General features: G+C 39.3%; 1 protein-coding gene across 3 annotated transcripts; it reads right to left on the minus strand.

Annotated features, from left to right (window-relative positions):
• Positions 1-5,967: 5,967 nt before the first annotated feature.
• Positions 5,968-42,015, minus strand: CFAP97 (cilia and flagella associated protein 97). Of its 3 annotated transcripts, none has more exons than XM_077762245.1 (5): positions 41,993-42,015; positions 32,620-33,659; positions 17,555-17,823; positions 8,855-9,005; positions 5,968-7,513 (listed from the first exon to the last, which is right to left on the minus strand). In XM_077762245.1, exons 2-5 carry the CDS (start codon positions 33,641-33,643, stop codon positions 7,386-7,388), a joined length of 1,572 nt encoding a protein of 523 aa, XP_077618371.1. In that variant the 5' UTR covers positions 33,644-33,659; positions 41,993-42,015; the 3' UTR covers positions 5,968-7,385. The 3 variants fall into 3 exon arrangements, with proteins under 3 accessions (XP_077618371.1, XP_077618380.1, XP_077618388.1); XM_077762254.1 differs by having other exon boundaries at positions 41,879-42,015; XM_077762262.1 differs by lacking the exons at positions 5,968-7,513; positions 8,855-9,005 and adding an exon at positions 9,502-9,565.
• Positions 42,016-72,089: the final 30,074 nt, after the last annotated feature.

Below are 72,089 nucleotides of genomic sequence, written 5' to 3' on the forward strand. Positions count from 1 at the left end.
TGTTTCAGATTCTGTGTCTCCCTCTCTCTCTCAGAAATAAATAAAACATTTAAAAAGAAAAGAAAGAGACCTTTATATTTTTGTGTTTTGTTGATAATTTCACTGTTTAAAATGCCCCCCCAGCATAGTGCTAAAGTGATGTCTTGGGTCCTAAGTACGAGAAGGCAGTGATGTTCCTTCTGGAGAAAATATGTGTGTGAGATAAGCTTCCTTCAAGCATGAGATGTATACAACAAACTATAAAGAGCCACTGAAGGGGGGGGGGGGCACCTGGGTGGCTCAGGTGGTAAGCACGTGACACAATCTCAGGGTCTCGAGTTGAAGCCCCATGTGGGACATGGAGCCTACTTAAAAAAAAAAAAAAAAAAAAGAGCTGCTGAACTTTTTAGGCAGGGAAGCGGCATGATCAAATTCCCATCTCAGCGCTTTGGCAGCAGGGTGGAGAATGACTGGAGGCAAGGAGATAGCAGTGGAGACAGAGCAGTAGCCGCGGGACTGAAGGACCTGGAGTACCAGATGAGCGGGATAGGGCAGGAGTGAGAGGGAAGAGGCTGGGCTTACCCTCAGGCTCTGTCACAGGTGCGAGAAAAGACAAGCAAAGACAAGCGGATCATGTTAAATCACCCCCCCCCCCCCCCGGAAAGGACAAGGTGGGGGGAAGGAAAATTGGGCTGCTTCATTTGACAGTTGCCCAAACACCTTCAGGTTCCAACTGGCATAACTCATTTGGCAATTTCACTGTAAGATCTAAGAATTCTCTTCAAAAACAAAGTGTATTTGTGGCTTATTAAAGATGCCCATATTGGCAGACTAGGTAAATGCAAACCAGTGCTCCCTCTGAAAACTACTAGAAAAGGGATTCAAACTAATATTTGTAATAAAAATCTGCTTGAAGGCCCTGGAGAACTAATAAGGCATGTGACACTATGGGGCCAAGGCCACGATCTGAACCCACAGAAGCGAGCCTAGTATTTGGGGGTCAGTTTTCCCCATGGAGTATCTTCAAATTGTGGAAAACACAGCTGCAGGGCTAAGGAACCAGAAACAGTTTGAACGACCTCTTGGGGCAAAAGGGACAAAAAGCAGAATCCAGGTCCTCCCACGAAAGGGGAGCCCTGGTAAACACCCATTTGAACTGGACTCCAAAAGGTGACACTGTGACAATAAGAGAATGGAAATAGAGCCCCTACAGAGACTGACGACCGTTCAATCTGTTTTAATGTGATCCAAGGCTTCGCGCACCCCTGCTGCCTGCCAGAAGCAAAAGTAAATCCTGTCTGCAAGAAAACACCATCCAGAGCAGTATCAACAAACTCTTTCTCTGAAAGACAAGGCAGTAAATATTTTAGGCTTTGTTGGCCAGATGGTCTTTGACACATTGGCTTTGCCATATTGCAAAAGTGGTTTGGACTAGGAAAACGAGTAAGCATGGCTGTGTTCCATAAACCTTATGTACACACTGAAATGTGAACTGAACATTCACATTACAAATATTCTTCTGACTTAAAGAAAAAACACTGAAGAAGGCAAAACCCACAAAACCAAATACTAGGCTGCTTGAGGGCTCATGGGCTTTAAACTTGCAGACCCATGATCTAGAGTTTCCAAGATTTTTCTATTTTTCATATGAACCAAAAACACAAACCTAACTTTAAACCATCCTATTAGAGGGGTGCCTGGGTGGCTCAGTTGGTTAAGCGTCCGACTTCAGCTCAGGTCATGATCTCACAGTTCATGGGTTCGAGCCCTGCATCGGGCTCTGTGCTGACAGCTAGCTCAGAGCCTGGAGGCTGTTTCAGATTCTGTGTCTCCCTCTCTCTCTGACCCTCCCCTGCTCACGCTGTCTCTCTCTCTCTAAAATAAATTTAAAAAACATTAAAAAAATTAAAAATAACATAAAACATCCTATTAAAAATATATTCTAGGGTGCCTGGGTGGCTCAGTCAGTTAGGCAATTGACTCTTGATTTTGGCTCAGGTCATGATCTCATGGTTCGTGAGATGGAGCCCCGTCATATGTCCGTCTCTGGGCTGGGCATGGAGCCTTCTAAAGATTCTCAATCTCTCTCTCTCTCTCTCTCTCCCCCACCTCCGTCCCTCCTCCACTTGTTTACCTATGCACTAACATAAAATAAATAAAATAAAATAAATAACATTTTAAAAGAGCACCAACTACAAAAGACTGATAAAGTGGACTGAAGTAAAATTAAGCATTTCTGTTCACAGACATCATTTATAGTGAAAAAGCAAGCCAGACTGGGAGAAAATATTTGTAGCATAACTCACACTGGGACTGTATTTTGTTCAGAAGACATAACTCCTGCAAACCAACAAGAAAATGACATCCAACCAACAGGAAAATAGGCGAAAAACTATGAAAAGGGACTTCACAAAACATATAGGTATCAAAGGAGTGCGAGTAGGTCACAGGCTAACACTACATACCCACCTAACTGGTTATATTGGTGAGGCTGTGGAACAACAGCAATTAATATACTTCTGCTGGAAAGTAAACTGGTTCACTCACTCTCGAAAACTCTACATCTGTAAACTCTATCACCCAGCAACTCTGCTCCGAAGTATATGCCAAACAAATGCATGCACATGTAATCAAGGTATGTCTACAAAAAAATCTTCATATTAGCATGATTTGTAATAGCCAAAAACCTGGAAACTACCTCAAGTGTCCATCAACCACCTTACAGTCATATGCTGGAATATTATACGGAAATGAGAACAAATGAATTATAGCTACATGAAACAATATGAAAGAATGTCAGAAACATAAATACATTCAGCAAAAGCAGGCAGACACAAAAGAATCTAATTCCATTCATAGGACATTCAAAAACAGGCAAAACTACACAATAGTCTTAAAAGGTAACATAGTAGTTCCTTTTTGGCAGGCAAAGAGTGTCATGACAGGTAGGGAGCCCCAAGGGAACTCCCAAGTTCCGGCAATATTCCAAGTCTGGATCTGGTTATGGGTGACACAGGTGTTTGCGATCTAACAATATATGAGGTGCACATTTATGTTTTGTGCCCCTTTCTGTATTTCTGTAGTATTTACATAAATGGTTAACAACAAAAATCTTTATATCCCTCTCACATTCCCCAAAATATTATTAAAAATTAAATCTTCCTAAATTAATGGTAAAATTTGGTTTTTCTAGTTGGTATACATAACTACATGCGAAGATGATATATTTACCTAATACTAGATATTTTCTTCATGAAATAAAAAATTCTCAGAGTGAAATAAAACAAAGCTTACTTCAAGCTTGGAGATCAGCTATAATTACCAAACACATGAAATAAATGTGTGATTTTTGGTGAAGACTATCATTATAATATAAATACTCTAAGAATTCAGAACCATAGTTTTTAATAGTTTTTTTGGTGGCTATCTAAATTCTTTTACCATAGTGGATGTGAAATTAGGTTCATAGCAAAAAAAAAAACACAAAAAAACCAAAAAAAACCCCTGTGTCTCATTATAGTAAATTAATGACAGGTTACCTGGTGAGTTTACTTTGTAAAACAATAAAACCTTAAGAACATCATCTAGAACAAAGCATGCAGCTTACCTGAACTTAGAGAGGCACAGAACATTAAGACTGTTATCATGGAGGCTCCAGAAATCTCTCTCAGTGGCTTAAAAAACCATCACCAGAATTTTTAAATCAAATAAAACTTTCTATTACGATGTAATCTTATTTGCTGTAAGCATCCTTGAACTTTGTAGTTGTGAGCTCACATTTACTATTGCGAGAACTACTCAGTGATTTATTCCAATGGCATCATTATTATTAACCCCTCTTCAAAAAAAATCCTAAATTGAAGTTTTAGCAGCAAGTTTTAAAAAGGGAATTTCTTATCATTCATAATGCACGTGAAATGTTGCTGTGGACACTTTAAAAAAAAATTCTATGAGGCTATAAGGGTGTCTGTTGCAGCATCTTAACAATTTTACAGAACAAATTAGATGATGTGGTTTAAAGAGATGGTGACCAGCAAGATAATTTTAAGCAAACCCTTTCCCACATGTCATGTTATCAAATATATAAATAACTAATACCCTCCTTCCAACCTCATTCTAATTCTTAGACTTGTAAGGTGCATCAAAGTTATTATTCTAATTTTTAAAATGGGAACGAGAAAATGCATTTGCCACCTATGAACTTATGGAGGGGAAAAGAAAATATATTTGAGAGATGGGTACAGGATCAAAACTCAGTTATCTTTTGTTCTTTTATTTCTTTCTTCACTATGTTAAATTCTTCAGGCCTAAAACCCATAACAGATTGGGAAATTTAAAAAAGATGTTGATTTTTTTAAGTCTATTATTAATCTTTATTCATGGAAATAAAGTAGCCATTAGCATTAAGTACATTTCCTAGGATGGTATACAATCATTTATAGGTTAAGATTTTGGCATTTAAGATATTAAACATTTTATAAATTTAATTATTAAAATATAATAATTCCAACTTGTGTCTTCAACTTTATATCAGCCATAATACTCTGCACAGCATGCAGTACCTGAATCCAAAGCAGGGAAGTGCATAAGCATCACGATAGCTTCTTTCTAAAGTTGCTCTCATACCCATTTTTGGACACTGAGTTAATGGTTTGAGAACTGCATTACACTGCATTTATAAGCAAACCAGAAGACTTTTATTTGGAGTAGTAGCTATGAATGCAGCTTTTTGATGGAGACTGAACAAAGTAGGGAAAGTTTAAGATAAAACAGTTATCTCTTAGGAAACAATTTTAATAGTTCAAAATCTCTCATAAAATCTTATTAAAATGGAGGCAACATTAGTTGAACATTTGACTGGTATGAAAATAACTCTCAGTAAGAATCTTGCCTAATAATTTGAGGTCCTGGATTATAATTTCTAGTTGCAGATGTAAATTTTCAAAGTATATGTATTAGGTCCAAGTGAACCAAATATGTAGTAGTTAGTGAGCGCTAGGTGATGCTTCACCTTTAAGTTCTTGAAAATGGAAATAGTATACTTATGATTCCTTCATAAAAGTGTCCCTTAACCCTTCAAAGTAGCTTGGCTTATATCAGAAAGTTGCATATTCTTCAGCTCCTATCCTTGTATTTTTACTTATCGTATCTAAGTAATCATGATGACAGTACTGTCAATTCTGCTTTGAAAAGATGAATATTGCTGCTCTTCGCAACTTTTACCTCAAGTTGAATCCCAGCTATCAGCAATACTTAAATGAACCCCCTCCCCGTCAAAGCAGTAAAAACTGAAGGCATTAAATTAGTATCTAAAATCAAAGTATAGCTTGATCTATAAAAATGATGTGTTGTAATCCTGACCTATGACAGCAAAGGTCATATAAAACATATTCAGAGACTAATGTTATTATGAACATAAAAGGTTTAAAAGTTTCATATATATATATTTTTCCCTAATAACTTAAAAATCAATTTCTAAAAACTGGCTTACAATATCAGGCAGGTATCCAAATGCTGAGTTTTAAATTCAGCATTACCTTATCTCTTTTAAAGATAAGTTGTTATATAAACATTAAAAGTGCAATAAGCTAACCACAAAAGAAAACAAAACACCCTTGGTTTAGTATAACTAAAGTTAATAAATAAAGCAGAGCACTAAATGATGTAAAAACAGTCACCAGAATAGAGCTTCAAATAACAATGAATGAAGATTATACTGTAGCCCAAAGAAAGCAGCAGAAAAATCTCAGTAGGTTGTGTTCAGAGAATTTTTTTTTAACACCACTGTTCCACACTTCACAGGCCCTATCGTTTGACGAAAATCTATCAATACTAACTTAAGACCAAGAAACTCTGAATAGGAATTTAGCAAATGCTGTTTGGCTTAAGCCCAAGGTGATTAGGAAAGAAAATTCAGCCCACATGCTACAAAGCTTGAGTTAACTTGGAAAAATAAACACAATTATTATTGTGGCTACAGATCAAGAATTCACATTAAAAAAAGAAAGATTTGGCATTTAATATGGAAAGTTCCCAGTACATTCTAAAGGTATACTGAAAAGGCCAGTAAAGACAAAGTGATAATGACACAGTGATGGCTACAACAGCAGAAGCGGCGGTGACCAAGATGTACTCAGCTGTATGACATGACAGTCCACAGATCGACAGAGAAACATTCTGATTTCAAGAGTCAACTATATGACACCCTATTTGCCATCAGTCATTCAATTAAGATCACCAGGAAGTGCAAAGTGGGGCTGGCAAAAACAGTTCTGCCAGGATTCAACTCAAAAGTCTCGACCAAACAAGAAAATTAGCTGACATTTTAAGTAGCCTCAACAAAGTGAAATGTAGGGTATTTCTCCTCTACCATTCATATTTTAACTTGCTTTCTCAGTCCTTAAATATAGTAGCTGGAATTTCTAAAGCTTCAAGACCATGCATTTCTTATTTACCTCCTCTCTGAATACAGTAAATACTAAACGTAACACAACTTATAACAGTATCCCTTAAAACACTGTTCTGACACAACTCAGGATCTGCTTCTTGGCTTTTCAAACTGGTGGTGCTTCCGTGCTCGACACATACCTGCTTTTGCTTGTGGTGATCTGGTCCTTGGACAACCTATTCACAATGTAGTGGACTGTAGCTCTAAAGTCTACCTCATTTCTTAGCATCATTAGTGGTACTTTACCTGAATGTGGAAGAGGAGCTTCCAAGATGAACTTCCTAATAATACTCACAGTTGGAAATGGTTTGGAATGGTTGCTCACATTTTTAAGATCTAACTCAGCATACTTACTTACACAGGGGTAGTAGATGCCTTTGGTGAATCACAAAGACCACCCTAGTACAAGCTTCTCACAATGTGCTCACCAAATCTGAATCCGCTCCACCAATGAAAACAAATTTCAAGTTTTGTTTCATAATAAATATACGATCAAATCTTACAATCAAATTATGAGTTATACCACCGAAATTCTGGAACAAAGATTTTGAAAACAAAGTTATATTTAGGAGCTATGTTCATGGTTTAAAAGTCATAAAAAATTTTAAAAACACATGAAAGAACAACAATGTAGTTAACATCTTGGTCCAACATACAGTGATATTATCACAACTCTTTTGTCACTGTAAGATCTGAATCAATTTCTATGTTGAGAAAACATGCATGCATCTACCATTTCTCTATCAAATACATACACACCTCATAGAAATACATCCTCATAGGAAACACTGATTTTACATTAAACTGTCTTTTTGAAGAAATTTTGCACTGAATTACAATAAAATTGGAACTCACTGTTAAAAACCTTAAATTACAGATGTTTATACAGAGAATTATAGTAATATACAAGAGCACTTCAATAAGACCTGGATGAACAATGTTTGAAGTAAAAGAGTTTTTATAACCAAGCTGTACGAACATTAGGGGGTTTAGGTCTTAGTAGCAGGCCACTGGATGTGTCAAAAACTGGTCGCTCGCTCTTACAACTGAGACCACTGGTGGCACTGGATGTTCTAGAAGCTCCTCCTGAAATATATGAAGGATAAGAAATAATTTTATTTAAACTAAATACATCCATCATCACCTGATAAACTTCCTCTCCTAATTTAAAGTCCAGAATAAATTTTTCTTCCCTATCTCATATGAATTCTTAATAGTTCAGTATGATTCTCAACCAGGAATGCATGTCAGAATTCCCTGTGGAAATTAAAAATATAATAATAAACATGCCCGGACTCTACACTAGACGGTTTGGTTTAGATCTGGGATGGACACGTGTTTTAAAAAGCTGCTCAAGGGGCACCTGGGTGGCTCAGTCGGTTAAGCATCCGACTTCGGCTCAGGTCATGATCTCATGGTTCGAGGGTTCAAGCCCTGTGTCGGGCTCTGTGCTGACGCCTAGCTCAGAGCCTGGAGCCTGTTTCCGGTTCTGTGTCTCCCTCTCTCTCTGACCCTCCCCTGTTCATGCTGTCTCTCTCTCTCTCTCTCTCAGAAATAAATAAAACATAAAAAAAAAAAAAAGCTGCTAAAATGATTCAAGCAAAAAACCAAAACACTTTATATAACGATTTATACGTTTATGTAGGAAATAATTTACCACATTCAAGGCATAATACCAAGTATGAATTATTGGATTAAGACCCTATCTTAGTCACTGACTATACCATGGAAGTGATGCTTGAAGAATGAAATGAATGAATGAATGAACTCACTAGTCATTTGAGTGTTTAAGACTCACAAGAGCACTGGAAGTTGGGACATCATAGGTGGTTCCAGTTTTCTTCTAATATTGGCTTCTGTTTTTTATAGTTTAGAACGTACACATGGAACATCAGCACAGACTTGCTGTGTCACACACCTTAGCACTAAATGGCCGTTCCATGCTACATTCTGTGGGACACACCACCAGCTGGATGTGTGTTGACCACAGATCAAGCATTAGGAGGGCCTGTGTCTGATGGCTCTACAGACTGCTGATTCATTGGTTTTAACCAGTGAGGAAGACAAAGCACATATAGGGTCTAGAAGATATTACCAATAATTAGCTCATTAGGGGGAATGTTCTGGCAACTATTAAACAGCATTATCTATTCATTCTTCCTTTTAATAAATGTAATAAAATGCCTATTACCGAAGACAGTACTGATATTTTCCATTATTCTATCTTCTTGTTTTTTTTCCTATGCTACCATTACATGCTGTGAGTGAAACCTGAAGTTGAGTGAACACGAGACAAAGCGCACTGGTGAAAAATAAAAGAATGCATTCCAGAAGTCAGCTATTTTAAACTCTATCCAAGTACCTAAGTTATTTATTTTTTAAAAAGGATGAAATACACAAGTACAAATAAATTCTGAATATGCTTACTTAGTGGGGTATACTGGCCAAGAGTTGATCTCACTCGTCTGGAGGATGGAGATGAGCTGAGATAACCCATATTGCGATGGTAGTCCATCAGTTGTTCAGAGCGTTTCATACCAACTGTTGGTTTCACAGATTCAAGCCTTTTCAATAAAGCCTTCATTTAAAGACAATCAATTTGAAAGTCAATGTTAGATAAGAATAAGTTCTAGCAAGAACTCAGCAAAACCGCAGCAGTTAAGTTTTTAACAAGACAAATACTTAAAATTTTTCATTCCAGTACACTTAACCATAAAGTGTTCTATTAGTTTCAGGTGTACAATATAGTGATTCACCAATTCTACATGTTATTTAGTGTTCATCATGATAAACGTACTATTAATCCCCTTCACCTATTTCACCCGTCCCCCAACCTCCCCTCAGGCAACCATCAATTTGTTCTCTATAGTTAAGAGTCTGTTTTTTGCTTGTCTCTTTTTTCCCTTTGTTTGTTTGGTTTCTTAAATTCCACGCAGGAATGAAATCATATGGTATTTGTCTTTATGTGACAGACTTAGCATAATACTCCCTAGCTCTATCCACGTTGCAAATGGCAAGATTTCATTATTTTTAATGGCTAAGTAATATTCCATTGTACATATAACACACCTTTCTTATCCATTCATCTATTTGATGGGCCCTTGAGCTGCTTCCATAGTTTGGCTATTGTAAATAATGCTGCAATAAACACAGGGGTACAGATATCTCTTCAAATTAGTGTTAAATCAGTAAATATTTGAAATTTAGGAAATAAAGATTTTTAAAACACTTTTGAAATACTGTATGAAAAATATTTCAAATAATATACTTTCAGAAAAATCCAAGGGTTTGGGGCACCTGGGTGGTTCAGTCGGTTTAGTCTCTCTGACTCCAGCTCAGGTCATGATCTCATAGTTTGTGAGTTTGAGTGCTGCATCAGGCTGTGTAATGAAAGCTCAGAGCCTGGAGCCTGCTTTGGATTCTGTGTCTCCCTCTCTCTCTTCAAAATAAATAAACATCAAAAAAATTTTTTTAAGAAAAATCTAAGGATTTCACCTATCCGATAAAAACAGTATGGTTTTAACGACTGACCACAGGCACATCTCTCTTTTACGTCAGGTTACAATCTTCAGAAAGGTACTATAAATGAAAATACATTCAACCTGATTTTCTCAGAGAACGGACCTATATTTACTAATATAATGCTAAAAGCCCAGTGTGTTCAACCGTGGGTTCAAGCACAAACCTATCCAAGCTACTATAAGCTCTATATATGAATACAGAGCACTGGCTTTCAAGCTGTTTACTTTCCAGTTGTGCCCCAGCTGGACACTGAGAGAGGTCAAGTGGGCAGGCCTCTCAGGTCCCTGCTCCCAGTTTCTACCAGTCCATCTATGCTTTCCATGTTGCCTGTTTCATATACTAAAGATTCTTCATAAAATCTAGTTTGGGGAAAAAAAAAAGTTTTTACTCTTAAGAAGTCTGAAAATCACCTATTGTAACTTTTATTTTATTAAAAAAATTTTTTTTAAATTTATTTATTTTGAGAGACAGAGAGAAGTGAGGAGGAGAAATCCCAGGCAGGTTCCATGCTGACAGCACCGAGCCTGATGTGGGGCTTGAACTCATGAACTGCGAGACCATGACCTGAGCTGAAACCAAGAGTCGGGCACTTAACCAAGTGAGCCACCCAGGCGCCCCTACTATAACTTTTAAATGGATATATAAACCAACTAGCCAAGACAACATAATACCCAATAAAAAAGAAAACATGGTGTTTTCTTTAATATGATTCCCTAACAGAATCTAACGTGTAACATTCCTAATATTATTTTCTTTCCTCATATATTAGAAGATAGGAAGTTTCTTGTTTCATTTTCACAGGCATTGTTGAGAAGGGAATATTTAAGCAGACCAAATGGATCAAGGAATTGATCCATGGATGTTTTATTATCTCCTTATTAACTACCTCTGTAGCAAGTCGATCTTCATTTGAAAAGAGAATGCTTGTTCAGCACTCAGATTCCCATTAAAAAATCAGCCTCCTGAATTCAGTCACAAGACAAATTTTTTCTGCACAATCTTTTTTTTCCTTCTGCCTCAACTTAGTTTTCTTTTTATTATGGCAAAGTATCCATAAAATTCACCATTTTAGGCATACAATTCAGTGGCGTTTAGTATATTCACATCACTGTGAACCATCACCACCAACCAAATCCAGAACTTATTTTCAACTTTGTGTTTGCTCTAATCAGTTTCACCCGCACCCTTCTATTCTGACTGGTGTCCCGAGTAATTCCAGAGAAGTGATAGATGGTAGAAGAACAAGTCAAAATACTGCAGAGAGCTGTTTAGAAAAGGGAGAAGGAAGGTGTCACAGAAATAAAGGGAGCCTGGAGACAAATGGCAGTAGTCTAGAGCACATGAAGCAGGACACTGACCGAGATCTCAGCCTGCCAGCTCTTTTCTGCATGAAATGACCTTTCTCAGTTTTTACCTTCCAAGGCCACAGCAGACCTAATTCCCTCAGAAAGCCAGACTCAACTAGAGTTAATGCAAATTTTCTTTGCTAAGCTGACACTTATGATTTAAACATAGTTCCATCTGTAAAGTCTATGGTCTTGCCATCAGAGCATGTGGTCTTTCTCTCACTGTACATAGAGAAGCTGTGTAATTTAGGGGCAATCCCCCCCTAAGATTTTATCTTTTCTACCTACAGTTTGTAACTGCTCTGAGCTAATGTAAAACACTGGAAGGATAGAAGAAAACATAAAATACTGCCCTGTAATTTATAGTTTGGATAAGAAGATAATACTACTGCATGCCTGAGTGAGAGATTTATAACTGAGTAAGAAATTTCCTATGCATCACACTGTGTATTTTGCTAGGAGGGTATCATTTGCTGTCATCTGATTATCCTATTAACTACCCTCTGAGCTATGGAGGGGGAGGGGGAAGTAGACAGGACAGAAAATTTGATATTTTCAGTTAACTACTAATTCTGTTTTTTGTGAGTAGAAGCCTCACTATCTTTTAGATAAATTAATTTCCTAAATTTATTCTCTTTTTAAAATTTTAATAAAATTGCAATGCTTATCCATCAGATGTAAAACATAAAGTAATATGATCACAATCAATTTTGAATTTGACAATAAGGCAAAGAATAAACCCATTCTGTTGTCCTGATATGTCACTTATCAAGTTTACATGCAGAAATTTTGGTTCTTCGAGAGAGAAAGAGAGAGAGAGGGAGGGAGGGAGGGAGGGGAGTGGGTCAGCTTTCCAATCACATGGAGCCATACCACTGGTGTGTCATGAATATAACAAGCTAAGCAGAAGCTACAGGGATGATTTTAAATAGAAATAGCTCTTGCTTTTAGAAACTATGAAAATATGAAGTACTGATAACTGTAAACTGTAAAATCAAAAGTAGATTCATTTTAATCTAGTAAACAATTGAGAACTTCTGGGTAAAACTTAAAAATGACAATTCAAAATATTCTGATATTCGTATCAGAATGAACAAATATGTAAGCTATCTAATCAGAAAAACCTGGATTTAAATCCTGGCTCTGCCCCCGATTATATGACCATATGACTTGATGTGGGTATTAACAATGAAATAATCTCTAAGAGTCAGTTTTAAGCAGTAAATGAGATAATGCGTATAGAATGCTCACAGCAGTACCTGGCATTTGGTACAGATATATTAAACATTAATGCTATCATTGACATTGCTTTGTACTATTTTCTAGTTTTCTAACATGCAATAGTATTATCTTCCTAAATTATAAAGTATATGACATGGCAGTATTTTTAGATATTTTTATATTCCTTCCAGTGTCTTATAGATCATAGCAGACATTAAACATCTGTTTCACGAATTGAGAAATGGTAAGAATGGCTACTTATATTCCAATTTGTGTTTACAAAACCTTAGAACTTTCAATCTTAGAATCTACTACTCAAATCAGATTCTTTTTTTTTCTTTTGTAATTTATTGTCAAGTTGGTTTCCATATAACACCCAGTGCTCATCCCAAGAAGTGCCCTCCTTCATACCCATCACTCGCTTTCCCCTCTCCCCCACCCCCATCAACTCTCAGTTTGTTCTTAGTATTTAAGAGTCTCTTAATGTTTGCCTCCCTCCCTCTCCTTAACTATTTTTCTCCCTCCCCTCCCCCATGGTCGTCTGTTAAGTTTCTCCTATTACACATATGAGTGACAACATAGTATCTGTCCTTCTCTGCCTTATTTCACTTAGCATAACACACTCGAGTTCCATTCACGTTGCTACAAATGGGCAGATTTCATTCTTTCTCATTGCCATGTAGTATTCCATTATATAGATAAACCACATCTTCTTGATCCATTCATCAGTGGATGGACATATAGGCTCTTTCCATGATTCAGATATTGTTGAAGTTGCCACTATGAACACTGGGGTGCATGTGCTCCTATGCATCAGCACTCCTGTATCCCTTGGATAAATTCCTAGCAGTGCTACTGCTGGGTCATAGGGGAGTTCTATTGTTAATTTGAGGAACCTCCACACTGTTTTCCAGAGGGGCTGCACCCGTTTACATTCCCACCAACAGTGTAGGAGGGTGCCCATTTCTCCACATCCTCGCCAACATCTAGAATCTCCTGATTTGTTCATTTTAGCCACTCTGACTGGTGTGGTTATCTCAGTGTGGTTTTGATTTGTATTTCCCTGATAATGAGGGATGCTGAGCATCGTTTCATGGGTCTGTTGGCCATCTGGATGTCCTCTTTGGAGAAGTGTCTGTTCATGTCTTCTGCCCATTTCTTCACTGGATTATTTGTTTTTTGGGTGTGGAGTTTGGTGAGTTCCTTATAGATTTTGGATACTGGCCCTTTATCTGATATGTCATTTGCAACTATCTTTTCCCATTCTGTTAGTTGCCTAATAGTTTTATGGATTGTTTCCTTTGCCGTGCAAAAGCTGTTTATCTTGATGAGGTCCCAATAGTTCATTTTTGCTCTTGATTCCCTTGCCTTTGGGGATGTGTACAGTAAGAAACTGCTGTGGTTGAGGTCAAGGAGGTTGTTTCCTGCTTTCTCCTCTAGGGTTTTGATGGTTTCCTGTCTCACTTTCAGGTCCTTCATCCATTTTGAGTTTATTTTTGTGTACGGTGTGAGAAAGTGGCCTAGTTTCATTCTTTTGCATGTTGCTGTCCAGTTCTCCCAGCACCATATGTTAAAGAGGCTGTCTTTTTTCCACTGAATACTCTTTCCTGCTTTGTCAAAGATTAATTGGCCATACATTTGTGGGTCCAATTCTGAGTTCTCTATTCTATTCCATTGGTCTATGTGTCTGCTTCTGTGCCCATACCATACTGTCTTGATAATTACAGCTTTGTAGCAGAGGCGAAAGTCTGGGATTGTGATACCTCCCAGTTTGGTTTTTTTCTTCAATATTACTTTGACTATCCGGAGTCTTTTGTGGTTCCACACAAATTTAGGACTGTTTGTTCTAGCTTACTCAAATCAGATTCTAATAATGAATCCCAAAATAGTTTGTCCAAATATTTTTTTCTATTTCGGAAGTATCATTCTTTTTGGAAAGAAAACTAACCCAGCCTGAATCCTGTCCATCTCTGGAAATAGAAAAGTTAAAACAAATGAATGAATAATGTGTTAATGATTTCTGCAGTTGTCAGCAGACTGGAAGTGCTTCATTATTTCTAAAGTGATAAAGCAAAGACCTTGAAGGACATTAAAGAGTAACAAACATCCTATAGTCTCTTTTGCCACTTGTGCATGAATTAGTTTTTGATTTAGAGCTGAAATGTCCAAGGCTACTATCCACTGAGGCTACACAGCATTTGAAATATAGCCAGTCCAGACCGTGATAAGCTCTAAATGGAAAATGTACAACAGATTTCAAAGACTTAGTACCCCTCCAAAATAATTTCATCATTAATTTTTTTATATTGGTTACACTTTAAAATGTAGTATTTTGAATTTATTCAGTAAATAAAATAGTTTATCGGAATTTCATTAAAAAAATTTTTTTAATGTTTATTTCTGAGAGACAGAGCACAAGCAGGGGAGAGGCAGAGAGAGAGGGGGACACAGAATCCAAAGCAGGCTTTAGGCCCTAAGCTGTCAGCACAGAGCCCAATGCAGCGCTCGAACTCATGAACTGTGAGACCATGACTTGAGCCAAAGTCATGGTCCTAACTGAGTGAGCCACCCAGGTGCCCCAAAATCTCATCTTTCCTTTTGACCTCTATTACTAGAAAATTTTTAATTATACATGTGACTCACATTATATTTCTACTGTTCTCAAGTATACTAAGTAAGATCTTCCTATGAAATGGGACAAAAATACTGCTCACATATACAAACTACTATGTATACAAAGTAAAAACAGTAAAACAATGGTAATTTTCCATTGTTTATTAAAATAGCTAAAATGTACAACTGATTTCAGGGATGACAGAAGCTGTAAAAAGAGGCTGCTAATAGTTTTCATCCTAATCATATACAGAATAGTCACTATACACTAATGGTTTCAACTGTTCAAAAGTAAACCCAGGTTCTGCAAAAAGATATACATAGAATTGCCTTATGATCCAGCAATTCCACTCTTAGGTATATGCTCAAAGGAACTGAAAGCTGACACTTGAAAAGATATTTACAATATCAGTATTCATTACAAAATTACTCACAAACAGCCAAAAGGTGGAACTAACCTAAGTTCCCATCAACAGATGAATGGATATTCAAAAGGTGATGCATACATATAAGGGAATATTATTCAGCCAGAAAAAGGAATGAAGCTCTGGTACATGCTACACATGAATGACCCTTAAAAACATTATTCGGAGTGAAATAAGCCAGACATAAAACCACAAATATTGTCTTATTCCAATTATATGAAGCCTAAATTAGGCAAATTCAGAGAGATAGAAGGTAGATTAGAGGTTTCTTGAAGGGAAGGGGGGAAAAGAAGGTTATTAATAGGTACAGGGTTTCTGCATGGGTGACGATAAAAGTTTTGGAAATAGTGCCACTGAAGTGACCACTTAAATCAGGTAAAATGGCAAATTTTACATTATATCTGTTTTACTGTAACTTAAAAAAATTAACAAGACACCAGAACCCTAAATGATTATGGTATGTGCACTGTATCTCGAAAAGCTGTTAAAAAAAAGGTAACCCCAAAGCTAGGTAACTTGCATATGACTCTGCTACCTGCTAGCTGTCTGACCTTGAGCACTCCCTGTGTCCCACTGTCTCATTTGTTCCTCCATGACAACAGCAATTACGTCATTAGGTTGCTATGAGGATTAAATGACCTGAACTTTGTAAAATAGTATGTACTATGAACTACTGTTAAATAAAATGGGCTCCAGAGTCATGTGGGAGAGTAAAAATAAACAAAAAAGGTAAACCCAAATGTTCATGACATAATTTCAAAATTTCCTAAGTCATGAATGAATCTTAAACAATTGCCACAGTCCTGTGCGGAAAGCTACCATGTAGCTCACTGCCCACAGCCTCATTTCAGCTTGCTCTGTTGCTACCTACTCGCTGCCACACGCAGGGTAACCCTCCCCAAGGGTTTAAGACTTTACCGGTCCTTGTAAATACACCATCCCAGCTCCCCAGCTCTTGGGATTAGTGATGGAAGTAAAAATTTTTACAAGGGTTGGTACAAGTTCAAGTAAGCACATGGTCAAATAGGACTGTATGGGTGACAAAATATAATGAGGCTGAATTCTGCAAACCGTTTTAGTAATTTTAATAATAGCTTTATTAATTATTTTAGCTCTGAATTTATGACACCATTACGGTCTAATTTTGGTTTAGGACACCACCTGTATTTAAAGTCTTTAAAGTCTTGGCTCAGCCATTTACTCAGTAGCTCTGTGTCCCTGGGCTAGTTATTTAATCCCTTTAGGTCTCAGTTATGTCATCAGTAAAATGTGGATAAAAACAGTACCTACCTGAAAGAATTATTGTCAGAATTCAATACGCTAATATTTGGAGACACTTAGAACAATGCCTGGCATTTAGTTAAATGCCCAGTAAACACCTGCAATTGTTATGAATGGAGTTTTATGAAGAAAATGGTATGTTATGAATAATAGTTTTAGTATGAAGATTTTCAACAGTCCATATACTCCTCACAAAATCACAGTTTAGTTATGATTTTTAATAATCAATGTCTTTCATACATTCAAGTAGCAGATCACCAAAATTTGACCTCTTTGAGATGTATTTATCCTTTAAAATAAATAATATGTAAATTATTTTGACTTCCAAGGCTACAATAAAGTGAAATAGATTTAGATTGTGACTTAATACTTCACAAAAGATACATGTATCTGACCACTGAAATACCATTTCCTATGCTACTGCAGAGATTTAACACACCTAGCCAAATATATATAAATACAGCTTTTCAATAATTTCATCTAACATTCCCTCAAAATCTAGCTTGATGACCAAAAGAAACCCACAGAAAAACCAAAAACCCAACCACCTACTGTATCTTCCAACTCGTGGCTCATTATGTATTTCACTCCATATATATCCATGCTTACTTTTATATAATTAAGTATGAAAATGTGGCTGTATCTGGTTTCCTGTAAGTTGGTCTTATAAATCATTACCATTTATTTTCTTTGATGACTAAAAAATTTTAGTTACTTACCAAATTTTCTCTTTCAATCCTTTGCTGTTCCCTCTGCCTGTTGAGGGCACTGTGATATAACTTAGGGGGATGAACAATCGATCTTCTAGGTATCGTACTTCTGCTTCCTGACTTTTCAGCCTGTCTTGAGAGTTCTTTCAAAAGCCTCTGATTTTCCCTATCAATTTGTCTCACCTCCTCTCTTGTGAAAGAGTAGTTTTTCCTTGGTGCTACTGAAGGCTGATCAAAGTGGTGTCTCTGTGGTCCTTTTTTATCTAATTGCAGAAAAGCTAAAGTGAACAAGGAAAGAGAACTGAACAAGGCACACGGCAACATGATGGCACATACTATACACTAAAGCTGTAACTCTCAGAAATGGAAACTATGTTAAGTCATGAAAAGGTATGTATGAAATAGTGTTAATGATATCCACACTACAATTATGTAGAAAAAAAAATCAGAGGCAGTCTAGAGTTTCACATTCTGATGGTTCTTTGGAAATAAAACCTATACATTCAACTGTGAAAATATTTTAATAAGAACTGTAGATGGCATGAGTTTTAAGGAAGGTGTAATTTATGGACAATGCCCTTGTCATGTCCATTTTATGTTTCCCTAAAGCAGCTTAGTAGTTGGGGAGGTCAGAAACCTCTGGTTGAGTGCACCAAATACACTGTAATACAGTACTTCAATTGAGGCAGTTTGTGGATTACAGGGCACACTTAGAAAATAAAATGTCCTCAGGGTGCCTGGCTGGCTCAATAGGTAGAGGGGATTATGACTCTTGGTCTTGGGATCAAGCCCCACACTGGGTGCAGAGATTATTTAAATAAATAAATAATCTTAAAAGTAAATAAATAAATAATAGAGAAGATAGGTAGACTGTGTCCTCAGCAATGACTGACGGGAAACAATGGTTAAAAATTGGGGAAAAACAAACCCAGAATATTCTGAAACTTTCAACTTAATGTGAAAATACTTTATGATCTTGATATTAAGACAAATACAGTAAGTCAAGTATTTCATTCATAATTAAACACATGCCAAAATAAACACATTATATAAAAGGAGTTTTAAACCAATAAAAATATTTTGCACAGTACTGTTACCAAGTGAAATTTTATCAACATGTTAAATTTCCATATTTTAACAATTTTCTGTAAGTGACAATTGTTACTAAACATTTGTTAAAAGTTTCTAAAAATATTAAGCTTGCTAAATGTTTCGGCTTAACTCTGTACTAGCCATGAGTAAATTATATCAGATTAACTGACTGGAACCTTTGATTTTTTTTTTTTTTACAGTATTTTTTTAAAGTAGCTGTTATTTATTTTTACTTGAGTACCTTTAATTCTTTAACTTCCTCAGCATTTTACACTGTTAAATGCACACTGCTATAAGAGGAAAAGATATTTTTTTAACACATTTTAAAATGTATCTGGTGCAGAAAAGTCAAATTATTTGAACATGGTCAAAAGAACTAGAAGTCTACTTCCTACATTTTAACTAAAGACTATCAAAGATTACAGAAACTTTAAAAAAAAGATTAACAGTGGCTTTCTGATAGGAAAAAATTGTTGAAAATCAATCATACCAAGTTAATGGCAAAACTTGAACATATTTAGAAAGATACAGGTACACTGTACATATTATCTTGCTTCCAAGAAATGTACATTTTGTAGAATTGAATAAGGTTTCTAGATTAAATATGCCACACATGAAAGCTTTTAAAATTAAATGTGAAAGGGAATTAAAAGCTATTGTCTGAATGGCATTTAAGAAAGTTGTTAGGGGGCACCTGGGTGGCTCAATCCGTTAGACCTCCGACTTCTTGATTTTGGCTCAGGTCACAATCTCGCAATTTCATGAGTTCGAGCCCTGCCATGAGCTCTGTGCAGGCAGCGTGGAGCCTGACTGGTATTCTCTTTCACTTGCTCTCTGCCCCTTCCCCACTTGTACTGTCTCTGTCTCTCTCAAAATAAGTAAAACTTTAAAAAAAAAAAAAACTCTTAAAAGTTTTTTAGAAGTAAAATAAGGTAATAGCAAAACAATAAGTAGAAGAAAGGAAGTTCAATCTAATGCATTAAAAACAATTGTGCTGTAATGCTCCATGATGGGAAAAGTATATATGGAGTGCTCATAGCTCATATACTCATACTAGTTATCACTAGTACATTTTTTTAAAGTGGCTATATATGCTTTACTATGAGACAAACTCAAATACTTGATCCTTTTTCTTTTTTTTAAATTTGTTTAATGTTTTATTTATTTCTGAGAGAGAGAGACACTGTGAGCAGGGGAGGGTCAGAGAGAGGGAGATACAGAATCTGAAGCAGGCTCCAGGCTCTGAGCTGTCAGCACAGAGCCTGATGCGGGGCTCGAACCCCCAAATTGTGAGATCATGACCTGAGCCGAAGTCAGATGCTTAACCGATGAGCCACCCAGGTGCCCTGATCCTTTGTTTTTCAAATAAGATCTAAAAATATTTAACTTGGATAAACTTTCAGGAATACAAACATTTATATACATATGTACACATATATATATTTAAACTCACATATTTAAGAAACATTGCTTTTCCCTAATTTTCTTTAATGAAACACTTTTGTTCCAACTCTTTATAGTAATTCAATATCATGACCATCATCACTAGAGCCAGTTACCAAGTCATCTAACACAAATTACTAGACATACCAATCCTCTTTGCTTTCACCTAGGCTGAGATACAGACAGCATTTTTTTCTTTTTAAATTTTTTTTTTAATGTTTTTATTTATTTCCGAGAGAGAGAGTCAGCGTGAGCAGGGGAGTGTCGGAGAGAGAGGGAGATACAGAATCTGAAGGAGGCTCCAGGCTCTGAGCTAGATGTCAGCACAGAGCCCGACATACGGCTCAAACCCACGAACCGTGAGATCATGACCTGAGCTGAAGTGGGATGCTTAACTGACTGAGCCAGGTGCCCCCAAACAGCATTTTTTAAAATTTTACATGTGATGCTATCACTGGAAATTTTATTCCAACCATATTAAGTCTTTACTCATATACTATTAGTTCTTTAAAAAAAAAATCCTGTGGGCATATTCATGACCCCTATTAAAAAAAAATGGTATTTTCTTTTTAAAGTTATTTTTTAGGAGCGCCTGGGTGGCTCAGTCTGTTAAGCATCCAACTTTGGCTCAGGTCATGTTCTCAACAGTTCGTGAGTTCAAGCCCCACATCAGGTTCCACACTGATAGTGTGGAGGCGGCTTTATATTCTCTCTCTCTCTCTCTCTCTCTCTCTCTCTCTCCCCCACCACACGCATGCAATCTTTCTCTCAAAATAAATAAACTTAAAAAGATAAAAGTTATTTTTTAAAGGTTTAAAGAAAAATCCAACACTTGTAGCTGAGAGGTCACAATTCAAAGAATAAAAACTGAATTTACTAAATTTCTTTGTCTTCTTCATGAACTTGTCAGATGAGAAATTCTGTGACATTCTTCCAGTCCCCTTCTTTTGAATCTAGGCAGGCTTGTGACTGTGTGGACCAGAACAATACAGCCAAAAGTGTGGCTTCCAAGGCTAGGCAAAGGAAGAGATGTACCCCCATCAAACCCCCAACCATGTTTGCTGGGACACTTTTACTTGGGGCCCTGAACCACCCTCTGTGTCTAACTAGCCTGAAGCTGCCATGTTGTGAGGAAGTCAAACTACATAAAGGGGCCACATAAATGTGTAGGCATTATGATCCTAGTCTTTTAAGTCATCCTAGGTTACTGCTTTTACACATCTAAGTTTTGTGTTTCATTAGCAGAGCAATAGTAACTAATACAACATTTAGTACCAGGAATGGGAGTACTACTACAACAAAAACCTAAAATACTAGCTTTGAGACCAGCTGGCAGTAGAGCTGGAAGAGTCTGGAGATTGTTTTAGCAGTACTGTTGCCTGTGATGACAAGGAAAATGGAAAAAATACCTGCCACTGGTGGATTTGGCTAAGTAGATCCCCACACAGGATGCTGAAAGTTATCAATGGCTTATCTTATCCATAATAATGAAAAAGGAGAGAGATGAGCTAAAAACAAGGAACCGATCAGTTTGGAGTTAAAACATACAATATAGGGGCGCCTGGGTGGCTTAGTCAGTTGAGCGTCCGACTTTGGCTCAGGTCATGATCTCATGGTTCGTGGGTTCGAGCCCTGCGTCGGGCTCTGTGCTAACAGCTAGATCAGACCTGGAGCCTGCTTCTGATTCTGGGTCTCCCTCTCTCTCTCTGACCCTCCCCTGCTCTCGTTGTCTCTCTCTGACTCTCAAAACAAACAAACATACAATATAGAAGAACCAGGCCTTATGGGATTCAAAAATACAACTACCACTCCTTCCTAATCTCTCCTGGCAGAATACCATCCCAGTACTCAAAGAGCTATGACTAAGGAACCACGAGTGAGGTTCAGCTGCACCTAGACCTGATTTAGACCCTCGAAGTCAAGGTTGGGCATGGAGGATCTTTGAAAAGGGGGAATGTATTTTTTTATGTTTAAAGTAATGTAAATCAACGTGTTGGATTGATGAGGTTTTCAAACATGTCCATAGGCTACCTGACAGTCCTCCCATTAGGAAAGAGGGTATATGTCCCTCCCTCTTAAATCTGGGAAGGTTTATAACCATTTAAACTAATGGAATATGGAAGAAATGATGCTGTATAAATAGTATGATCACATTCTGAGGCTAGGTCATAAAACGTGATGAGGTTTCTGCTTTGTTTCTTTCAACACCATACTTGGAGCCTTGAGTCACTGTGTTAAGAAGAAGAAATCTAGCTACACTGAGGCTGTCATATGTGAAGAAGCCAGGACATTTGCAAAAGCTACACGGGGGCCTGGTCTTTAAGTCACTGCCTAGCACTCAGCTGATTCTGGTCCCCAGCACTGCCTTTGAGTCTCTCCACACCCCAAGTGCTGGGGTAATTTGTTATGTAGCAACAGTACCTGGTATTTCATCACTTTAAATATTGTGTAACAGGCAAGATACATGTGGACCATGTTTAGCCCATAAGCAGGCAGTTATGTTTTTTGTGTGCAGGATGTAATTAATCGATCAGTCTTTCACAGCGATTACGGCTCTGTCCATTTCATGATTCAGTTCTGTTTTGCTTTTTTATCAATCTTTTTGGTATATTTGATCAGTTTATTAATGTAAAACACTTTTCTGTCCCTGTAATGCTTTTCATGTCTTGAGTTCTATTTTGTATACTGTTAGGATTGATACTTCTTTCATTCTCCTTGTCAATACTGCCTTGACTTTCATTCTTCCTAATATTTAAACTGTCTTTTTACGTTGTATTTGATTTAAATTCTTAAAGATGTTCTGAAAATATCTTCTGGTAAGTTAAAGCCATCTACTTATACTGTTTGATCTCTTCGTACAATCTTTCTTTTTTGTTTTTTTAAAGTTTATTTATTTTGAGAGAGTGTGCAACTGAGCAAGGGCAGGGCAGAGAGAGGGAGAGAGAACCCGAAGCGGCTCCACGCTGTCAGCACAGAGCTCAACGCGGGACCTGATGTCATAAACCACAAGATCATGACCTGAGACAAAATCAAGAGTCCAATGCTTAAGTGACCAAGCCACACAGGTACCCCATCTTCCTTTTTTAAAATGCTTTGTTATTTTTTCCCATTGTTTCCCCTTTAGAAACATTGACTATGTTAGGTTTTTTTTCCTCTAATGTACCACAAACCATATATTCTAATTACATCCTTTTAGAATAAAAGTTATGTTTTTTGGTTTCAGGACCCCTTTACACACCTAAAGATTATTGAGGACCCCAAAGAACGTTTATGTGAGCTACATCTATCAATATTTACTATGTTAGAAATTAAAAGTAGGGGGCACCTGGGTGGCTAAGTCGGTTAAGTGACGCTTGATTTCAGCTCAGGTCATGATCCCAGGGTCGTGGATCAAGCACTGCATCGGGCTTGGCACTGACAGGGTAGAGCCTGCTTGGCATTCGTTCCCTCTCTCTCTCTGCCCCTTCCTGACTCACAGCTGCTCTCTCAATAAATAAATAAACAAACAAACATTTAAAAATATTAAAAGCAGGGATGCCTGGGTGGCTCATTCGGTCGAGGGCCCCAACTCTTGATTTTGGCTCAGGTCATGACATAACAGGCTGAGACAGAACCCTGCATGGGGCTCCGCACGTAGTGTCCAGCCTGCTTGAGAGTCTCTCTGCTCCCTCCCCTTCAGTCTCTCTCTCTCAAAATACACTTAAAAAGAAGAAATTAAAAATAAAAAATGTAAAGATATTAATTTATCTGAAAATAATAAATCAGCGATAGGTTAATACCTAGTCTTTTATTTTAAAAAAATGAAAAAACATCAGCAAGGAGAGTGGAAGATTTAGTTCTCCTGACTATTTTAACGCCTGCCTTAATGGGAAACCACTGGATCCACACATCTGCTTCTGCACTCACTGCAGGGCGCGGTCACTGTAGTGCAGCCCCTGCAACAGCCATAGTGCACACGAGACGGAAGAGCAGGTATAAAAGGCAAATCATGCCTTCGTTTTATTAGAGGAAATAGTGTTGTCCTTGCAGCTCCTCTCTAAAAAATCACTGAGCTCTGTTTCAAGTATTATGCCCTTCATCTAGGAGTCTGGTGCCTCTCGCTGATTTTAGCTTTTCTCCAAAGTTCAGTAATGGTAGTGATCCGAGGATGTCTGAGATTTCCTGCTCACCTATCTGAACCCTGCTTGCTGCAGCCGGCCAGTAAAGGGATGAGTGGTGCTGCCAGGGAGGATGGGCAGCCAGGAGCTAATCTCAGGAAGGGCAGCCCCTTCCTCAGGGAGTGTACCAGGGCCACGCCCTCCCCTGCAGTTAAGGCACTTCTTCATTCCCACCTGTGGTGCTATCAGCTGACCAGTAAGTGTCACCACTTTCTGTACTCATCAGTGCCACCTTAATCTCATTTCTTTCTCTTTCATTAGTTTTTCCTCTCAGGGTACATCCTCTAATGATGTATCTAATTATTTCACATAGAATATAGGCAGTAAAATTTGAGGTGGTGCATTTCTAAAATGTGTCTATTCTGCCCGCCAGATTCTTCTTAAACTGACCTAATTTCACCTGTACAAAGTATGAAAAATACCTTCAAGTGTGGTCATATCAACTTATTCACTGTTCTCCAAACATGAGAGATTCATGCCAAAACTCAACGCATAAACTTTTGTTTACTCCACTTTAAAAATGTTCTGCCTGCCTATTCAGTGCTTTACAGCCCAATGTCAAAGAACTAATTCCAACCATATCTTTTCAACATTTAAATAGCCAAGGCAGGCTTGGGGTGGGGTGGGAAGTCCCCGCCAAATCAGACACGTAACAGAGCTAAAAGAGGCTGGAATATTTAGAAATCCTACTAAACTTTCCAGGTCTACCATAAAGATATATAAAATAAACAAATAAGAAAATAGAGTCAGACATCTAATAATGCGAGTCCACACTAATCTTCCCTTCTCATAGTTCTCAAAGAATCCAAGAACTCTGAACTTAGAATACACCTTAGCAACCTATGTCAATGACCTCATCCTATAAATGAAGAAACTGGGGCACAGAATAGTTAACTTTTTATCTATTGTCATGTGGATAAAACCCAGAAGCTAAAAATCTTCTGATTCCACTTCTAGAATTTTCTTCACCTCACTTTGTAAGTTCAATATTTTATCACTGTTCTCTGGCCTATAACTGGGATATTTGATTTTACATTCTTCAATTAAGCTTTGTTTCACAGGCTTAATATTTTATAGTTCAAATTTACAAACTTGTTAACAAGTTTATTTTAAACCAATAAATAACATTAACACTGTTAGCTCTGCAGGCATCCCTCACTATCTGAACTCTGGCCCAAGAGTTGTTCTAATAGCTCACTAACTTTTTTACTGAAAACAATAAACTATTTGAGTGTAATGTTTACACCGAAGGGGTGTAGAGTATGCTGTGTTCCCACCTCAGCTGTTCTCTGATAGCATCACATCTCTTGCTCACAATTTCTAAGATGTGGTATGCACGACCACTATTGTCTTCTTCACTTGAAGTGGAAAAAGTTAAGAAGAAATTAGCTGAGCCAAAGAGACCTAGAAGAACCCATACAGTGTAAATTGAAAGTGATAAAGTGTATTGAGAAATGAGTGCAGAAAAGGCATAAGCTGGCCATGCACACATCTCTATCCTACCAGTTCCAATGTTTTAGTTTTATGGGGAAAAATCAAGAAATCTTATGAAAATATTCTTGGATCTGAAAAACAGTGGATCAATGGAGCATGAACAATAATTTTAAAAGACAAAATTATGCAATAGGCTGTTAGCCATAATTAGTGTTTAAAATCTTTTTCTGTTAAAGGGGTGCTTGGGTGGCTCAGTCATTTAAGTTCCAACTCTTGATTTAAGCGCAGGTCATGATCTCACAACGTGAGATCAAGGCTGGCATCAGACTCTGTACTGACAGCTGAGATCCTGGAGCCTGCTTGGGATTCTGTGTCTCCCTCTCTCTCTGCCCCTTCCCTGCTCACATGCTCGCTCTCAAAATAAGTTAATAAATGTCAAAGAAAATTTAAAAGAAATAAATAAAATCTTTTACTGTTATAAAGGAACCCTTGTGTATTAAGGGCTCCAGTAACAGATGTACCAAGTGGCAAAATGCCACCTTTGTTCCTGTACCTCTAAAAGCTCTGAGCACTACTATAATCAGGTTACTCAGATCAGGATTCCCTACTGTGCAGCAGTATGAATAAATTTTCCTTCTACATTTAGCTCAGTTTCTGTGTTTAAACAGTATTTCAATGCTTCAATTCTATTTAGAGGAACTGTTTAGGGATTTGTGGTGGGAAAAATGTTTAGGCTTTCCATATCCAACTAAGTTTAAAAAATGAATTAGAAAGGAATAATGATAGATACCTGTATTGTTTTTCAATGAAACCAAATAGTTTTTTTGTGTCTTGAATCTCAACACTATGGTCCTTGGATCAGCACTAGTATCACCACCAAGCTGACGAGAAAGTTTCTACTCCAGGGGTGCCTGGTGGCTCAGTTGGTTAAGCGTCTGACTTCAGCTCAGGTCATGATCTCTGGTTCATGGGTTCGAGCCCCGCATGCAGCTCTGTGCTGACAGCTCTGAGCCTGGAACTTGTTTCAGATTCTGTGTCTCCTTCTGTCTCTGACCCTCCCCAACTCGTGCTGTCTCTCTGTCTCAAAAAGTAAAATATTAAAAAAAAAAAAAAGGTTCTACTCTAGATTTAATGAACCAGAATCTGCATTTTAAGAGGTTCCCAAGGACTTGTATGCATAGTGAAGTTTGAGAAACCTTGGCCTAGCAGATAAAGTTGGATGCCCAATTAGCATACATTTCTACTTTCCTACTTTAAAAAAAAAAAGTATTTATTTTGAGATAGAGGGAGCAGGTGTGCGCGAGCATGAGTGAGTAGGGGAGAGGGGAAGAGAGAATCCCAAGCCAGCTCTGTGCTGTCAGTGCAGGGCCCGACACAGGGCTATATCTCAAGAACTCAACCATGAGATCCTGACCTGAGTGGAAATCAAGAGTCGGCTGGACACTTAATCACCCAAGTATCCCTCCTTCTTTTTACTTCTTAACAAGTCTTCTCACCCCCACTTCCCTTTGAAAGACACCTACCTATCCCTTTCCCAGGAAGCCATGTCCTTAAGGGGAAGCTGACTTTCCTTCTGACTCCTACCCCTAACTCCAGGGTGAGTGACTGGCCCACAATAATCCCATTCCTCTTGCCAATGAATGTTTTAGGAATAGGAGTGTTACCCAATTCTGGGCAATAAGACATAAGTGAGTCAGCTGAGAGTGCTTCTTTAAAGTTTCCCCCATCCTGAGAAAGCCAAAGGAAGAAACCGTTTCCCTTTCTCTAGCATCATCATGTCTGGGTATGAATACTAAAAACTGTTGCAGACATCTCCTACTAGCCTTAGAATGAAACCAACACCACACAGCTGGTTAAACACAGTGGTAGAACTTGGGTCTCTGAGGACATTTTTGAGCCAATGAATTGGTCAACTCTCAAGCGTGATTTATTTCTAGAATTCTTGTTAGGTGAGAAATATTGTTTCCAAATTCAACCTAATATAAACAGATAATTAACAGTCGTGAACAAAAAAGCTCAGTCATCACAAACTATTTTCCATTAGATGGGTTTTTAAAATCTGGCAATTCTTAAGAGTCATGGGCCTTCTTCCTAAAAGAAACTTTTTTATTGGATGTGTCCCCCACCCCACCAATTCCTAGGATAGAGTAGTGCTGATAATTTGTGGAATCAAAAAGTACTTATAAAAATAAAAAATGCAACAATGGGTCCTTAAAATGCAAATTATAACTTAAGCAAACAGTATTTAAAAAACACTATAAAACCTACAAGTTATATTATACATTTTCATTAATCTTCTGTAACATTTCTTTCTAATATACATTCACACTTTTTTTATACCTAACTTTTAAGAAAATTTTATGAGATATTTTATGTGCCAAATGTTAGTTTGATACATATAAAAATTTTTTTCTTTAAAAACTTTTAAATGTTTTTTATTTTCGACAGAAACAGACACATGTATGAGTCGGGAAGGGGCAGAGAGAGAGGGAGACACAGAAACCGAAGCAGGCTCTGAGACTACACAGAGCCCAAAGCAGGGCTCAAACTCATGGACCGCAGATCATGACCTGAAGCCAAAGTTGGAAGCTTAACCAACTGAGTTACCCGGGCGCCCCTAGTCTGCTACTTTTAAACACACAAATCACATTAGAAATTAAGAATAATGCAGCATTAGGAATAAGACAGAAAAAAAAAGCAAATATACTAAGATGCATGTTATTAATACAAAGCATTAGTGAGCAGTCTGCATTATCTCATCATAGAAATTTTAATGATTTAATTTTAACTACCTTCCAATTTTTGCATTACAAATGTTACTTTTAACTTTTTAAAAATTATTTATCTTTGAGAGAGAGAGACAAGAGCACGAGCAGGGGAGGGGCAGAGAAAGAGGGAGACACAGAATCCAAAGCAGGCTTCAGGCTCTGAGCTGTCAGCACAGAGCCTGATGTGGGGCTTGAACCCACGAACCGTGAGATCATGACCTGAGCCAAAGTCATATGTTTAAGCTTAACCGACTGAGCTACCCAAGTGCCCTTGCATTACAAATGTTAACTTTTAAAAACAATTCTGTGGGGATGCCTGGCTGGCTGAGTAGTCAGTAGAGCATGTAACTCTTGATCTCAGGGTTGTGAGTCTGAGTCCCATCTTGGGTGTAGAGATTACTTAAAAAATAAAATCTTATAGGGGCGCCTGGGTGGCTTAGTCGGTTAAGCGTCCGACTTTCGCTTGGGTCATNTTAAATAAAATAAAATCTTATAAATAAATAAATAACATTCTGTCAACTTCAGGGAAAACAATTCAGAGTATTTTTTTTGGTGATAATAAAATCTGAATGTTTTAGTAAAAATTATACTTTTGGTAAATGAGTTTGAAAGTTCTCAAAAGCTTTCTGATTGATGGGGATATTAACAACTATAATTTCTATACAACATATTCTGAAATATGTCATTTGTAAGATCAGTGAGTGAATATTTTCAAATAATCTATACATCCTGTTAAAACCATACAAGGTTAAAAGACACATTCAAGATGTACTATCGATAAATAAATTATAATGTAAAGACTGAATTAGTCTCAAATTTCACACTGCAACTCACACTTAAGAAACTAATACCTGTGGAATTTTAGTATGGTATCAAAGAATATCTAAAATTAATTGAAAAGGCTACTAAAATACTCCTCCATTTTCCAAATAGATCTGTGTGAGACCAGATTTTCTTCACATACTTCAGCCAAAACAACATATCAAAACAGTTGTATGCAGAAACCAATAGGAGAATCCAGGTATCTTCAATAGTCAATCTATGACAAAGATGGCAAGATTACAGAGTGGGGAAAAGACAGACTCTTCAATAAATGGTGTTAGAAAAACTGGACAGCTATACGCAAAAGAATGAAATTGGACTATCTTACACCATATACAAAAAAAAACTCAAAATGGATTAAAGATTTGAATTTAAGACCTGTAGAATGTAATTCCTAGAAGAAAACACAAGCAGTAAGCTCTGTGACATCAGTCTTTGCAGTATTTTTTTGGATCAGTCTCCTAAGGCAAGAATAATAAAAGCTAAAATAAACAAACAGGATTACATCAAACTAAGAAGCTTTTACACAGTGAAGAAAACCATCAACATAATGAAAAAGCAGCTTACTGAATGGAAGAAGATATTTGAATCACACATCTGATAAGAAGTTAACTTCCATAACACATGAGAACTTATACTCTCAAAAAACATAAAAAAATAGCTTGATTAAAAAATGGGTAGGGGAGGGGCGCCTGGGTGGCTCAGTCAGTTAGGCATCCAACTTCAGCTCAGGTCATGATCTCACGGTTCATGAATTCGAGCCCCGTGTCGGGCTCTGTGCTGACAGCTAGCTCAGAGCCTGGAGCCTGTTTCGGATTCTGTGTCTCCCTCTCTCTCTGACTCTCCCCTGTTCACGCTGTCTCTCTTTCTCAGAAATAAATAAAACGTAAAAAAAAAAAAAGAGTTAAAAAAATGGGTAGAGGAACTGAATAGACCCCCAATGAAATATTACTTCATACTTGTCAGAATGGGTAAAATAAAAAAGATAAGCACTATTGGTGGGGATGCAAACTGGTGCAGCCACTGTGGAAAACAGTATGACAGGCTCCTCAAAAAATTAAAAATAGAAATACCATGTAATCCAGTGATTCCAATATTGGATATTTATCCAAAAGAGAATAGAAATCATTAATTTGAAAAGATATATCCACCCCATGTTTACTGAAATATTACTTACAATAGCCAAGATATGGAAACATCCATAGATAAAGAAAACGTGGTAAGTGTATGAATGTGTCTATATACATATATATACAATGGAATACTACTTATCCATAAAAAAGAATGAAATTTTGCCATTTACAACAACATGGATGGACCTAGGGGATATAATACTAAATAAGTCAAGAGAAAAACAAATACTATATGATTTCATTCATACGTGCAATTTTAGAAACAAAACAAAGGAAAAAGAGACAAAAAGACTCTTAAATACAAAAGGAACAGTGGTTGCCAGAGGGGAAGCAGGTGGGGGGATGGGTGAAATAAAGGGGATTATGAGTACTTATCATGATGAGCACTGAGTAGTGTACAGACTTACTGAATCATTGCACTGTACACCGGAAACTAATAACCCTGAATATTATACTTTAATTAAAAACTAAAAAAAAAGTACACAAGACCTGTATAGCTTTCCAAAGATGACATATAGATGGCCAACAGATACATAAAAAGATTCTCAAGATAACTAACATTAGGGAGATGCAAATCAAAACCACAATGAGATATCACCTTTCAGAATGGCTAAAATCAACAATACAAGAAACAACAAGTGTTGGTGAGAATGTAGAGAAAAGGGAACTGTCTTATACTGTTGGAAACATAAACTGGGTGCAGCCAATACAGGAAACAGGACAGAGGTTCCTCAAAAAACTAAAAACAGAAATGCCCTATGAGCCAGCAATCTACTTTTGGGTATTTATCCAAAGAAAATGAAAACAATTTGAAGAGATAATATACACCCTTATGCTCAATGCAGCATTGTTTGCCACAGCCAAGATATGGAAGCAACCTCAGTGTCCACCAACAGATAAATGGATCAAAAAGATGTGGTATATGTATACAATGGAATATAAAGAGAGAGAAATCTTGCCATTTGTGGCAACATGGACCTAGAGGGCATGACGCCAAGTGAAATAAGTCATACAAATACCATATTTGTTTTTCACTTGTATGTGGAATCTAAAAAAACAAATGAACAAACAAAATGAAACAAGACTCTTAGACACAGGAAATAAGTTGTTGCTAGACTTATCATGGGGATCATTTCATAATGTATAAAAGCATCGAATCATCAGGATATACACCTAAAACTAATAGAATATTCTATGTCAATTACACTTCAAAAATTTTTCAATCTTCAAGGAAATGAAACTTGAAGTATGCTGTTTTGTCAACTTGGTAATTATTTTCAAATAATGCTCTTTAACATTTAACTTAAAATCTGAATAGTTCCCTACAGCTTATTCTGAGTTCTTTCTTTTTTTTTTTTTAATTTTTATTTATTTCTAGGAGAGACCGCGCGAGCAGGGGAGGATCAGAGAGAGAGGGAGTCACAGACTCTGAAACAGGCTCCAGGCTCTGAGCTGGCAGTCAGCACAGAGCCCGACGCGGGGCTCAAACCCATGAACCACGAGATCATGACCTAAGCGAAAGTCGGACGCTTAACCGACTAAGCCACCCAGGTGCCCCCTGAGTTCTTTCATTTACCAGCATTCTCACCACTTTCTCTGAGGTGAAGACAACAGGTTAGGTTATTTAAACTTTAGTGCTGTTGCCTTTCTAAAAGAAGAAAGTGCACTGTATCTTTTTTTTTTTAATGTTTATTTTTGAGAGACAGAGACAGAGCATGGACAGGGAAGGGGCAGAGAAAGAGAGAGACACAGAATCTGAAGCAGGCTCCAGGCTCTGGGCTGGAACCCATGAACCGTGAGATCATGACCTGAGCCGAAGTCAGACGCTCAACTGACTGAGCCACCCAGACGCCCCAAAAGCGCATGGTATCTTATGCCTACATCCCTCTCAAATGTGAAAACATCTGGGTCCACCTCTCCCATTTATCTTATCTAGCTGTTCCCTCTAGGTTTTATGACTTTGTAAGACACTAAAACAAAATTTAGGGTGGAGTAGTTTCTAGAGTGAGTTAATTTAGCTTCTCAGTAGTATAAATGATGTTTGAGATATTTTTATGGTAAAACAAGATAATTCGTAAAGTTACTATACTATCAATTATCCAACTATAAAATATATCTAGAAAAATCTATGCAAATTAATAGTGTTTGATATTTAAGCTCAATATACCATGAAGTTTAATAACTAAGTTCAATACATTCAGCTTTTAAAAAGAAAAGAAACTTACCTTTCAAAAGATGATTAAGGTCCATTGTGTCATGTACGACTTTTTGTTTATATCTGTGGTCTAAACTGGAATCTAACACTGAAGATTTTGGAGTGAGATCAGGCCCAGTTTTTTCTTTTCCCTTTTTGGTGGATTTCAAACATTTTGAATTATTTTTTAAATCCTCAACATTTCCATATACTTCTTGACTCACGTTTTCTTGCCTTTTAACTTTTACTTTTTGATCATTTGATGCTCCCAGTTCAAAAGACTGAATAGGGCTGATGTCTGGAGTTGAGAGAGGAGTGACATCTGTCACAGTATCTTCAGATTCCTCAGTGCAGTCACTGACTTTTAGTTTAGTACTTGAAGGCCGTGTTCTTGCTGATTTTATTCCTGATTTATATTTCTGTTTTGGTGACAAGTGGGTTACACCAGACAGTCGTTTCTTTAATGATGGAGATGAATCAGAAATACATTTATCAGACCCTGTATCTGAACAATCTGTACCTGAACTTGAAGATGAGGAGGACAATGAGGAAGAAGAGGAAGAGGAATTACTTTTGGAATACTTTTTACTTATGTTTTTTTTAAGGTTATTAGGTGGTTTAGCTGTCTTGGACCTGACATGCTGCGTTTTCCCATCATCACTGCTTTCCTCTCCATCTGTATAATAATCATCTTCACCTTCTTTTACAATTTTGGGAATTCTACTTGGCATGGGCAAGTGCATTTTATGCCCTGTTGTAGCATCCCACAATTTTTTCGACCTTGAAGTGGTCAATGATAAAGAACTTCTGGTTCGCGTATTATCATTTTCTACGGGGTGTTCTTCTGGAGGAATTTTCTTTTTTATTTCGTTTTCTTTTCTTTGTATTCCAAATTTCAAGTTTACATTTTCTGTATCTTTATCTATTCTCTTTTTAGGGTCATCATTTTGCATGTCAAAAACTGAGTTACTTTCACATTTCTTTGCTTCTTCAAAATCACTGTCAAAGAAAGAATGGTCCACTTCACCTTCTGATATATCTCCAAACCGATCCATGATGGTAAAAATATATCTGGAAAAAGAGGCCAGTGTTACCATCAGACTAAAGAATAATTACTAATGCTTTTCTTATTTTTTTTTTTTTACAGTAATTGCATATGTGAAACTGAGAAGTTTGGTTATAGACAAACATGACACAAAACGCCCAAAAAATAGTAACTCAGTGAAATGATAATGGGGCTATAGTAGTAATAACAAATTGTACCAGTGATTTGAAAAATAAGTCAGTCTAATAGTTCAGTTCACAAGTTATCAAGGCAAGCATATCACAAACATATACCTAGGTGAACCCTAAGGAAAATCTGCCTTCTAGAAGTACAATTAGTTTAGACTAAGAAAGGATGGTATTAAAACCTCCTAAAATCAGCTAAGCCAGCTTGAATTCAGAATTTGACTTTTAATGCTATTCTAAAAAAACAAACAAACAAAAAAAAACAAACCCAACAACAATCAAAAAACCATAATGACTTGGAAGGTAACTGAGGTAAAGAATTCTGGAGGTAAAGAAAAAATAAGGGCCTAGAGTATCTTACTGTTCTCAGAAGGCACAATATTCAAATATGCCTGATATAATGGTAATATAACAAAGTTTCCAGTTTAAAAGGGCCTCCTCTGTCCAGGTTGGACAATTTAACACTGAAAACCAAAGCACACAAAACTTAAAAATGAAAAAGTTCTTCTGTGGAAAACTATTAGTCCATAATGACATTCAAAAGAGCAAATAATATGAGCTACATTAAAGGAACGGCACATATAAATTTCTAATAATATACAGCCAACAATCCAATTTTGTGCTGAGTATCAAATTATGATTAATTCTGTTATGTCAAATCAAACAATAAAAGATTATGTAATCTATATTCTAAAGTAATCACAATACTCTGGAGTCTTTAATTGTTGAAGTGATACTGCAAACTATAAAAATAAGTACAAATATGATTTAAAAGTCAACCAAACTTAAGCTATTAATACTAATGCTATAGGTTAATATGATCGATTAGAGGTATATGTGGGAATACATTTTATCATCATGGGTAATTTTCTTTTGCCTTTAAGGTTTTCAAGAATTTAAGAGTCTGACATATTAAAGTTATAAAAATTTATTCACAATCAACTTTTACACACTTAAGGGAATCTGATTAAATTAATAAGGTTAGACTTATTAGGTTTATTAAAAATGTCTAAGTGCTTACTAAGACATCCTTTATTAGTCAATATCCCTGGTCAAGAGGTCAAGGTACATAAGAAAATCAAATACACTAAAATTGAATTGTGCTATTAAGCAAGTTTGCAAATGGTATACAATGTTCAGAGAAATTTAAGCTAAGTCCAGATTAATAAAAGTACAAATAAGTTCCAACTTCGGCTCAGGTCATGATCTTGCAGTTGGTGGGTTCAAGCCTGGCATCGGGCTCTGTGCTGACAGCTCGGAGCCTGGGGCCCTCTCAGGATTCTGTATCTCTCTCTCTGTCTGCCCCTCCCCTGCTTGTGCTGTCTCTCAAAAAAAAAAAAAAAAAAATGAATGTGAAAAAAATTTGTTCTGGGGCGCCTGGGTGGCTTAGTTGGTTAAGCGTCCAACTTTCGCTTAGGTCATGATCTTGCGGTTTGTGGGTTTGAGCCCTGTGTCGGGCTGTCTGCTGACTGCCAGCTCGGAGCCTGGAGCCTGTTTCTGAGTCTGTGACTCCCTCTCTCTCTGACCCTCCCCTGCTCACGCTGTCTCTCTCTCTCTCCTAGAAAGAAAAAACATTAAAAAAATTAAAAAAAAAATTTTTTGTTCAAAAAAAAAATTTCTAACATACTGGGGCACCTGGGTGGCTCAGTCAGTTGACCGTTCAACTTCAGCTCAGGTCACAATCTCACAATTCATGGGTTCAAGCCTTGGGTTGGGCTCTGTGCTGGCAGCTAGCTCAGAGTCTGGAGCCTGTCTTCCGATTCTGTATCTCCCTCACTCTCTGACCCTCCCCTGCTCACGCTGTCTCTCAAAAATAAATAAAACGTTAAAATAAATAAACAAATAAAATACAATTCTTAACATATTATTAGAATTAAATTGATTTAAACTGAGATAAGATGTCTAAGATCTTATAAACTTAAAAAAATTAGATAACTTATACCTAAATCTTAAATATAAGAAAGATTATTTCCTAAAAAAAGATATCATTTCTCATAGCATAGATCAATGCCCTCTTAAGTTTTAAAACTCAAATCAATAGCCTCCTCCACAAGTCCTCGAATAATATTTAATAAGGTATTAGATGTCATATTTATCCATTGTGAAATAAAGTCTATTCTCTTTTTTTTTTACTCTCTCTTAATTTATAAAAATTGAAACATGTCCTTTAAAGGAATTTGGCAATTAATTTTCAGAGTTGTAAGAAAGCCTTAAGCCTTCTGAATCAGTACCTTCATTTCGGAAATTTATTCTAAGAATATAATACTAAAAATGAGGAATGGAATTCATCATATTATTTCAGTAATACTGAAAAAACTTCAAAAGAGGAATATTATAATTCCATTAAAATAACTATTAAATCAGGAGTCAGCTAGCTACTGTGCATGAGCCAAATCTAACCTGCCTTTTGTTTCTGTAAATAAAGTTTTACACACGACAGCTGCAAAGTTGAGTAGCTGTGATAGAGACCATATAGCCCACAAAGCCTAAAATATTTACCAACTGATCCTTTACTGAAAAAGTTGTGGATCTCTGATTCAGGTGATATATCAGCACGAAAAATGCACAATACAAAACTATTAGCCATATTGGGTTAATAATACAATTTACACACTTAAAAACTGGGGCAGGGGGGAGGGCAAAATTAAGTTTATCCGTTAGAAGAAAAACCAACAACTCCACTGCATTTTTTTTATTTCCATTACTATTATAATGTCCTTGCAATAAACTAAGCAAGTAAGTGATAACTGGGAGTCTGCACAATGAAAAAGAATGACTTGAGTCAGACACACTCCCACTCAAACTTGGTTCTGTGACAACTGTGTATCTGGGTACATGTACAAAGATGTTCATGACAGCTCTATTGCTTGTAATAGCAACAAGTTAGGGAAAAACTCAATGTCTAATAAGAGGAAAATGGATAAATGAAATGTTGTATGTGATATACTATATGTCAGTCAAAAAGGGTGAGCTGAAAGCTACAAAAATAAAGTTTACTAGAAGAGCAGAATTAAGTGAACAATACAATTATTTAAAACTTAAAACATACACAATACTAAATTCCTCATGGGCACAAAGTTACATAGCATGGACTGGAAGACCATACATTAAACAACTATGACGCTGTGAAGAGAGGCGAGGAATAATGATGAGGAAGCAGACGGTTGTGGGGTGGGGGTGAGGATAAAGAACTTGGCAGAAGCCAGTGATCATGGATTATCACATAACTAAGGAGTATGATTGAGGGGTGCCTGGCTTGGCTCAGCTGGTAGAACATGTGAGTCTTAATTTAAGAGTTGTGAGTTTGAGCCCCACAATTGGGCTAGAGCCTACTTTTTTTTAGTGTTTGTTTGTTTGTTTGTTTATTTTGAGAGAGTGCAAGCAGGGGAGGGACAGACAGAGAGGGAGACAGAAAATCTGAAGCAGGCTCTGCACTGTCAACACAGAGCCTGAGGCAGGGCTCAAACTCAAGAATCGTGAAATCATGCCCTGAGCTGAAATCAAGAGTCAGACACTTAACTGAACCACCAAGGCGCCCCAGGGCCTACTTAATTAGGAAAAAATTAAGGAAGTAGTATGATTGATCATTATCAATCCAATTCTGCCCACCTGAGTTCAGAAAGAAAAACAACTTAAAACAGCCACTGAATGGTGAGAAGCTCTTAAAAACATTGTCATTAAATTCCCCCCAAAGTTACCCTCTTTTGTAATGTAATTAACACTTTAACCCAAAATGTCAAAACATGGACTAAAAGGGAGTTATTGTTACTGTTTTTTTTCTTTCTCACTTTGTTACATGGCTAAGAATACTTTTGTGATTGGGACTCCTGGGTGGCTCAGTTGGTTGGGCGTTTGACTTCAGCTCAGGTCATGATCTCACAGTTCCTGGGTTCAGGCCCCGTGCTGGGCTCTGTGCTGACAGCTAGCTCAGAGTCTGGAGCCTGTTTAGGTTTCTGTGTCTCCCTCTCTCTCTGCCCCTCCCCTGCTCGTGCTGTCTCTCTCTCTCTCTCAGAAATAAATAGAACATTAAAATAATTTTTTAAAATACCTTGTGATTAAAACCAAAAATATTTTTTAAGTTTCTTCAAATTTTCAAAACAAATGGTTTCATGGCATAGCCCAAAGCAAAAATTTTCCAGGTCAGTTTAAAAAATAAATATTTCAGGGGCTTCTGACTCTTGATTTTGGCTCAGGTCATCATTTCACAGTTCTTGAGTCTGAGCCAGGCATGGGGCTCCACACTGACAGTGCAGAGTCCGCTTGGGATCTCTCTCTCTCTCTCTCTCTGTCCCTTCCCCTCCCTCTCTCAAAATAAATAAACATTTTTAAAAAGTCTTTCAAAAACAAATCATCCAAATGATTGTCTTCCATCCCTCAGAAAACTTTATTTACATTTTTCAGGAAATAGACAAAATGAACATAATAACTAAGTTCCATTTTATATTAGTGCTATTATTCTAGTATCTAACAGCTAAAATGTATCTAAGCTTAAGAAGTTTTATTATTATTATTTACCAATGAGAAAAATGAAGCAGAGCAAGAACTTGCCCAGAGTCACACAATTAGTAAGTGGCACAGCCAGGATTCTAAAGCAGGCTTAGTTTAAGGATCATGTTATTAATCACTGTTCTATTCTGCTTCAAAGTATAGTCTTTCCAAAGGAACTAAGATCTGTTTGTTTGTTTTTTTAACCTTTAAGATACATTGCTGTGATTATCTATGATTTATATGATGGTAAACTGTGGGCAAGATAACAAGATTTTCTTCTCATCATTGGGATTTTTATTTTTTAAGCATTTAAAAAAATTTTTTTAAATTTATATTTGAGAGAGACAGAGTGTGAGTTGGGGAGAGAAAGAGAGACACAGAATGCGAAGCAGGCTCCAGGCTCCTAGTCATCAGCACAGGCCCTGAAGTGGGGGCTCAAACTCAGGATCCATTAGATTATCTGAGCCAAAGTCAGAAGCTTAACCGACTGAGCCACCCAGGCGGCCCTGTGATTTTTAAAGCAAAATGGAACCTGTTTAGCAATATGGTTTTAGGAGCAGTTCTCTGCAGGAGAGGGTGGTCTGTACAGTTAAAATTAGATACATATGCCAGTGATTGCCATGCATTTTGCTGGATTTATCTGCCATGTAGCAGTTTTCCTCTAACAAAGTATATTGGAACAAATCTCACTGGCATCACATTTTAAATAAACTAGTAGCCTTAGGTAAATTAAAAAATGTTAATCTAAGTAACAAGAATCCAGAACTTTGTATTAACTTGTGACTCCCCAGAATCCAATATGAGCTTGTGACCAAACCAAACCCCCTTTCCAAAGCGAATAGTGAATGGAATTTCTGGCAAGGAGAGTAACAATTCTGGAAGACACTAAACTTGAAATGTTTCCAGCAAGCCTCCTCTTTGTGTATTTGGCATTTCAAATCATATCTTGTGATTCTTGATAACCTTGAGGGAGACTTACGTAAAGTTCCTCAAGATGGTACATGGCAAAATAATGCAAATTAGAGCTAATACCCTTCCTGTACCCTCAGAGTTCCCCACAGTCTTGAAAAAGATTTTACGCCTACATTAGAACTAAGGCCTAGCAAATTTAAACGGCTTGACCAATTTAAAGCTATTAGTTTGTTTCAAGTACGCTTCTTGTGATTTCAAGCTTTATCAAATTTGTGAATAAAAAAACCTGAGATGGACATTTGAAAATAAGGATTCAGAAGCTTCTAGGTAAATGGAAAAGAAGCCAACATTCATATAGATTATATACTAAACACTTTCTAAGCACTTTTTCATTAATCAATTCATTTAATGCTGGTAACTACTTTGACGTTAGAGATGAAGAAACTGAAGCACAGAGAGGTTAACTGACATTTTCAACACCACAGGGCTAGAAAGCTTTAGAAAGAGTCAGGATTTGGATCCAGGTGGTCTGGCCAGACAGCAGCCTGACTGATTATGCTGTACTGAAACAACCAGAGGAAGAGTAATAAGCTAAAAATCCAATGGGGAGGTACGCTCTGAAACAGCCAAATAATAACACAATTAATAGCACGGGCATAGAATGAGGGAAGGTGCACAGAGGACCCCCACTTAAAAGGTTCTTTGAAAAAAAGACATGGAGCTTACCAAGTGGCAAAAGCATGACTCAGAAACCAAAAGACTAAAATGCTCTTAAATCATACGGGGATAGCAATATACAGTCTAAGACAACATGCATTATATGCTGCTTATTAAACTACTTCTTGAATGAAGCATTCAGTTTTGGGTGCTATGGGGAAGAGTCTAGAATCTAAGTCATGATCAATGGTTTACAGAACAAGACATTCACAAGCTAGTAAAAAAATGGCTAAGAGAAAGGGGGGATTCAAATCCTCAAAAGACTGTGATATGAAAAAAAAAATTTAGAAATGTTTTCGGTAGTTCTGGAGATAGGACTTGCATCAACAGATGTATAATGTATAAGGAAGCTGTTCTGAAATGAACATAAGAACTGCCCAAATGGAATGGGCTACTTTCTAAGATTATGAGCCACAAGTCACTAGATAATGTTGGAGTAAAAACTGCATGTCCAATTGCTGGGATGCTACAAAAGGAATTCATGCATTAGGAGGATAGGATTTTCCCAACTTTAACATTTTATGAACTAGGTCTAAATTCCAACATCAGTCTGTAAGCCAAATGACTGGAACTTCTCTGAAATCCCTATTTTTCATAGCTAACAGTTTCCTGCCTTATCTCCTTACCAAATGGGGAATTCTTCGCATCTTGCTCATCTTTATACCCCAGTGCCCCAAGTAGGATCTGACAAACATTAGACATTCCAAGAGTGTTTATCCGATGAGGGAGTCTGGAGTTCGGAGACTTAAGACTGAACTGAGTTCTGCTCTTTGCTCGCTAGCTATGTGAGCTGAAAAATCAATGCTTTTCCAGACAGCTTCCCACAATCGTCCCCCACGAACCACCACTCCACTCCCCTACAAACCAGAATTAACTATCCCCTTATCTGTATTTACGTGGTTCATGGAGTCCTCAACAGTTTTAAGGACTCACCTTCCTAGGTGGTCACAGTTCGCGAGAGGTGGCAGTGCATAAACCATGTGAGATTTTTCAGGCATAATATCCGACAGACAGGGTTATTGTAAGGATTTAAATACTCCAGTGATTTAAACTTAATTTGCAGAAAAATTACCCAGTGATCCCATCCATCAAGCAACTTTTCTGATAAACATTTATGTCCAAGTTAATGAGATTCAATTTACATTGGGAAATAAAAATATACATTTAATAACGCGGCAAAGATTCTCTTCACCACATACTGGGAAAGGGTAAAAATTAAAGGATAGATCACTTAAAAACCCTTCTGCGGCTCAATGAAAACCAGTATTTGTCAAAGCTGACCGGGGGTCCTTGGACCCTCAACCATTTGTCTAGCTCTTACAGAGCCAGCAACAGAAATAATGCTCCTTCAAAGACATCAGGAAAACACACAAGTAAGAATATGGCATTTTTAAAACTTATCATTTTGCTACTGTGACATTACACTGTTTCTATAATTATATATATAATATGGTCTAAAGAAGGTAACCCGTTGGGTACACGAAAATCTCGGCCCCAAGTAAACACCCCTTTTCCAGGAACTCGAGGTTCCGTTCACCACCTCCTTCGAACCACTATCTTCCCCGCCCTCAACACCCCCTCCTCCCGTAGAAGATAACTGACAGCCCCTCAGGCCCCGGGGTACAGGGTCAAGGCCGCGCGGATGAGGGCGGCGGTGACTCGACCCCGGCTCCCGGTTACAACCACTTCTTAACTCCGGGCCGACCCCGGCCCCGACTCCATCCCCGAAAGCGACCGGAGGGCAGGCCGAGCGGTTCCCACAGGGACCAGGTGGGGCTGCGGGCGGCCCCACAGACCTGCCGACCGCGGGCTCGGACGTCTTTGTTGTGGTTACACCCGCCACCTGAGGGGGCGGGCCGGGCCGGAGGGCTGGCGGAGCCGAGGGCTGGGGGTCCCGGCCGGACGGCCTTCCTAACCTCCCGCGCCAGCTTCCTCATACCGACCCTGCGTGCTCGCCGCAGCCGGGGCTCCGGAGAGGGGAAACGGATCCCGAACGGAGGGGAGGGTGGCGGGCGCGGAGCGGGCGGGGCAGCAAGGGTTGCTCGCGCGCCGCTTACCTGGGCGCCGGGGCCGCCGCTGCCACCTCNTCTGGGTGGCAGGGACTGGGAGGCCGGGCCCGCCACTCTGCAGTGGGAAGGGACACGTGAAGAAACTAATCTTTTAGGTCCTGAGTTGCCCGGTGCAACGTCCAGGGATTACCGCTGTGGCCCCTGCTGTGAACAGCAATGTCGGTGGACCTAGTTGCTAGGGTGGCTACTTTAACTGTGAAAGTGGCTTTAATGGTCTTGCAATTCCTCACCAAAACAACAGGGTAAACATGGGGGCAGCCGTGACTTTGTGATTGTTTATATCCGCAAACTTCAGATCAAAGAACTAGTTAGTTGTGTGATTCAAGAGCACATTAGAGAGGCTTCTGACTACTGGTACGTGAGGTGGGTAATAGAAAAATGTCTATGGAATATGTGGAATGCCATGATTTTTGGTTTTTTTGGTTTTTTTAAATTTTTTATTTATTTCTGAGGGAGAGACAACGTGAGCAGGGCAGGGTTCAGACAGAGAGGGAGACACAGAATCTGAAACAGGCTCCAAGCACAGAGCCCGATGCGGGGCTCGAACCCACAAACCGTGAGATCATGACCTGAGCTGAAGTTGGATGCTTAACCGACTGAGCCACCCAGGCGCCCCATGATTTTTCGTGTTTGAACTCACAGGCGTGTAGTAGGTGTGGTAGAGTAATGGTGCTCCAAGTAGGTCCACCTCCTAATACCCAGAACCCATGACTATGCTGTTTAACGTGGAAAGAGGGACTTGGGCTATGTGACTAAGGATCTTGAGATGGGAAAATTAACTTGGATTATCCAGGTGGGTTCAGTGTAATCAGATGGATTCTTAAAAATGAGAGTCAAGAAGTTTCCAAGTCGTTGGTAGGAGTGGTGGCCATAGAAGCAAGAGGTTATAATGACAGTACTGTGACTATAATTAACAATACTGTGTTGTATGTTTGAAAGTTAAGACAGTAGAGCTTGAAAGTTCCCAGTGCACCTGGGTGGCTCAGTCGGTTGGGCACCTCGGGTCATGATCTAGCGGTTGGGTTCGAGCCCTGCATTGGGTTCTGTGGTGGCAGCTCAGAGCCTGGATCCTGTTTCAGATTCTGTGTCTCCCTCTCTCTCTGCCTCTCCCTCTGCCCCTGCTCTGCCTCTCTCTGTCTCAAAAATCAATAAACATTAAAAAATAGTTTCCATCACAAGAGAAGAAAAACTAACTGTGAGGAGATGGTTGTTAACTGGACTTATTGTGGTATTCATGTCATGACATATACTGTTGTCATCCTAAACATATGCTGTTATATGTCAGTAAAACTGTCAATTTAGGGGCTCCTGGGTGGCTCAGTTGGATAAGTGTGGGACTTGAGCTCAGATCATGATCTCACGGTTGGTGGGTTCGAGCCCCACGTTGGGATCTGTACTGACAGCTCAGAACCTGGAGCCTGCTTCAGATTCCGTTTCTCCCTCTCTCTCTGTCCCTCCCCCATTTTTTCTCTCTCTCTCTCAAAAAATAAACATTAAAAAAAAATTTGTTTTAAACTGTCATTTAAAAAATTTTAATAAAAAAAGGCAGCAGGAGATCAGAGTGACGTAAGTGGCCTTGAGTCAAGGAAAGCAGGTGTCTCTGGAAACTGACAAAGGGAAGAAAAGGTATTCTCCCCTGAAGTTTCTAGAAGGAATGCAGCCCTGTTAATACCTTGATTTTAGATTTCAGAACTCCAGAACAGAAAGAGAATTTGTGTTGTTTTAAAGCACTCAGTGTGTAGTAATTTATTATAGCAGCACCAAAAACCTAATTTAATGGATACTCAATACATTTTTTTACAAGTAAGTGCAAAGAAAGCTAGGATCTAAGGGTTATCCATATCCTAGGGAGTGTCGCTAAGGAATTGGCTCTATTTTTGTTCTTCACAATGCATTTTGTACTTTTCAGTTGTAGCTACCAACAAGTGCACAGAATCAGTTTGCTCTTTTTGTAAACTAAAAGACAGGATTTCACTTAATTCTGTTTGATAAAACTATGTTGCCACCATTTCCCAGGGATGATTGTCTACTCTGTGGTCAAGAATTTCTCCCAAGAATATATGGCCAATAAGCACAGGAAAAGATGCTCAACATCACTAATCATTCAGGAAATGCAAACAAATCATGACATAGCACTTCACACACATTAGGCTGGTTGTTATAAAAATAAGACAGAAAATAACAAGGATTGGCAAAGGTGTGGAGAGATTGGAACCCTGTGTTTTGCTCATGGGAATATGGGACGGTATAACTGCTGTGGAAAACCATGGCAGTTCCTCAGTAAATTGAACACAGATTCCATGTGAGCCAGCAATTTTACTTCTGGGAGTGTACCCAAAAGAACTGAAAGCAGAGTCTCAAATGGTATTTGTATACTCTGTTCATAGCAGTGTAATTCACCAAAGCCAAAAGACATAAACAACCCAAATGTCCACCAAAGATGGATAAACGAAACGTAAATCCATATGGGAATATTACTCAGCCTTAAACAAGAATGATGTTATAATACATGCTACAATATGGATGGATCTTGAAAACATTATGCTAGGTGAAATAAGCCAGATGCAAAAGGACAACTATTCTATGAATCCACTTACATGAGGTACCTAAACTAGGCAAGTCACAGTAACAGGAATTGTAATAGAAGTGGGCACCTGGCTGGCTCAGTCGGTGGAGTGTGCAACTCTTGATTTCAAGGTTCTGGGTTTGAGCCCCACATTGGGTGTGGAGATTGCTTAAAAATAAAATCATAAAAAAAAAAGTAGGTTACCAGGGACTGGGCAGGGGATGGGGAGAGAGGGGGAGGAGAGATTCTTGTTTAATGGGTACAGAGTTTCAGTATAGGATGATGAAACTCATCTGAGGATGGATGCTGGTGATAGTTGTACAACAATGTGAATGTACCTAGTGCCACTGAATTGTATACTTCAAAATGGTTGAAATATTAAATTTTGTGTATGTTTTATGATGAAAAATAAAAAACAGAAAATCGTATTATATCTTTAATTTTGGCTTTTTTCCTGGGCTATTAATTTGTAAAATTTTGCCTTCTCCCTGGTTTTCTTTCCCTGCAAAGAGCACATCCTGAGTAGTCTATACTGAACAAATGAATCAATGAATGTATGAAGTAGATTGTGAACAAACTTCTTCAGGCCAGAGATTTTGCTTTGTGCCTCTTCATACTTCTGGTCACAGAGGGTCATCACCTCAGAGGTGTAAAAAGGCTCCTTCCCAAATTCATTGAATCTGAACTCTTTTATCAGAAAAGATGTAAATAATATCCCTTGGCCCTCAAAAAAAAATTTTTTTTTTACTTCTTATATACCTCTTGAAATAGAATATAGGCTTGACTATTTCTGTAGAGAGCTATTAAAAGACCTTTGCATAATAGCTGGTGTTTTTTTCATCTATGCTAAACTTTGAGCATATGGAAAACTTGTTTTTAATTTATGAATTAAGTTTTGAAGGATGAAGTCTTTACTGGATTGAAGTTTATAAACCAAATTGTAATTAAATGTTAAGTTTCATATATTTTAAGTATCTGAAAGGGGGTAGTTCAAAATATTTAAATGCTGGAATAGTGGAAATTAAGGACGCAAAATGACTTAGATTCACATATGAATTTCCTGAACTCCCACAAAGCAGAATTAGTACCTCTCTTCTTGCCATCATAGAACTTTGTAATTACTTAGTAATACACATTACATTGCTTTCTGCTTCCTCCCCCTGCACCCCAATAGAATGTGAGCTCTTCAAGGACAGAGACCATGTTTTATATTTTAAAATTTATTTTTTAAAGTTTATTTATTTTGAAAGGGAGCTTGAGCTGGGAAGGGGCAGAGAGAGGGAGAGAGAAAGAATCCCAAGTAGGCTCCGAGTTGTTGGCATGGAGCCCAATGTGGGACTGGAACTCACGAACCATGAGATCATGACCTGAGCCACAATCCGGAGTCAGACTAACCAACTGAGCCACCCTGCTTCTATACTGTTTTATAAACAAAGCACTTTCCTTATATTTTTGGACTGAATGAAAGAGTGAAGTCATATACTACCTTCCAGAAATTCCCAATCTATTTAAAAGCCAGATGAATGCTATTATTATTGCATTGGTTTTGTAAGGATATTATTTATATAATATAGAAAGCGATTTTGTCCTTTGACATTACTTTTAACTATTGTATTTGAAAGATAGCATACTGGAGCAGAATCCTATAATTTAGTTCCACCACCTACTAGCTGTAATTTTGAGCAAGTCATTTAACTTCTCTGAGGCTCAGTTTCCTCCTCTGGAAAATGGGGTTATAATGCTTACTGTGTCCCCTTTAGAGAGTTATAGGGGGAACATATGTTTTAGAAGGATTTCCAAAAGTTGAAGTTTCCATTAAAATACGATGTTATTTTTTATTACTTGTTTTGGTCTACTCAGTTATCCGGAAGAATGTCAGATTTATTCATTCAAACATTTATTGAAGGCCTACAATGTGCAGCACCTGTTCAGGACTCATTAAAACTCTAAAACTAATTTTGGGGACTTCTGAGTGGCCTAGTTGGTTGAGTGTCCAGCTCTTGATTTCAGCTCCAGTCATAATTTCAAGGTTGTGAGATTGAGCCCCATGTCAGGCTCAGTGCTGACAGAGCAGTTTCTCTCTCTCCCTCTCTCTGCTTCTCCCCCATACTCTATCTCCCAAAATAAATAAACATTAAAAAAACCTCTAATCCTAATTTTTATTTTCCATAAGTATGTTCTCTTTTCCAGAGCAAATAAACAACAAATGAGAGCCACTGGCTTCTTTTTCATAGTGTATATAAGCTTTATATAATATTAAATACATAGTGTTAATCTGAAAATATTCAAAATTCTTTCCTAATGTATGCAATATGTTTAACCAATATTGTGCTCTGCCTACTTTATATTTTACTCTGCTCATAATATATAACCCTAACCCTAACCCTAACTTATAGATCAGTTCAGAAAGCTTTTTTGGCCCACGTGCATTTTGGAGAAATTAGATAATAAGTAAACACAATTTACATCCTTTCTTTCTAATCTGCTGCCCAATAATAATGGCTATCAAAATCTAAGTGAGTGCAGCTGCACCTGGGTGGTTCAGTCGGTTATAGTCACGGTCATGATTTCACTGCTCATGATCTTATGGATCATGATCTAAAGGCTCATGGGTTCGAGCCCTGCGTCGGGCTCTGTGCTGACACCTCAGAGCCTGGAGCCTGCTTCGAATTCTGTCTCCCTCTCTCTCCGCCCCTCTATCTCTTTCTCTCTGAAAAATAAATAAACATTAAAAACATTGTTTAAAATCTGAGTGGTTTTTTTTTGCTTTATTTTCATAACTTTGAAATATATAAGAGTGAAATAAAGCTAAATGATAAAGCTTTATTACCAAACTCTTGACTGGAAAACAGAGTTAAATACTGTCTCTATCCTTACCTATGTCCTTTTCTTTATCTTACAGATAAATGGAATTAGATTATGAAGAACTATTAATTCCAGGGACAAGAAATGTGAGCTTTAACATTTTTGCAGTGATAAGTCACTGGAAACCACTGATTTGGGTGAGCGGCCAGATGATCCATGAGAAACTGATTAGTGTACTCTATAGAGCAAATTGAGGTAGGTTGCTAAAGTAAATCAGCTAATGAATTACAGCTCCCTATATTTAAACCCATGTTTAGACCACTCCCTGTTTAATTACTGTTTGGGCCAGATGTTTGCTTTGGCCAATGAGACATTAGCAAATGTAATGCAAGGAAAAGCTTAAAAAGAACTTGCACAGGGCATCCCTGAAAGTGTCATGTGAAGAAGGCCAAGCTGACCCTTTGGAGGATAAGAGCACAGGAAGCAGAGACAAGCCATCTCACCAGACTCCACAGACCAAATAGCCCAGCCTGTGCACTAGGAGACCATAGTTTCATTAGTTACCCAAGGCAAGAGCAGAATTGCCCAATTGACCCCAATTCAAATTGCTGACCCACAAAATCGTAAGCAAATAAAATGGTTATTTGATGGTAGTTTGTTATGCAACAATAGATAATCGACACACCACCATATTTCCAATATGTCTTCTTTTGGATAATAACCTCTTGGAGTACTTTGTTTTACAAGAATAAACAACTAACTGGAATGTAAATAAGCACTTGAGACAATACATAAATGGCAGATCTAAAAATCAAATTGCACAGCTCATTGTATGTAAATTATTCTTCATAAAACAACAAATGCTTATGAAAAAGAAAATTAAAAATAGTAAAATCCAAAAAAAGAATACCCGCAAAATATTCTAGTTTGTATGAATGTATTTTTTTCTTTGTTGAAATCATGACAGACGATTCCTTATTGAAAAACAGTATAGTCACAGTAATTTGAAAATATTGTTTTAATGCTTATTTTTCTTAACTATGCTCCCTGCGAAGCAGGATATGAGTCATTTTATTGGAGAACAATAATGCTGTTAAACTGCTGAAATTCTTTTTTTAAAAATTTTTTAATGTTTTATTTATTTCTAGGAGAGAGAGAGAGAGCGTGAGCAGGGGAGGGTCAGAGAGAGAGGGAGTCACAGACTGAAACAGGCTCCAGGCTCTGAGCTGGCAGTCAGCACAGAGCCCGATGGAGGCCTCCAACCCATGAACCGCGAGATCATGACCTAAGCGAAAGTCGGACGCTTGACCGACTAAGCCACCCGGGCGCCCCATAAACTGTTGAAATTCTTCAGGACTCCTACACGAAAAAGTTCTGACACTTTTTTTTGTTGCTTCTGTCCTTTCTCACTGCTTCTCTGTTTACCTCTCCTTCCCTTTCTTTTCTGTATTCTGGATTCGCCCTCTTTACTGTATCACCCCTCCTTTTAATTCATTAATCTCTTTAGAATTCCTTCATTTCCTTTCCAATTCTTTTTACTTATTAAAGATACAGCTGCTGCTTTATTGGCCCTAGTAGTAATTTACTAGTATTTATCTAGCATATCACCAGTTTTTTCAGCAAACATTATCTGTATATTAACGATGGGACCATGATAGGAGAATAGGAAACTCTGTTCTCTAAAAATGATTTGGACCACTTTCACTTGCGTGGGTAATAACATTTGTACTGAATCTCTGGTAACAAAAATATAGGGACTTCGAGCCAAAGTGATTATGGCAGCTGTGTACACTCTGGCGCTCGGCCGACTTCTCTGGGCCTTTCCATAACTGGCAACTGCAGGCTTCGTTACTCTTCCACCTTCGTCGATCCCTTCCCTGAGGCGGCTGGGTGGGAGGAGGAAGGTCGCTGAGGGAAACTGTGTTAAAAGTGAGGGTTAGGAATGGTTGCCCATTGAATCTAAACAGCAGGTGAAAACAAGGCAGACATTTGCGGAGCCCTAAACATGGTCAGTGAAGAGCGGAGAGTGAGGATTAAGGGATCACCTGAGCCGGAGAATTACGGGTGCTTCTGACACCTGCAGCAAAATTTTCCATCCACAGACGGTACCCTGGGGGAGGGGAGGAGGCGCGCAGGGACCCAGCAGTTTTCCCAGCGATTGGCCGCGCCCCCTCCCTTTGGGGGGCAGCCGGGCTCTGACCCCGCCCCCCGCGCCGCGGGTGGGCGGCAGGNCTCCGGGCTTGCGGGATGCTCGCCGAGGTGCACGCTGTTCGGCTGTGTGGTTGCTCCACAGCCGTCCGCAGGCACCGCACCTTGATAGCTGGAGAATCCAAATCTCGGATGTTGCTCTGCAGTTGGCGAGGGGAGCACCCACTGTACGCACGCGCTGCGCCCGGTGCGGGTCATGGTATTTGCCGCTTCTAGCCGTTTTCTGGGAGATGTAACTTTATGACCTTTCACAGATGCGGAAACTTGCTCCGAGAGGCAGCTTGGCTTAGCCGGGACCTCTCTCACCCCAGGCCGCGTACACTTCTTACCGCGGCATCCAGCCTTCCACCATGTTGATAAGTAACGCAGCCCCAGCTAGTTTCTGTGATTTTGAAAGGGGACGTCACCTACCACTTCAGTTTGCAACAAAAGCAAAGGTATCCTCAGGGAGGGGTGGGATAGCTGGGCCGTGGTTAGGAAATCTAGGAAATGAGTGTTTTAAATAAGCTCTCAGTGCCAAACCGCTACTTGCTTAGCCTCCCAGCCTTCCTCTCATACGTAACCCTTTAAATGAAACTTGATTCTGTGGTAGCTTGTTTTGTTCGGGGCACATTATGCCGAGTCTGAGATTTGTTTCTGCCAATAATGCATTTAACACGGGTTTACTACGGGAATTATAATATATTTCATAAGCCATAGGTTACAGGATAATGTCTCTCAGTAATCCGGTGAGGAAATAACATTCTCTGCAAACCCATGGTAGGTGAATTATACTATTGATTCAGGCAGTGGAGTCCAGATTTATTTGAGGTGTGTCTCCCTAGGAGATGGTTCTTGGTAGAGTAAGCCTTTGAACCAAAAGTTGGGTAATAGCTGTTGGGACATGTAGCTAGTGGACGGTGCCTTGGCATTGGACATAGGCAAGGCTGGCTGCTCTGTAGGTTAGTACTTTGGGGACAGGTACACAGCCTGCACCAGTGCCCATGAGAAATCGCTCACCAGGGCAGGAGCAGATGTCCCTTCCCTTCCAAGACTGCTGTATGGTTTAACACCCCTGCTGACCAAGAGTTTGCCTGACCTCAGCGGGAGCAAGTGTGTCAAGATCTTCAGAGAGCTGTGTAGATCAGCAAAGAGGAGCCTTGCCCAGACTGAACACTCTGGGTAGGTCCACACAAACTGCCGGTATTTAAAGCCCATTACATCATACTTACTCCTCCAAATATTCATATGGAAAAGCACTCAGTAGCACAACAGTTGAGCAGATACCATCTTGACATGGTTCCTCAAATTAGATCAAGACAGCTTCACTTAATTCAAGACCATATGGACTTGAAATCACAACAGATCAATACACAACATAATTTGGCACCTGCTGCTTGACTGAATGATAGTGTCATGAAACAGAAATTGCCCAAGCATGTTGGGGTAAGGGAAATGGCAGTGGTTCAACTTCATAAAGGTATTTGTTAGAGGAATCATTGCCCCTTGGGTTTTGTATTTGCTTACGATATGATCTGCTTACTCTTTTGTAAAAATCATCCCACTGTTCACCAAAATTACCCTATCCTGAGTCTGTCGGTTCGGAATGTAGCCCTGAGATAATGGCTGGAGGATTGTAGGTAAGGAAGTCAGGCATCCTCACTCTGTAAAAATTTTTTTTAATATTTTGTTTGTTTCTGAGGGAGAGAGAAGAGACAGCATGAGCAGGGGAGGGTCAGAGAGAGAGAGGGAGATGCAGAATCCAAAACACTCCAGGCTCTGAGCTAGCTGTCAGTACAGAGCCTGACGTGGGGCTCGAACCCATGAACTGTGAGATCATGACCTGAGCTGAAGTTGGACCTTCAACCAACTGAGCCACCCAGGTACCCCTAGGCATCCTCACTCTGTAAATCCATCAGGAATTCAGTATATTAAGGAATAGGAACTTCTGTTTCTCTGGTATTCTAAAAAAATTAGTAATATTTCCTTTAAAAACCTTCATTTAACTATCCATTTTTTTGGTATCTAATTTAGCAAGAGTTGGTAAGCAGATACATGTTTTCTTGTGATTTTTCTCTACAATGATAGAAAAATAAGGACCCAAAGATTTTACTAGTTGGCTTATTGTTTTATAAATGATGTTCCAGTTCTTTTGAGTATTGTAAGAAATTATGATTACGTGTGTGTTTGTCGAGTTTGTTTTTTTAATGTTTTACTTATGTTTGAGAAAGCATGAGCATGGGAGGGGCATAGAGAGAGAAGGGAACAGAGGATTTGAAGCTGGCTCTGTGCTGACAGCAGTGAGCTTAATTCCCGGGGCTGCAACTCACAAACCCTGAGATCATGACCTGAGTTGAAGTTGGAAGCTCAACCAACCGAGCCACCCAGGCCACCCGACTGTGTGTTTTGTATGAGCCAGGTATTATTCTGAAAGCTGGGATTGAATCTATGAGACACATAAAAGCCCTACTCTCTGGAGATTATAGTCTTATGGGAGATCAGATAACAAAAGAGACATTTGTTAGTGATAAATGCTTTTGAAACAAAAAATAAGAGTTAAGTGATTAAGAGTGCCTAGTAAGTGGGAGCAGGAAGTTGAGATGGTAAGGTCAGGGTCAAAACCCTGTAGTACTGCGTTCTGCCTCTGAAGGCCTAGAAGCTGCATGTTGTGGGTTAGATGTCATCCTGTTTCCTGGAAAATACGTTTCCCAAACCTCCCAACTCATTCATATTTCTGGGTAGATAAAACTCGGATTAGCATCCAGAAAGATGGTTTAGTAGAGGAATTAGTAGATGGTATTTTATTTTTTTAATGTTTATTTTTGAGAGAGACCGAGCTTGAGGTGGGGAGGGATGAGGAGAGAGGGAGAGAATCTGAAGCAGGTTCCAGGCTCTGAGCTGTCAGCACAGAGCTCAGCATGAGGCTCGAACTCATGAACTGTGCAATCATGACCTAAACCAAAGTTGGACGCTTAACTGAACCACCCAGGTGCCCTGAGAGAATAGTATTTTATTTTATTTTTTTATTTTTATTTTCTTAAGTTTTTTAATGTTTTATTTATTTCTAGGAGAGAGAGAGAGAGACAGCGTGAGCAGGGGAGGGTCAGAGAGAGAGGGAGTCACAGACTGAAACAGGCTCCAGGCTCTGAGCTGGCAGTCAGCACAGAGCCCGACGCGGGGCTCGAACCCACGAACCGCGAGATCATGACCTAAGCGAAAGTCGGACGCTTAACCGACTAAGCCACCCAGGCGCCCCGAGAAAATAGTATTTTAAAGGTGACAGAGAACAAAGCAGCATATGTAATCCTGAAGATTGCAGGTACTAGAAGTGAAGTATAATTTAAGGAAAGTAGATTATTGGTCATTTTTTTTGAACTTGGATTCTTCTAATAGTCTTTCATGAGAAAGTAAGTACATTACAAACTTTACTTTCTAAGCTCTGTATTGTAATTGAAATGCAGATTTTCACATAAAATTTTACATACTTTTTAACAGTACTGGTGCTATTTACTCAAGTCTTCAGTTGTGTTGTGTTTCTAATTCGTGTTTAAGTTTTCTTTCTTTCTTTTTTTTTAATGCTCACTTCTTTATGAATGGAAGCATAAGCATGTGGTGTAGTATAAAATATCTGTCAGTTCTGTCTGGGTAGCAGCTGGACCACACAGGTCATCTAACATATGTGGAGGGGGAGGCTGTTTAGTAGGGAACCAAATGGTGCCTCTTTAAGATACAGTGACTACATTACTACAGAGATTTTGATTCAGCATGAAGGGAAGAATCCTCATTTGTTCTCACACATTTTAGATTCTTCTAAAATGCTATCCTTCTAGGTGACCTTCCGTCCTTCTTTCCTCTTTGTTTTCTTCTTGGTCTCCTATAGAGGAAAAAAAATGGATACATTGTTAAAAGTAGGCAGCTAAAAAAGCTGAAACTAAAAATGAAAAGGGGTTTTTGTGTCTGGGAGTGTTTAAAATGGCTTCTGCATGCCTAACAGTGTAGTTACTGGCTGTAAACTCCATGTGATTAGGGCCCATGATTGACACCTTTTGCTATACCAGTACCTAGCAAGGAATGTTGGCAGATGATGATAAAATTGTTCTCACTACTTCATGCTTTCCCCCTCCAGTAGTAGTTAATCCAGTAGTAGTACCTATTGGGCATCTCCTATGTGCAAGAATTTGGATTTTATTTGGGTGGGAGTTACTAATTAAAGTAGTAACAATTTTCAACTGTGGTAGAAATGATATCCAGTGGTATATTCAGGTAGTGAGGAAGCTTTTCTGTAAGGTCAGGAAAGTCTTGACAGTTGCTATCTGGACCCCACTTTAGAAAAACGTGGACTTTGTTACAGCCAGTACACTGGAGCTGTGGTGCTCTGGGGTTAGCCTGCCCCTAGGGTAACTAACACTTAGCCCAGCTTGGCTGAGCAGCTGTCATAGCATGGTGTTCCTGATCCAAGGTTGTGTTTGGTCTTGGCCAGGCCAGCTAACTTACCTGGACCAAGAGCCTCAGATTCACTGGCCGCAGTTAACTTGACCTTAGCACCTCCTCTAACCAAGGCAACAGAGAGAAATATGGCAAAAGTGAATCAGTAGTTTAGAATACTTATTTTCCTTACTGGACCAGCAATACAAAGCACGTCTTTATATAATGGAAAAGAGGAAAATTATTTCTTACATTTTGACAATAGGAAGATAAGAGAATAGCTTGCAACTGTCAGTTATTCATATATAGTATGGGTTTTTCTCTTTTGCACTGTAACTTACTGGATGTTTCTTGATATATGTTCCGTAAGTTCAAAAATAAGCAATTAATGATGATCAGAAGGCTGATAAAAGAATATCCACAAAAGTGAAATGCTTAATAGCATGTGGGAAACCAAAATCCGTTACTATATGAAGAAAACATTAATGAAAGGCTTTTCAAAGTTCAGGCAGATAGAAAAGTTCAAGTGGTTTATCAAATCTAATAACAAGCATTTATTGAATACCTGCTATATAGCTGCTATTATGATCTTGTTAGATTCACTTTTTGCCTAGTTAGTTGCTCAGTGCCTGTGCCAGGCACATAGTAGGCTCTCAGTAGATAAGTTTTACCTAAGTAAATGGGTTATTGTTTGAGACAATAGCACATTTAAGTATCCTACTGACATTTTTATTTTTTAATTTTATTTTCTTATTAAAATTTTTTTTAAATGTTTATTTTTGCGAGGAGAGAGAGAGGGGGGAGCAGGAGGGGGAGGGGCAGAGAGAGGAAGACAGAATCCAACAGAGCCTGAGGCCGGACTCGAACTCTCAAACTGTGAGATCATAATGTGAACCGAAGACAGAAATCGGACCCTTAACAGGCTAGGTGCCCTTCCTGACATTTTTAGATTTGAAATTTTAACCCCAGCATCCTAGAGAGGGGTCAGAGCCTTGCAGTAAGCTCATTAAGAGCTTGGGAAATGGCTTTCTGGATATGCAGGGCAATGTTTTCAGTGTTGGGGAAGATTCACAGATGAACAAGCATCTCCCTGTCCCTGTGCTCTCATGCTGAGTAGATTGGACTGATAGAGAAGACTGGATGGGAGGGCAGATGTTTATAGAGACAGTAAAATATTCACACAGCAGTGCATGGTGCCAGTTGGCTTGGGTAGGACTTCTAGAATTCCTAAATGAGTTCTTTTACGAATACAAAAGTTCTTTGAGTAAAACAAACTTAGTTACTTGAGGGGAAAAAGGAAAAGAAACAGGAATTAGGGAGATCATACACAGCCTCTTTGTGACTTTTCTTTATTATGCTAATGGGATAAAGTAATCCTCAATAATTTGATAATGGGTAATGGTATAATATACTTAGTGTTTTTAGAATATTTGTTTACTGAAGTTTTAACTAGGGGACTTAAGTCATGGTGGCTAGAGTGAAAAATGTTTCTGAGGAAGATGGCTTTTTGAGAACCCCTTAAATCACAGGGTCCTCCCTGACTCTCCCTCTGGTATAAAGGTGGTTTTCCTTCAAATTCACACTATTCATAATTTTTAAATTTCATTTTTTATGCAGATGATAACGTTCACATTTTTTTAAAAAAACATGTGAAAGGGTATACAGTGAAGTTTTCTCTTCCCTGTAGCCAGTTACTATTAATAGTTCTTTATTCTTCTAGATATATTATGCATATACCAGCAAACACCTATGTATTCAAAGAGAGAAGTTTTTGATACCTATAACCTCTTGATACAAAAACAGTGATTACATGTATAAGACAATTTTTTATTTTATTTTATTTTTTTAACATTTTAAAAATTTATTTCTCAGAGAGAGACAGTGTGAGCAGGGGTGGGTCAGAGAGAGGGAGGCACAGAATCTGAAGCAGGTTCCAGGCTCTGAGGTAGCTGTCAGCACAGAGCCGGACGCGGGGCTCGAACCCACGAACTGTGAGATCATGACCTGAGTCGAAGCCGGATGCTTAACCAGCTAAGCCACCCAAGTGCCCCAGGACAGTTATTTTTTAGATCTTCGTTATGAAGGCACTACTCGTTAAAGCTAGGAAACATAAGTTATTTATGAATGATAATTTCAAAGTAGGAAGATACAAGATTAAACTTAGAACATAAAACTAATGCTCCTCAAAAACAACACGAACGCTAAGAAGTGAAGAGTTTATTTTAATTTAGCAGAACTTTCTACAGGAAACAATTTTTATTTTTGTAATTTATACAAAAAGTAAACAAAGCAAACTGTTGCTAGAGTACATGTACCATTTAGGATTTGAGTTGCCCCTGAGTATATATAGAGATGAATCACAGAAGCTAGGATTGGGAAGGTAGTTTGGGCCATGTTGTAGAAGTCTTTAGTCCAGAGTAAAACTGGATTTTAGTCTGTAGGCATGGCAGCTGTTGACATTTCCTGAGCACAGGAGTGATCACCTCAGTGCTGGGCTTTACAAATGTTAAAAGGAGAGTGATTGGGATGAACTCAGGAGGAGAAATACCATGTTAAATGCAGTGGTAAAAAGTGAGAGTTAATGAAGCTGTGTGAATGGAGACAAGAGGTGATAAATTTGAGTGAGCTTTTTCTTTGTTGTAAAATATCACTAGTTATCATTACAGATAGGTTTAAGATTCTTTTCCAGAGTGTCCTAACATTCTCTGTAATCAGTAAATTCAGGGGCACCTGGGTGGCTCTGTCAGTTGGGCATTGACTCTTGATTTCGGCCCAGGTCATGATCTCAGGGTCGTGGGATCGAGCCCCATGTTGGGCTCTGCCCTGAGCGTGGAGCCTACTTGCGATTCTCTCTCTCTCTCTCTCTCTCTCTCTCTCTCTCTCTCTCTCTCTCTCTCTCTCTCTCTCTCTCTCTCTCTCTCTCTCTCTCCCTCCCCCTCTCTCCCTCCCTCCCTCCCTCATCCCCCTCTCCCCCACTAACACATTATACCCCCCCATAAATAAACAAAACAGTAAATTCAGACCCAAAACAAAGGGTCGCCCTCTTCACAAAATAAATCGTTTCCAAGCTTGAATGTGCTTCTTGGAGCCTAACTTCTGGTCATTTCCTGGGAGATTTATTTCTCGCTTTCCTGAATCTCAAGCTGCTTTTATTTTGGGAGCATGCTGTGGTGTCACTTTCATAATTGAATGTTGCCTTCTTGAAAATCTATCTCATAGGTTTCATTTCCCAACCTTACAGTTTTGGGAGTAGAGAGTACCCCCAGATTCCTGAAAATGTGAGTTCTTGTAGTCAGAATGGTGCACACAATTGTACTAAAAGGTGATTCAACAGGTTTGGTACTGAAGTCTCAGGCTTCGATAATGAAAATTGTCTGTAGAGGCTTTAAATATAAACAAACTTGTGTAAAAAAATTTGTACCTTTGCTTTTGGAAGAAAAAAAATGCAAACTTGGAACTTATTTTTTTTACCCTTCACTGTTGGGTCACTTTTTTTCTTTTTTTAAACAATTTTTAGATGTTTTATTGAGAGAGAGAGAGAGAGAAAGAGAATGAGTGGGGGAGGGTCAGAGAGTGAGGGAGACACAGAATCTGAAGCAGGCTCCAGGCTCTGAGCTGTCAGCCCAGAGCCATATCTGGGGCTCAAACCCACAAGCTGTGAGTTCATGACCTGAGCCAAAGTTGGATGCTTAACCGAATGAGCCACTCAGGCGCCCCTAGGTCACTTTCTAAACTAGGGGTAGGGGCATGAGTGGGAATGATTGGAGTGATGGGCAGCCTTGCTCAAGGGCTCTTCCTGGGTACCCTGAGTCCAGAGCCAGGGCTTGTACCCAGTTACTCATTTTCACATCCTGTGTCAGTCCTGTGTTCTTGCATAGTTTCTCTAAACACAGTGGAGCTTTCCAGAAAGCCCAGTGAACCGGTTTGGTTGTATTTTCGTGGGTTTCCCAGCTCAGATTCTGCTTTGGGCGAATGCAGTTAGGAGTGTGAGGCGTGCCTGCTCTGCCCCTGGGGCTGACCTGTACTACTCAGTTACTACAGGCACTGGCCAGTCCTGGTACATGTGTCAGCCAGCCTGGGGTTTCCATGTCTGAATAGCCACAAGCTGGTTGTGAAGAAAAATGAGTATGGTAACTCCAGATAAAATGCCTCTGACGCCAAGGAGGAAAAGGAATGAATTGTGCATGTTTAGGGTAAGAAACATGAACTTGTTTAGGCCACTGGAATCTATTTAGTAAGCTTTCAGTTTTAGTGTAGAATACAGCTCTTGGAAGATTAGTTAAGTTTTTACGAATACTTCTTTTTTTTAAAATAGGGGCGCCTGGGTGGCTTAGTTGGTTAAGCGTCCGACTTTCGCTTGGGTCATGATCTCGCGGTTTGTGGGTTTGAGCCCCGCGTCGGGCTCTGTGCTGACTTCCAGTTCAGAGCCTGGAGCCTGTTTCAGTCTGTGACTCCCTCTCTCTCTGACCCTCCCCTGCTCACGCTGTCTCTCTCTCTCTCCTAAAAATAAATAAAAAAAACATTTAAAAAAAATAATTTTTTAATGTTTTTATTTGAGAGAGAGAGAGGGAGACCATGTGAGTGGGAAGGAGGCAGAGACAGAGGGAGAGAGAGAGAGAAAAAAAAAAGAATCCCACACAGGCTCCATGCTGCCAGCACAGAGCCAGACGTGAAGCTTGAACCCACGGAATTGCAAGATCATGACCTGAGCCGAAGCCAAGAGTAGGATGCTGAACTGACCAGGTGCCCCTACAAATACTTTTAAAGTAACCTGAATTTCTGTAGTTCTCAACCATCTGTATGTATAAGTGACTTTACATTAATGGCAGGAGCTAAAATTTTAGAGGTGTTGGCTCCTGCCTGTCCATGCAGGACCTTGGTCTGCAGTGTCCCTAGCTGCCCCTGCCCCAGATTTGAGAGGCCATAGGCAGTATCTTCTGTATTTGTTAATAAGCTCATTTATATCCCTCCATTCCTGGTGCCTGCAAAGCATCTGAGAGGAGTTTCTCTGCCATCACCACTGTCAGTCTGCGAAAAAGCGCATTCCTTGTTGGGCCACTAGGGTCTCAATCCCCCAAGGCTGGATATCCAGGGGTGCTTAGTCCTTTTTTTTTTTTCTTCCCTCTGAGCCATAGCCACATCATGTACTTCATAGCAGCTGAAGTGTAGCCCTGTTTCTCTAGGGTATGCTTCTCAAAATTTTTTGCACTTTGTTATAGAAACTGAGGAATTTAAGCTGCTGTTTGCATTTCCTGTGAAGACAGCCCCTCCCTTTTGTCCACCTTGCCAGGAGCAGCCAGAGCTTTCTTTCCTAGCTCCAAAGCTTTCTGTCTCTAGCTTTGAGCCCATACCTATAAGCCACCTCCCAAAAGGTCTCATTACCCTGTGCAAGTCAGCTCTTAAAATAGGTACCTGAGGGCCGCAAGTAGGCTTTGCCAACTTGTTAGGCATATTAACATCTTAAGTATTGCAGAAATTTCACTGTGCTTTCTGAGACAGTTAATCTCCTCTTTTTCCTTCTGATTTTTTTTTCCTGTTTCATTAAACCTTTCTGAGTTTATAATAATCTCTAGATAAACTCAGGAAGTTGCTTTGTTTTACAGATTTGAATTACGGTTGTTTTCGAGGTCTTGTTTTTATTATCTCACTCTTAGGCAGTCTCATCCTTGAGCCCCTGTAATAACCATCCCTACACTCAGGATTAGAGATTTAGTCTTCTCTTTTTTTGGGCCTCAGACTCATTTATTCAACTGCTTGACTTGACATTTCCACTTGGCATTTGTGGTGCCTGAAATTCAGCTAGTCCGAGTGTCCCCATCCCTCTTCCGGTGCCCTTTATGTCCATTACTAGCACCTCCAAAAGTCAGATCCCATGGCCAGAAGCCTTTGAGTTCCCTGGACATCTCCTTCTCACTCTGCATATGCTGTCCATCATCAGGTCCTGCCTTCTTCCCTCTCGAGTGTCTTGCACCCATCCACTTCTTTCCCTCTCTCCTTCTTTGTCCCAATTGCTGTCATGTCTCACCAGGATGACTGCAGTAGCTTCTCAACTCCTCTCTCTGCCTGCTCATTGGCATTTTATTTATTTTTTATTTAAAAAATATTTTTAATCTTTATTTTTGAAAGGGAGAGTGTGAGCAGGGGAGGGGCCGAGAGAGAGGGAGACATAGAATCTGAGGCAGGCTCCAAGCTCTGAGCTGTCAACACAGAGCCCAGCACGGGGCTTGAACTCACAGAGTGCGAGATCATGACCTGAGCTGAAGTCAGACCCTTAACCGACTGAGTCACCCAGGCACCCTGACCTTGTTGGCATTTTAAAAATGAAAACCTAATTCAATCCATCTTCAACAATATGTGTAATTAAAATCCACTAGTGGCTTCCTGTTCTTCTAGCTCTTCAGCCTCGTCTGTCTTCATTCTCATACTCCATTCTCAAAGGGCCATGCTCCCTCCCTCACTGGTGACTTTGCACATTGCTCCCTCAGCCTGGAGCAGCCCACGGCCTCCTTACGTAGTTAACTTCTTCCCCAGACCTCAGTCATCACTTGTGCACAGAAGGTCTCCCTCTCTGCCATGTGTATTCTTCGGGACCATGTACCTTTTCCTCATTGTACCTACCAGTGGCTGTAATTTTATACTCCCTTGGATGATTCTGTGTCTGTCTTGATCTCCACAAAGGTAGAAACTCTCCTGTATCTTTAACAGTACTATGATTTAGTACATAAGCAATAAATCTTTTTTGACCAAATAATTGGGAATTAATAGAGCATTAAAATAATGGTTTTGGAGCCACTCTTCTGAATTTGAATCATGGCTCTGCCCTAATAACTGTGACTATGGGCAACCTGCTTAAGATTTCTAGACCTCATGCCTTGGTGGCTCAGTCTGTTAAGTGTCTGACTTTGGCTCAGGTCATGATCTCCCAGTTTGTGGGTTCGAGCCCCACGTTGGGCTCTGTGCTGACAGATTCGGATTCTTTGTCTCCCTCTCTCTCTGATCCTCTCCTGTTCACACTCTCTTCTCTCTCTCTCTCTCTCTCAGAAATAAATAAAACATTAAAAAAATTTTAAAAAAAGGAGTGAATGCCTTAGTAATTGCTGTAACTAAACTTAATATTTATTGTATTTACTGTATGCAGGTGGATGTATTACGTAATTTACCACGTGAGCTAGGGCTGTTCATCTCATTTTACAGACGGGAATACTCAGGTTTAGAGCAGCTGAATAATGTACCCAGGCCACGTAACAAGTGAAGGAACTAAGAATTAAACCCAGTCTCTTTAGGAGCATCTGGGTTGCTTAGTCAGTTAAGCGCCCGATTTCAGCCCAGGTCATGATCCTGCACTTCGTGGGTTCGAGCCGGACGTTGGGCTCTGTGCTGACAGCTCAGAGCCTGGAGCCTGCTTCAGATTCTGTGTCTTCCTCTCTCTCCGCCCCTCCCCTGCTTGTGCTCTGTCTCTCTTTCTCCCCAAAATAAATAGTAAAAAACAGAAAAACCCAGGTCTCTCTTAACCCTGGGTTCTATACACTTAACCATTTTATTACCCTTTTAATTATTAAAGATTAAACTCAATTGATTAAGGTTTAAAAAATTGAAATTCTTTGGGAAGGTACTAGGATCTGTTTAGGAATTGATGTCACTTTAGAAGTCTCAGGGTGAACTACAGTGATGTCCCAACTGCCCCTTCTATGCCCATAATCATTTCTAATTGAGAAAGGCTGTTTTTGTTTTTCTGCTGAATCTGGATGAGGCCTCAGAATCCCTTTTAATATAGTATTCCGGGCAACCAGTAAATATTTACTAGAGTTGTCACATGATGTGAAACCCTTCTGCCATTCTGAGTGAGAACCTCCCAGAAGGGCAGTGATCCCTCTGAATTCATGTAGCACATTTCTGTGCCTGTATTGCTGTCATCATTGTACTATATCATAAGTCAGTCACCCACTCTTCTCATCTGCTCTGCTAAAAATCAGTTTCTAAAGTATGACCCATAAATACTGAATTCTTGGAGATACTTTAGGTACACTGCAAAAACAAGAGGCAGGATGAGAGGCTTGTTTTGTCACGTAAATTTGAAAAACTAAGTTCTTGAAGCTATGTACTGTGCATTATGTTAACATTCTGAGAAATCCTATAATAAAGGTATCTTTTAAACTGTTTTTAACCCTGTGTTTTTGGGGTGCTTGGGTGGCTCAGTGGGTTAAATGCCCCACTTTTGATTTCAGCTCAGGTCGTCATCTCACAGTTGGTGAGACTGGGCCCCATGTTGGGCTCTGCGCTCACAGCATAGAGCCTGCTTGGGATTTTCTCTCTCCCTCTCTCTGCCCTTCCTCTTCCTGCCCCCCTTCCCTGAACGGTCTCTTTCTGTCTTGCAAAATAAACACTAAAAAAACTTAGCCCCCGTGTGTTTTCTACATGTGACCAATCCCTATATCTCCCCCCCCAGTTATAAACAATAAAGAGATCTATTAAGGAATAATACATAATCTAAAAGTCTAGAGGTAGGACAGGTCCCTTGTGGTCAAGCCTCCATCACCATTTCTTGTATTTTTTCTGTCCTCTCGTGAGGTGTATTTACTCTCAGACTAGTGGCCAGGTGAGGGTAGCAGTCTCAGGTACCACAGCCACATCAGAGGATATCCAGAGGAAGAAAGTCCCTTTTCGTAACAAGGAAGAAGTTACTACAAATGCCTCTTTCAATCTTCGCCTCACATCCTATTGGCTAGGCTTGGGCAGGTGTTTGTTCCTAATGAATTGTTGGCAAGGGGACAGGATTTCTGTGATTGACCTGGGTCAACCTTTAGAAAGGAAAGAAGTTATAGAGTCAAAACAGTGAGTACTTCATAGTCTTCATGACTAGGCCTAACCTGTCTTTTTAGCCTGTCTTCCACATGTCTGCTCATTCTTTACTTAAATCTACCTTCTGGGGCACCTGGGTGGCTCAGTCTATTAAGCTTCATTTTGGCTCAGGTCATGATCTTATGGTCTGTGAGAGATTGAGCCCCAATTCAGCGCAGAACCCACTTTGGATCCTTTCTCACCTCTCTCTCCCCCTCTCCCCCTCATTCTGTCTCTCTCTCAAAATAAATAAAAACTACAAAAACTAAATCTACCTTCTATTCCTGCATACCCTCATGTGGTGGATGTGTGAGCACCCACATACCCCTGGGAAGGCCACTGTCCCTGTTTCTACCCATTCAGTTCTGCTTGTTAAAGGTTCATTTCAATTGTCCTTCCGTCCAGTCAGCTTTATTACCTGCTCTTTGGTTCTGCTCAGTAAGTGTTTCTTGTGGCGAGGAGAGGGAAAAGTCTCGGTTAATTCCAGGGTCTGGCATGGGTGGATGAATGGCTTCAGGAACCATTTGTGCAGGTTGGGAACAGTGGTGGGTAGTGGGTTTTTGCCGTGTAGATTTTGCGAGGCCTACGGACACATTCAGCCTGCAGTTAGGTGTGCAGATCTGCAATTTGAGGGAGAGGCCAGCATGAAGGGAGTAGATCTGTTGGTGGCCGGGTACAACGTGGTAGTCAGAACTACAGGGTTGATGAGACCGCCCAGGACAGCCAGGGAGCCGAAGGGCAGGCCGAGGAGGAGCCGTCCACTGAGCTGTGAGGGGAAACAATGCCCAGACAGTGCAGGAGGGAAAAGCCCAGAGAAGACCAGAGGGAAGCAGGGAATACGTGGGAAGTAGTGTCAGATGTAGCAGAGAGGTCCAGAAGGAGGACCAAGAAGTGTCCCCTGTGTCTGACAACTGGGAAGGTCTTGGGAGGCTTGTGACAGTGGTGTTTGGGGAGCCGAGGATGGACGTGGGGGCAGAACTGATATCTGTGTGGGTGAAGAGTGAGCAGGAGGTGAGGAAGAAGAGACCATGTGTGGACAGTGCTCTCTAGAAGTTGGGCTAAGGAGGAAAGAAGAGAACGCAGCATTTGTAGGAGAGAGAGGGAGGGAGGGAGAGAGAGAGAGTGTGTGTGTGTGGGCAGCTTTTTGTTTGGAGAAATGTAAACACATTTCTGGGTTAAAGGGGAATCTTGGAAAGGAGACAGGCAGGGCCTAGAGGTCTCAGAGCTAGAGAGTGATTGATAGGGCGGGGTCTGGGCACGCAGGGCCAGAGGGTCCTGTGGAGGGTTTAGGCTTGAGACAAGTGGGAAAGACTTACAGAGGGGTGGGTAGAGAGAGAACCTCTTAGGAGGTTGGCAGGGAATTCAGATGGTTCAAGCTGGCCCCTACTTTCTCGGTAAGTAGGAAGTAAACTTAATTGCTGATGGTTAAGGGGATGCCCTGTATAGAGGGTGATTTTAAGATCGGTGGTAAAAAGTTTGGGAGAAAAATAACTATTGGAGAAAATACCAGCAAAATCATTTATTGAGCCCTCACTATTGTACTGGGCCCTATAGTAAGTACATTCTCATTTAGTCCTCACAGGGGCCCCATGGGATAGTCACTGTTAGCCCCATTCTGTGGGCCAGGAAACAGTTTTGAAGAGGTTAAGTGACTTGCCAAAGGTGTCAGGTTGTGCACCAGGGATCCAGGCTTTTTTTTGACACTGGAGCCAGCCTCTCAGACTTTATGCTCTATGGCCGCACAGAGGGAGGAAGCCTAGCAAGCATAAGCGGGCAGACTGCTTTATTTATTTTAGTTTAGTTTTTTAAGATAGGCTCACAGGAGTTGCAGTCTTATTGTTTTAATATATTTTGAGACACACACACAGAGCACAGCTGGGGAGGAGTAGAGAGGGGTAGGGGAGAATCCTAAGCAGGCTCCGCACTGCCAGCACAGAGTCTGACTTGGGGCTTGAATTCACAAACTGTGAGATCCTGACCCAAGCTGAAATCAAGAGATGACACTTAACTGAGTCACTAGGGTGCCCCGGGCAGATTGTTTTAGAGATAAGTGCAGTTTGTGGGTTGGAGGCCAGGAGAACGTGGTGACAGCTGTTGGCATGGTTGTGATATTTTGGTAGGAGGAGCACTCGCCTCTTGCGGTGGAGCAGGTGGAGCCGAGAAAGAGCCAGGCTGTGGGACCGACCAGGTTGCAGGAATCCTGCTGGGGGTTGCTCAGGTGTCCGCTAAACGGAGGAAGGAACCAAGGCCAGAAGGGAGCTTAGAGGAAGGGAAAGGGTAGAAGAGATTGTAAGTCTCCTAGCAAAGCCTTTGGTGTGGCCATGAGGAAGGGGGAGAGGAGAGGAGGGTCCTGGAGCTGAGGAGCCAAGGCACAGTGTTGCGGATGCGATGTGCCCTGATGTTCCACCTTGTTCATCTTCCTGTTTCTTTTGTGACTGACGGAGTTGCGTCCAGAAGCTCTCTGGTAAACTGATGGCTGAGAAGAAAGCTTGCATTATACATTATGAAATCAGAGGCAGGGGGAGAGGCTAAGGGTGCATGGAGTGGGGTTGCTATCTCTTGACTGGCCTGAGGCCAGCTCTGGCAATTCCAGTGTCCTTTATGGCTTGGAACTGTACTCAGGTGATTTTTGTTACCAATTAAATGCAATGGCAGTTGGGTAATAGAGTGGTGGTTTTTCTTTAGAGGAGTTTCATTCAGTGCCTGTACTCTGTGCAAGCTGTTCTAGGAATAGAAATAAGTTTTGATTCAAGCACTACATTTAAAACTATCTTTTGGGGTTCCCCGGGGGACTCAATCAGTTAAGCATCCCACTTTGGCTCAGGTCATGATCTCATGGTTCATGAGTTCGAGCCCTGCATCGGAGGCTGACAGCTCACAGCCTGGAGCCTGCTTTGGATTCTGTGTCTCCGTCTCTCTCTGCCCACCTAGGCACCCCAGAAGTTTTATTCTTTGAATTTTAACAATTTTTGATGGAAACGGTGGGAATAATTTTTTATGATGTACATCTAGGCTGGGACAGTTAACTTTTTACCCATCAGTTAGAAGGGATGTAAAAGTCAACTTCTTTGAGTAGTTTCCATTGAAATGTGTTTTTGATTGTATACAACTACTATTTTTATGGCAGTAAAGCATCTCCCACATTTCAGTATCTTGTATATCTGTGTGTTGCCTGGGCCACTGTACATGGAGCTCAGCTTGTTGTGCTTTCGGGGGACTGTGGAGGTAGACATAATACTGAATCAGATTACCAATGTAATATTTTTTCTAACTTAGTATGTATTAAATAATCACTATTTTTTATTTATTTTAAAAAAATTTTTATGTCTTTATTTTATTTTGAGAGACAGAGACAGAGAGCAAGCAGGGGAGGGGCAGAGAGAGGGAGACACAGAATCTGAAGCAGGCACCAGGCTCTGAGCTGTGAGCAAAGAGCCTAACGTGGGGCTCGAACCTACAGACTATGAAATCATGACCTGAACTGAAGTCAACACTTAACCGACTGAACCACGCAGGTGCCCCTCACTAGTTTTTATTTAAAAGCTAGCCAGCAAATTAATAACAGTATTATGGTATTTCAGGACAGCAGTGGAATATTAAAAAAAAAACACAACAGTGATTGTTTTTGTTACTAAAGGACTCTGTGAAAAAAGCAATTCTATTGTGACTCCTCTGTTTGTTGAGTTATGTGAAACCCTTGAAGCAGAGGTAACCACTCTGGCTCCTTTATCATTTGTGTTGAGTGGTTTCAGTGAGAACTCTGATGAAATGAGAATAATTCTTGTAATATACTTCAAATATGTATGAACTTAAATTCTTATGAAATGATCTCTTGTGTTGACTGTATACTGAGTAAGGTTTCTTCCATGCCCTGGGCTGAAGATCAAAATGTAGAGAAGATTCCAGAATAAGGAAGAATATTAGAATTCCTAATTCCTAATATTCTTAATATGAGAATTCCTAATTCCTTCCTCAGTGGTATGGCTAGCCTAACTTAACTTCTTTAAAACTGTTTCCTGATCCATAAAACGGGGATAACACTATCTCATGGAGTCAATGAGGATTAAATTAGAATGTACTTAGCATATGGCCCAGTACAACATTAAGGGCTCAAGAAATGTTTTTGTTGTTATTTTCTCCAAGAGTTCTTTTTCCAAACCTTTTGTCACCTCTTTTACTTGATAAGCTTCCGTCAAGAATAGATTAAGGCCCGGGGTGCCTGGGTGGCTTAGTCGGTTAAGCGTCCGACTTTCGCTTAGGTCATGATCTCGCGGTTCGTGGGTTCGAGCCCCGCATCGGGCTCTGTGCTGACTGCCAGCTCAGAGCCTGGAGCCTGTTTCAATCTGTGACTCCCTCTCTCTCTGACCCTCCCCTGCTCACGCTGTCTCTCTCTCTCTCTCCTAGAAATAATTAAAAATATTAAAAAATTAAAAAAAAAATAGATTAAGGCCCTTGAGCACAGAGAATGTAATTTATTTACCTTTGTCTCTGTGGTACCCAACTAAGTGGCAGACACAGGGAGTCCTCAGTAAATGTTAGTTGATTGAATGAATGGATGGATACGTGATTCATATCATGGAAGCCTTTGATTTCTCTCATGGACTCAAAATTACAATGGAAGCCAGCAACAAAATGGTTATAGAATTTTTATTATATGAACTTTTTCAGGAATGCACAAAGCTGATGGCAGTTTTCAATTATCCTTCCTGAGCCAATTTGCTTTTCCTCATTTTCCTCCTTCACCCCTAGTATCTGTTCTACGCTTGCCAATTTAGGCAAACTGCTGTCTGCCTCTGTATTTCAAGTGCATGTTACTATTTGTTTCCAAACCTGTGTCTGATTTGAAATATACTTAAATTTCTCTTATAATCAAGTGATATGTGTTTTCTGAGGATCTTCAGATTTGAGTCCTTGACATTAGAAATGAAACACATTTCCCTTCCCATTAGTCTGTTTCTTCCAACTGAGTGGAAAAACAATCCTAAGTATATTAACCTACTTCAAAATCTACCACTGTCGATCAATTAATAGAGAACTATTCATTTTTCTCCTGGAAAGTAGTATATTAACGAAGAAATCTGCTTGTGACAGTAAGACCTGAAAGCATGAAAGTCATAATACTAATCACATGTAATAGAGTTATAATCATTTTTTGGGAAGGAAATTATTGTAAAAAAATTAGACTGTGACCCTTGGAACCATAATAAGAACCTCTCTTTGTAAACTGCTTTGTAATTTTAAAGCACTTTTACTGCATTATGCTTCTTGAAATGCAGACTAATCCTTTAATAGAGCAAAAATTATTTAAATTGAATTGAATCTCAGAGAGGTGAATATGTTGACTATAACTCAGCAAGAAAATGGCAAAGAACCAACTACAGCCTACTTTTCTGGGTCTTAATTTAGTGTTCTTGCCACTATAATGTCATATGTTTTTTCCATTGTAATAATAGAGGGATTGTGCTCCAGCATAAAGCACATTTGAATTTCATATTTGTTCAGAGAAAAGGTCTGATTTCATACTCTTTCATGGGATCTAGTCTTAGATCTATCCCAGCTAAAGAATATCTTTCATTATAGAAATAAAAACAGAACCTTGATTCCTATATTTGATGCATGCAGGCAGGGTTGGCCTTTAGCCCGAACACAACAATACTTTGATAAATGGTGTAATAAGCTACGGGAGCTACTGATGATCTAATCTACCATTCATCTCTTGCCAAGTTCATTTTAGGTAGAATCACGCATGATAGAGATTTATATTTCTGGAGGCCAAGTTGGCTTCACTGCCCAAGTATTCCTTAGGCTAGAGAAGGCCCTGACTTGCTCCTGCCTCTGTGTCCCTTACTCATTTCCCTGTCTGAAAGGACCCTGCGGTATTGGGCTTTCCAGGTCCATAGTTGAGGGTTGGCTGAAGGGGCTAGAAGGGATTTTTCCAGTTCAGCTTTGCATATTGTGTGCTTTAGAGCATCTCCTACACCTTCCTACCATGCCCCATTTAATTCCTTCAGTTTCTTCTCAGCTGTTAAGACTCCATGAAGCACAAAATTCTTGAGGTACACAGTCCTTTGAATGAAGTCAAGAGTCCAAATCCAACTATATATTTAATAGACACACAGTACTTTTTTAAGAATATTTCTGGTGGTCCTACACTTAGATCAATAGCATAGAAATGAAAGAACTTTATCATTTACAAGAAGAGAGGCACCTGGGTGGCTCAGTTGGTTAAGCGCCCGACTTTGGCTCAGGTCATGATCTCATGGTCCAAGAGTTCGAGTCCCACGTCAGGCTCTGTGCTGACAGCTCAGAGCCTGGAGCCTGCTTTGACTCTGTGTCTCTCTCTCTGCCTCTCCCCCACTCATGCTGTCTCTTTCTTTTCCAAAAAATAAACATTAAAACATTTTTAAAAATAGGAATGTTTAAAAACATTTAAAAAATGTGGAGACAAAGTAAATGCATAGTAATAAAAGAATAGTTACATTGTGGTAGATGTCATTCAAAACAATATATTCCAAATCTTAGAAAAGATGCTCATAATATTGAGTATGAAAAGCTAGCTGCAGGGATGCCTGGGTGGCTCAGTTGGTTAAGCTTCCAACTTCGCCTCAGGTCATGATCTCTGGGTTTGTAGGTTCAAGCCCTGTATTGGGCTCTGTGCTAATAGCTCGGAGCCTGGAGCCTACTTTGATTTCTATGTCTCACTCTTTGTCTGCTCCTTGCCTGTTCACGTGCTCTCTCTCAAAAATTAAAAATAATAAAAACATTTAATATTTGAAATGAAGAAAAAGAAAAAAGCAGAGCTGTGTGAATACTATGATGTTAATTTCTTTAAAAAAGTAAGAAAATAATAAAAGAACCAATAATAATCTGAATTATTGTGTTACCAGACACTGTTGCAAGTGTGTATTGACTCATTTTGATGCAATAATTTGAATTATTGTGTCACCAGGCACTGTTGCTTGATGTGTATTGACTCATTTGATGCTTTTATCCACCCGAAGAGGTAGGTACTATTGTTATCTTAGAGATGAAGAAACTGAGATACAGAAAAATAGGTTCAGTTCCCAAAGTTACATAGTAAGTGTTGGAGTCACTGGCTGAGAGGAAATACCCCAAGATGTCAATAATGATTATTTCTGGATTAATGGTGTTATGGGTCAATTTAATTTTTTATAACGTAGAATGTGTTTCTGCTCTTTATATTATTGGAAATGGCATTTAAAAAACAAAGCATGTTTGGAATCTAGGGCAAAAAACCCTAAGAGAACATTTATAGGTTTGAATTTCAAAGAAACTTTTTTTCTTAAATCTGAAGTAGAAATTATACTTGATTTTTTTTTTTAAAGTTTACTTATTTTGAGAGACAAAGCAGAGGAGGGGCAGAGAGAGAGTGGGAGAGAGAGAATTCCAGGCAGACTCTGTGCTGTCAGCATGGAGCCTGCTGCCGGGCTCGAACTCACAAACTGTGAGGTCATGACCTGAACCAAAACCAAGAATTGGACACTCAACCAACGAAGCCACCCAAGCACCCCCAAATTATACTTGATTAAGAGGGGGAAATAGATGCAAATACTACCACTTTCTATCAGTACAATCTCCCCAAATGATAACCTCTCAGTATATGTGTTTGACGGTTTTCTTTTATCAATAAAGAAAATGAGACCTTTTTAAGTTCATGATTAAACACATGAACAACGAAAGCTGTAAAGCACAGTCCAGGAAACTGGCTTCTGATCAAACTGGGATTTGTTTGAACATTCACGTACTTCACCAGCAATAGAAAGTGTAAATAAAGGCACATACACTGGAGAACATCTCCAGGAAATGTATACTTTCCTCCGTGTAAAGTGTAGCTTCAAAGGCAAAAATATTTCAAGAACAATATGTTTTATTATCTTGGGTCTTATTTTCTGGTTACTTAACTTTTCAGCCCTTCTTTCTTGTGTTCATTTCCACCATTTCTTTCCTTTCAGAAAACCAACCAGCTAGCCATCCAACCAACCCACTGATGAGCCTCAGTTTTGTTGAAAGTTGGTAACATTTGGAGTTTTATCAGTGATAATAGTTCTATTTGTTACTAGGTGCCAGGCACTCTGTTAACAAACACTTTCTGTGAGCCATGGTTTGAATGTGGCTCACAGTTTGGTCCAAACAACGTAACCCACAGTGTTGGGAATGAAATTGAATTACTTGTAGATAACATCTGAAATTTTTGATATCCGTGTTTTTGTTTTGTTTCGTTTTGTTTTGTTTTGTAGAAGAGAGTTGGAACATCTAGCAGGTATAGTAGTGGCCACCCCGTTAACTCACTTACATTCCTTACCGGGCTCCTGCTGTGTTTTTTCATTTTGGGACCCCTGATGTTAGTTATTTAATCCTCTGAGGTATTATAAGCCCTCTTAAGCTAGAGAGGGAAGTGGCTGGGTCAAGGATCTGCCATTAGTAAAAAACACTGTTGGACTTGAGAGCCCGTGTTCTTTGTACTCTGTGCTGCCCCTGTAGCTCTGTTATGTGGCTACTCAGCTTCCACAGTGGGCATGGTGTTTATTACTCATGTCACAATCTTCTCTCAGTGTCTTAGTCAAATGAGATGAATTTTCAATTCTTTTAGTCCTTTCCTATATTCCTGAGATAGCCTTTCAAGTTTCTTAGTCCCTTATCTTCTGAGGAAGGCTCTGTGTGATTCTTGCACTTCTTTGGTTTTGGAGAAACTATTTTCTGACGCTGAGACAGAATATGATTGGCTTGAAAGGAGCCATGATTGTGAGAATAACATAGTTTGAGAATGAGAATATTAGTCACAGGATCCCAGTACTTGTCAGATGCTGGGAATATTTGGAAAGACTCCGCCATGTGACAGCTCCATGTGGTTAATGGTGGTGATCAGGCCTTTGTGTTTGTTTTCCTAAGATAAATCACTGTTTCAGTAACTGATAAGAAATTACACCCATCAGTCTTTGAACTTGGTGCAACTGTTTTTCTTTTGAAAATAGACCAAAATACATGAAAAAAAATTTTTTTTCACTGTATAAGCATATAACAAAGGAGAGTGGCATTTTAAGGAGCCCAGGTAATGGGCATGAAAGCAGTTCCAAGTCATGGGTTGGCTGTCCTGGCCCATCTGTGCTCCCACAGGAAACAACACAGTAAGCAATGTCATGTTTATAAACAATGGACTATGAGGTACATGTCTTGGCTGAATTCCAGGTGCTTCCTGGTTGATGAGTTGCTAATGATGTCAGAGTATCCAGGTTTCTCCGCATG

This window comes from Crocuta crocuta, unplaced genomic scaffold (genome assembly GCF_008692635.1).
Source record: "Crocuta crocuta isolate KB4526 unplaced genomic scaffold, BGI_CrCroc_1.0 scaffold90, whole genome shotgun sequence".
In the NCBI taxonomy this organism is placed as follows: Eukaryota; Metazoa; Chordata; class Mammalia; order Carnivora; family Hyaenidae; genus Crocuta; species Crocuta crocuta.

What these genes read in the sequence shown, in the direction of transcription:
- CFAP97 (XM_077762245.1), bottom strand. Translation starts at nt 33,643, where the DNA reads ATGGATCGGTTTGGAGATATATCAGAAGGTGAAGTGGACCATTCTTTC. An exon ending in CCTTAATCATCTTTTGAAAG is followed by an intron (nt 17,824 to 32,619) that starts GTAAGTTTCTTT and finishes TGTTCACTTTAG; the next exon opens with CTTTTCTGCAATTAGATAAA. An exon ending in GGATTGAAAGAGAAAATTTG is followed by an intron (nt 9,006 to 17,554) that starts GTAAGTAACTAA and finishes CTTTAAATGAAG; the next exon opens with GCTTTATTGAAAAGGCTTGA.